Raw genomic sequence first — 72089 nt, 5'->3', positions numbered from 1 at the left:
ATATAGCTATAGTTTGAAACCGCACTTCAGATTGATGCTATTATTGCTACTATAGGAAATTTCAGAAGTAATTTTTCAGTGAGAAATGCAGTGTGAGTTCTAATTTCTAAATTCTGTCACTTTCAACTGATTATTGGTACTACATGGCGTATGAGCAACATGTTTGACTGTGGGTTTTGTGTGCCTATATCCGGATTTTTCTGCATACATATACTGATGCTTATACATATTTGTGTGGTTATTAATTACATAACACGTGGCGCATGAGCAACATTCTATTCCTTTTTTTACATTGGAGTACGTGACGTATGAGTGACATTTTATGAATATTTAATGAAAAAAACTTTTTAAATCAAAAACATTGCAACATTTTAACATTTTTCCTTACCTAAAAGCGTTTGACAAAACTAAATTCTAACGTGAAATTGAAAAATATGAACAGAAATTCACCTCAAAGCTCTCTGATTGAAAAGGAAAAATATTTTGAATGCGACGGAAAGTTACACCACGAACCTGTTTGAGCAAATAATTTCGGAAGCCAACCAGTTGGAGCTGGGTTTTACGTTCAGCGGACGTGAGAACATATTGCAGTAACAAATTTCAGCAAAACACAAAGGCTGCAGGAGAATATACATATGTACCGCAGCTGCTGCGGTGTGAGAGAGTAATGGAGGAATGTGCACCGTTAACTTTGATTTGAGGTATCTTGTGACAGTGGTCATGTCGCGAAATTAACGAAAAGGAAAATGCAACGAATGCCAGAAGCAAAGAAAAACTAAATGTTTGAAAGACAGTATGTAAAAGGGGAATGTGAAATGGATTTTCTGTTGCCGGCGAAAGACACATTCGAAAAAACTAAATATGAAAGCATAAAAAGTCATAAGATAGCAAAGCATTGGTGGCTGTTAAATTACATGCAAGCAGCATATAACATATATAATTATATAATATCATAACTAAGCTTCACAGTAAATGAATAGCCTTCATAAGTAAATCATTATTATTATTAAATCTGTCTCTGGTGGCTCAAAGATAAAATTGTGATATTATGTCGTAGCTATGTCCTTGGTCTGAAATTAAATATTTAATTGAAAGGAAAATTTAACTGACAGTTAGTGTGCTCATGAATACGAGGTAATAAACCGAGCAAGAAGTTTCGAAAAGATAAAATTTTAAAGCTACTGCCTTCTAAGGTCTTGGCAAATGTTCCAATCTTTGTTTTTTCTGATTATTTTGCGTATATCTCTATGCATTCCAAACAATTTTTCGATTTGCTGTAAAATATTTTTTTTCCAAACTTTCATTTCGTTAATTTTTAAGAAACCGTCGGCATTACTTAAGGGAATGGTTAGGATTTGTAGGTAAAAAAAAAATTTTTTTTGGAAATATATTTCTGAAATATGAATTGAGTAATTTTATTCGAACCTTTTGTACATTATTGAGCATACTTTTGACAGAGAGCACACTTTTTTATCTTGAAAAACTAACCTCTCCGTTAAAAAAGTAGGATGGCTTCATCGCAACTTCTGGCGGTGGCACATTTTCTGAAGGGACGCAGTGCATCTTCCTAATTTACTTCGAGGTACAAGATCTTTCGCCACGGAATTGAGGGAATGCAATTCCGGTCCACTATTTGCATAACGGCGTCATCCCACAAGCTTTAAAGTTCCGAAATCACTTCCTTTACCCATCGCAGTAAGGCGAAAGTTGGCAAAAGCGGACGCGTGTCACCATGCAATCTTGCAAAGAGCGCATTCAGCAGCTTCAGCTCTACCGCTTTCCATTTCTTTGGAATATTTGGTTCAATTCAGTAATGAAGGACTCTGGTTTGTGAATTTCGCATTCGTGGATGTGACATCACATAGTACATTTGGTCTTCTTACATTTTTACCATAGCCTCATCCAACATTTCCTCTTCTTCCTTCATTCGGTTGCATTTGGAGCTAAGCCATTCAGCAGCGCCGCATAGGTTACTTTTGCTTTCAACGCCTCTTTAACCGGTTTTGCCATCGTTTTTACTGTCGACATAGCACTTTTGGCATCCCCCGGATAACGTAGCAAAGCCTGCTCTTCCCTGGTGTTGACGCTTTCAACGATTTCAGGGTCGGAGTCCTCATGAATGTGGCACCTCTGTACGTTATCAGCTGCTATTTGCTTAATTGTTCGGCCAAAGTTTTAGTAAAATTTAATTTTCGCGAAATTAATTAATATTTGTTGACGACAATTGATAGTAAGAATTCTAATATAAGAATCAGGCATCTCTCGCCATTACCAAAGAGCTAAGCGCCAACAGCTGTATTACCTAGAGTTTGTTGTCCAAATGGGACTACCAAAAAGGATGAGCTTTGAAAATTCAATAATTTCTCTTGAAGTATTTCAAGCTGCTGGTCAATGGTTTGGAATTGATATCTAAAAGTTTTTGAAATAAAGTATATGAATATGGAAAAACTTCGCCGTTAATTTTCTTGCCGCAAAAGTTGATTCGAGATACGTTTACTTACAACTTAATTAAAGAAAAATAAATAAATTTGTAAAAAATAAAAAAAAAACGCTAGCAAAAAATATAGACACATTTTTTACAATTTCTTGCCAATATTTTTTCTACTCCATCTTCACATCTATTTCTGCAGGCAATTCTTTCCCAGTCATTTCTATTCTTCTTATTCCGCACAAACGATTTTCGGTAGCACAGGCAATTTGCTAGCGCATGCAATTTCCCGCTATTTGTCCAAGCATTTCTCGCAGCTAACGCGCCGAACGCAATTCTAATATCCTGTCACCGAGCAAATGCGAGTATTTTTCTTGTACAAATTGCTGATTTCATAAAAATCTACTGCATTTCTGCTTTGCTGAGCCATCTTGGACATAATGATTATGACACACATATTTATTGCGACACGGAGCGAAGAAAAGTTTTCGTTTCACACGCTGCAGCAAGGACTTTTTCTCACGACATGTGCAGGTGTGTGTGTGTAATAAATATATGTGTGTCTGTGTGCCGCTGCACATTCCGATCTTAAAATTTATTTCGACTGATTAAAGCGATCCGATTCGATTCGCTACGCCTTGGCAGCAGCCAGCAGCGGCATGCCGAACATTAATATTATTTCAGCGCATGTCACATGCCTGCCATGAAATGCGAAAATTCTATTAGCCACTATCTATTTGAACTCCCAGCGAATTCAATAAATATTATAGTTTCATGCGTTTCATTGGAAATTTTTCGAAATTTTTTACATTTGTGTGCGCGTAAATTGCGTGTCCTTTGGTATCCTTGCATGTTCCTTGATTGCAAGTCACTTTTCTTTGTCGACATGACGGGCAAAGTACAATTTTCGAGCGAAAACCAAGTGAACGCGTATGTTGCAGCAAATGTCGTGTTTTCTTTTTTTTATTTTTTCGAACCCGTATACAACAACAAGCACCAAATTTGTAAAGTGAAAGAAGAAATTACTCTGCTTTTTCAATAAAATCGCTCGTATTTTACTCGTGTTGCCCGCTTGCCTCGACTGCAGCTTTCAAAATATAATTTTAATTAAAATTGATAGCTGCTGCCATATTGCCGCCCTCCTTGCCTGCCCTCCACCGCCTGCTGGTCCGTTTCGTGCTTTTTTGGACGACAACAAATTGGCTGGAATGATGGTCGAGGCACGCCTTATTGGCAGCTGGCTTAATTTATAAACAACTCGGCAAACATTACAGCAGAGTACAGCTCCGTAATACGATGTACGACAAAAACATGACAGCAAAAACTACAACAAAATAAAAGCAACAACAACAAAAATGTTCCTCAAACTTACAGGACGCCTTTTGACTATCTATTTAGTGGCTTTTTGCTCACGCATTTGATGGGTTAGCTTGCTGATTTGCTTGCTTGTGTGCAGGGCGTATGAGTACTATCGGTTGTCTGCTGAAGACACCACAGTGTTAGTAAAACTGCAAAATAAAAAGCTAGTAAAAACTACAACAACATATGATTTGGAGTAAAGTAATACAGAATAGCAGAGTGCTCGGAAAGAGTTGTTTCTCCAAACTTTAAAATAAATTGCCTTAAAGCAGCAAAGCTGTGCAACATTTTTGTTACCACAAATTTAAGTAAATTGTATTTTTAATGTAAATTTGTGCAAACTAACTTTGAAATGCTTACAAAAATAAGTTAAGATTTTGCTCCGTAACAAACTTTGGTTCTTTTCGGACCAATGATGGAGTGGATTTTTGGTTAATCTTCTTCAATGATTATTTTATAACTATTTAACGGCTTTAAGAGATTTTTCAAACTTCCTTTTCGCTTATTTCTTGAATGACAAGTATATTTGTCTATCTATAATTTCATTTAACGAGCTTCTTCAGAGAGACTTTTGCCTTGACAATCTCGTTTTAACAAGGAAGATACGCTTCAGTTTGGCCACTGGATAAAAGGATCGCTCATATATCACCATCTCAAGAATTTCTTAGTTCTCTACCTCTTCTCTGATTGAGACAGATGTATTGAGATTCTTGAAATATACGACACAGTAAACAGATCTGATGGGGATCCATTTAAATGGAGAACATATTAAAAAAAAAAACAGATTATTCCACAGTGCCACAACAGCAACAATTGCAATATATAAATCGAAACAGAAAATGAAATTATCTCGACCTATAAACCTATAATAACAAATATAAAATAAAGAAATTTTAAATAGTTTAATAGGAGTATAACTATACTCCTTTGTGATCGTGCTGGTTTTTTATCCAAAACGTAAATACTACAGTTACTAATATTTTTATCATGAGAAGCAGTAATAATTATAAAGATAACTATCTGATGGCAAATCATCATTAAAGGCCCTGTTTTGTGTGTTCAAATAGACAAGTTCCCTTTTATCTAAACTTTAAACGATCTAGCTTTTTTTCATTTTTTTCTTAAACGATCTCCTATTCGATGGTATCATTGATCTTCTGCTTCAAACGAAGCCGCAGTCTCAGTCTACTTATTGTCGCCAAATTAATTTCCAATGAACATCTCCTGGCAATGTGAGGACATGATATATCCGCTGAATGGCCAGTTAAAAAACTACTAAAGCCCTTAAGCCAAACTAATACGAGAAAAATTTTCTTTGTGGATTACTTGCAAACTAGTAAAACAATTAATTCTGAATACTATTCCAACCTTTTGGACCAGTTGAAGGAAAAAATTCCTGAAAAAAAGACCCGGTTTGTAGAATAAAAAAATCCTTTTTTATCAGGGCAACGCTCCGTGTCACAAGAACATTTTGATAATCGCTGAAATCCATGAACTAAAGTTCGAATTGTTCGAGCATCCACCTTATTGACCAGATTTGGCACCCAGCGACTTCCATTTGTTTCCAGAAACTCAAAAACTTTATACGTGGCAAGCGATTTTCATGAAATGAAGATGTCATAACGGCTGTTGAAGCGTACTTTGAAGACCTTCCGGATTCTCACTTCAGGGATGGGATCCACAGATTGAAGGATCGTTGGAGCAAGTGCGTTAATGTTCTGGGAGATTTACTGAATTACAAAGTGTATTTTGAATCACAGAAAAAAAAATCAAAACTTATTGAACAACCCGGTATAATAGAAAAAAAATAAATATTCGTCACTCGAATTGATTACAATCTAACTAACTAATATAATAGGTCAAAGACTCACTAAGCTTCGTTATTGCATTTTACTTCGTGATCGCGGTATTTTAATTAAAACCAACCTTCATAATTCAAATTACATATGTATATAAGATAAAAAAGTCCAAAGGCTAGACTTAATATGCATATTAAATACACGACACCAGAGAATAGGTAAGTACTCAGCGATATAAAGTCATAAAGATATGGAGTCTAGATCAATTTCATTAAAAAACAACACTAAACTACATAACGTTTAAGAAATCTCTTTCATTTGGCCAATGGTACCTCGGGCCTTGAAAATTCGTAATACAATTGATCATTTTTAAGCGATAGTTGCGGCAGCTGAAAGACAAAGATTTTATTTTGATATCCTCATCGGTGAACAAGTGAGAATTGGCTAAGTTTGGGTATAACCTAATACTTCACACTCTTGAAATTGCAAGGATCAAAGCCGGATTTATAACTATATTTTTTTCCGTCAGCGAGAATTACTATATTGAAATAATCCATAAATGAGATGTATTTAACATTAACTTAAACAAAGAAGCCAAGTTTAATGTAGTGAGTTGATGTACAAAACGTCAACCATAGGATCGGATACAACCCATTATGAGGAAAGGATTTTCTCCGAATTTCATAAATATAACTCTCGCGTTGGCCGATATTTCAGGTAAAAAGTAAAACATATGCTTTAGGCAACGTTTCTAGTATCTAGTGGTTTGAATAGTTTGGGTCCGATTTGGACAATTTTTATACCTGATACGGCTTACCTTAAAGTCACTATACGTATAACTTTGATTTGTGTTCCGAAAATTTAAAAACATATTTGGAATTTAAAGATGTGTTATACAAGCAGTGGGCGTGGTTGTCGTCCTATGTACCAATTTTGGTTTAAATTGGTCGAATAGGTCCAGAGCGGGCAGTGCCACGCCCATCGTCCAAATTTGATATCGGCTTTTTAAAGCCCTCTTGCGCCTTAGATGTTAAGTTCAATGTCTCTGACGCATATAGTCATTGATTTGTAGCACTTTTCATTGTTTTTAATGAAACCATTCTACAGGGAACGTGGTTATCATCCGATATCACCAATTTTCACGCCGTCAGAAAGGGTGTCAAAATAATTCGTCTTGTGGAAATATCGGTAATATAGCTTGAATGGTGTGGGAAATATTCAAATATGCAGCGCTGAACTAGGCTTTAATAGACACAATTAACATGATGCTTTTGCAGTATTTTCCGTAATAAATTTAAAAAATGCAAATGTTGTTAGTTTAACAAAAGCCCTTAATATAATTCAGACGTGCGTTAAAAACAGCTAATATTGCGCAATAAAAACCAGAGGAAATATCAAAGCTATTTAATGGTTTTTGGTTTGGTTTTTGTTGGTATGAGCTCGCCGCCACTGTTTAGCAGCACAAAAGTAATTAACATAATTAGAAGTAAGTAGAACATTAAAGCGCGCAGTGCAAATGCCAATCAATGGGTTAAGTGCATTTGCATATTTCAGCGAAAGGGGAAAAAAGTTCTACGTCAGTCGGCAAAGCAGCTTGCGCGCACGCGATTGTCAATTATGCAGCGTTTATGCGACTCTTCAGAATAAATGCCTGCGTGCGCGCCCTAAAGCATGCAATATAGAAAGGAAAAGCCGCGCTGATTTTTTATGTAAATTAATTTTTTCTCCCTCAACTATAGCGGCCATATGTTAGGACACGTACAACAAAGGTGAAGCGGAAGTTTGAATAGGCGCTTTGAATTTTATGTGCCTTGGGTGATAGTAAAACAAGAGTTGCATGCGACTCAGTTCCTTTAATACTAGTTGCAAGCAAGGAAAGAAAAAACTGAATGTACCAAGTCATCGAGTTGCTTTAAGAAATATTTCATAGGAATGAAAGCCCGCGAGTTAAAAAAAAACTCTCCCACGGAATGAAATATCGTTTTTAGAATCTGATCTGCAAACTTGGAGGTGTTTTCTATGCTAAATTGTTCACATCCAATTGTAATGGACTGACTCAATCCAGGAAAATAGGAACCAAAAGCTCCCCAAAACCCCTCAGCCATATGGTAGGCTGGTATAAACAATGATTGTTAAAGGAGCACCTTATGTCAGGGGAAAGTAGTGATTGTTAGAGCAACATCTGAAGTCTTGAAAATCGAAAAGTTTAGGACACAACTACCATGAGATAATGCAGTTGGGGATGGAAAAAGGCCATTTTCTACTTGAAACGAGGGAATTGTGGTTAAGATAGGTGTTATTATAAGTTTTACCCTGAAACCTCGGCCTCAGAGCTCATGCTGCCGTGGACCAACCGAGATAACATTTCGTTCAACTTTATCAATCTTCCAGTCTAAAAGCAATTGCGTGTGAGTAAAAAGACATTGGCATTTCATTAAGTTCTATTCGGCACTTACTTGTAATTTACTTGACATCATATAAGCTTAATGTTGGCTCAGGTAAAGCGCTTCCATTTAGGAATATCCCCCTCCTCCTTTCAACTATAAGTGATTCTTCATATGTAATTCATGCCGTCGAATTATCAAACTTAGTATTAGTATTGTAACCGCATTGGGGGTTTCATAAAAAATTCTTCCTGAAAGCAGTCTCCTATTTCTGAAAATCGGCTCGACATTTCCAGGTAAGAATTCAATCTTCGTTGTTGTTACTGACGCTCCGTCTTGTCTATGTTAAAAGGAACATTTATTTTCAGGAGTAGTCTAGAAAGCTTTCAGCCGCATGTTTGTGGCAATATTACCTTTCAATTAAGCATTGCAATAATTAAATCCTGTATTGCAAGCACTCATAGCATTAAGCTAATATCAAACCCCGAAGTGCTTGCTGGCTAACCTTCAAGAAATTATTCCGACCTTTACAGTTCACTTGAAAAATATTAGCATTCTTGACATTTAAAGTAAATTGCTAAGCCTCCAGGGCGTTGCCTTAATTGTGAAAAATCAAATACGCTAATTAGGATTCAGCCCGAATTCGTAGAAAAACGCTAAGGATGTTTACCTAGCTAAGCGTCTGATTAAATAAGCGAAGACTGCCTGAATTAAGGACGAAGCAGCAAGGGACAAATATTGACGCATTAATTGTAAGTAGCAAACGAATATTGAAGCAAAAACGCGTATTCGTATTTAATGAGGAATGAGGAAAAGTGAATTTAATCAGCAAAATCTAATTGACGCCCACGCATTCAAACGGTTAACACACTTATTTTCGACTGACATTGAAATGATAATACTTTTTTGTAATCCTAAGGCTTTGGTAACTCAATGGGTGTATTTTCCAGTATATGTAAAGCACACGTTATCAATAAATAAAGGACAACATAGCAGGTTATAAAGAAAACTTAGTAAATTTGAAGTAGTCAACACATTTTCGGAGCTTAGTTCTTGTTTTAAAAATCGGAAATGAAACAATGATTATTTTAACTACATTAACATATACATATAAAGTAAAGACTACTCAAAGAGAAAAATATAAAATATCTTTTCAAGCCCTGGAAATTACAGATTTTTTGTACATATAACCAGCGGCTTCCAAAACGATAAGATTAGATCAAACCTTTGCTCCGGTGGAAAGAAAACTGGTAATGAATCGGTACTGTTTATAAATGTCTAGACTTAACCAAGCGAAACTCTTTCTGGGGGGTTACACCTGAGAAGGTTCAAACAGTTTACAAATTAAGACGTTTCTAGCGATGTTTCTACATCTGCCGTGCAACCTGAGCTGCCGAGGAAATCTCTCAGTTCTGCTAAAGACCTCCGTCACCTGAGTATCAGTGAGCACCTGTGTATCCACGCCTTGAATGCCGCAAGAAGAGAATGTATAGTATCCATAAATTAATTACCATACTAACAGCTTCTGCCAAACAATAGAATGCATTCAAATTTCGAATCTTTTGTTATCTCAACTTATTCATAAGTTCCTTATTTTCATGTTTTATCTGTAAACTTAACAAGACATTGTAACGGTGTCCACAAACGGTATCATACAAATTCTTAAGAGCTGTAAATATTTGTGTGGAAACTTACAATAATCTACTGTGTCCTGCCATAAGTTCTGTTACAAGAACCGGCAGTTCAAAAAATGCAACTCTTTGCACATGGCGTTAACTTTATTTAATAATGCATACAATAAATAAGCGATAACTTAAAAAAAATTTTTCATTTTGGAATTTTTTCATCTGTAAACAAGATACTGCCATGACCATTGATCGCATGCCACTGAAAAGCCGCATGCATCTGTTGAGCCTAATTTGCTTCCAAGCGCGTTGCTCGAAGTTGTCCAGTTGATCGACAGTAGGCTTTCATGTAGCGATCATCTTGATGAGTACTAATATTGATATGGTCGATGAATATATTTCTCTAGACAAAATTTCCTGTCTTTGCGAACTGTTTAAAGACCACTTATTTAGTGCGGTGAACAACCATTTTCGAAATAATAAGTTTTTGAGAAGCTCATTAACTCTCACTTGCCCTTTTACACTTACATATACTTTAAACAATCACCGCAATACTGATTATTATGTATATGAATACACTAAAATTATAATAACACAAGCAATGAAGTGCTAAGTGCTGGTGTAACTGAACAGTACCAAATTTGGTTGAAATCGTCGAGCAGGTCCCGAGATATGATATTGATTTATTGCGCTTTTAGTAGTTTGTAACAGGATATGGGGCGTGAACGGGATAATGGCTTCAACGGTTTGTGGAAAATGTACAATGACAGAGGGGAGCCAAGCAGCATGAACCTCCACTCTCAAGGTTATTCCGGAGAATGCCTCTCCGTAACGCCTTCAATGCTTGGAAATCACGCTGGAAGCACTGCATCGAAATAGATGGAGCCTATCTTGAAAGTTTTTTAAGAATTGTAAAGCGTGGTTCATGATTTTAAGATTTATATATATTATATATTTTAATCGCGTAAAGGAAGATTATATTAAAAGCATACTTAAATGAGAAATATGCGATATAAACCCAAACGAAGAGGCTAAGTTTAGTATATTGAGTTGATGTGAAAAATATCAACCAAAGGATAGGAATTTAGACCAAGATGAAATTCTATTATGTAAGGTTTAAATAAACTTGACGGATTTTCAACGCGAGAATATGACACTATAACTGACATATGAAAATACTCGCATTCCTGGTAAATCTAATGAATTGAAAAAAATCGAGAGAATAGTTGACTGTTTCATCTTTGAACTTAGTCGATATTTTTAGTAGTTAAAAGAGAGCTCATTATGAAGCCACGCATTATAAATGTAAAACATATCGCTATCGAAAACATAGACATTGCATATCATAATAATTATGGGATTATAATTGAGAAGCCAATTTTTGAATTTCGCACAGCCGGCCACAAGATTAACGATAAGCTCCATTAGCGATCAGCTGTTATAGTTGTTGTGTTCTTCATTTTATATTTGCTCATTTGCTCTAATGATTAAAATTTATCAGCTGATTTATAACCTAGATAAAAAATCCGCAGAGTTAAACACAGGCAAACGTACAGTGTGGACAACAATTTCAAATTTAAATATTGGTCCAACCGTTGAGCAGGAGTTCAAAGTGAAATACACATGTATACTAGAATTATATATATAAAGATAAATATAATCATGTAGATGGAGTAAAGTCAGCCATATGTTTCAGATTCCTGGCTAAACCAAGACGAATTTATCACACCGCATTTAAAAAAAAGCGCTCTCTCAATTTCATCAAAATGATTCCCTTTCTATATATGTGGCATAAAGGCAACTGAAAGATCAAAGTCTTTATATTAGATATGTGGGAGTTAGTATGTCAATTTTGACACAAGAGTATATTATTATCAAACAGATATTTGCCACGAATTTCAATAACATATCTCTCAAAATGGACGATGTGTTCAACAAAAAGTTATAGACCGATTTTGACAATTTTTAGACTCGCTATAGCATAACTCAAAGGCACTAATTGTGCTAAGTTTTATCGGAATATATTCATTGGAAAGGAAAGAATGTTCATAATGTAACATAGGAATGTCCGGGTAGTATTATATATTGAATGTGGTAGTGGAGGTCTGAAAATATGTGATTTCACCAAAATGTGGGCGGTACCAAGATCATCATTTAATTTTGACCGCGGCGCTTATAAAGCTGTCTTGTGTCATTCAGCGTGCAAAATGGCGCAGTTAGTTATTGACTTATCGGATTTTTAGTAATTTTCCACAAAACCGTTATATAGGAGAGAGCGGGGTTATCATTCAATTTCACACTTTGGTAAGAAAAGTCGAAAGGATTTATTTCTATTAGGAGGTGGGGTCACACCCATCTCTTGGAAATCTTCAGCCCTCATGTATCCTTATCTATGTGATCCTTTGATCTATTTCAATTTTCACTAAAGTTATCACTTGCACATAAAGATGAACATACAGACTGAAATTTCAACTCGCCTCTTCATTCCGATTCAACTACTTGTTTCTTTTTTCTAGACTAAGCCTTAGGAGGGCGAAAAAATGTCGGACTCATAGCAATTGTTTGAAAGTTCTTTAAAAAAGAAAGCAAACATTTCCGAAAGTGCAAAATCTATATTAAAGTCGGTTTTAAGAATTTAATTTGCACTACGCAGTTATGATTCTGTTTTTGTTTCTAGAAAGAGACTAATGTACTTTTAGGCGAAATCTGACAATTGTCATTTCGTAGACATCTTTTAAAAACCGTTATCTGCGTAGGAAAATATTCATTAATATTAAAGAGTTGATTTTGCTGTCGTGTATGTACGAGGTTTGTTCAAAAAAGTATGTATCGCTTCTTTGTTATTTCTTAAAACGCATTGCTTCTCGAAAATTTTACATAACTTGCAACAACGCCTTTCCAATCGAAGAAAAATATTTAAAAACCCTTCACATTCAACAAAACTTGGTGTGCTTTTCTCGGTCTAGTTGCATATGGCAGCTTCCATTGGGATGATGGATTTTCGGTTTCCTAGTCACATCCAAAAACCCATGATTCGTCGCCATTTTTGATCCTAAAGAGCGGTTCTGGGTTATCGCGGACTGTGTGCAACATCTCCTGAGCAACGTTTACGTTTTTGTCGAATTGTGTGCAATTTTTCACGCTGTCAATTTTCTGCTGGGACCCTTATACCAACCTAATTATTGGTTATTGTCGAATTGCACGAGCCAGTTGACTCGTTTATTTCCGCAACAATTTCTCTATAGGTAATTCGACGATTCTCAAATACTATTTTCTTCACTTCATTAATCTTTTCGACTTTTCTTGACGAGCTCGGGCTTTCCTATATGCCACAGTCAGTATTCGAAATGCGTCCGCTCACTTAAAATATCGGATTTATCACAAAATTTAATGCAGATCCGTTTTTGGAATAAGCAAAAAATCGAGGACGATCCAAAATGAGTCTAAGCAAAAATTCTGTAAAAATTAACTAAACGTTCAAAATGGCCGAGCCATCCAGCTGAAGTAAAGGGATCTTGTTCCTACTCAACAGCTGCTGGCGTATACCGATGATATTTATATCATCGGCCTCAACACCCGCGCCGTTAGTTCTGCTTTCTCCAGGCTTGACAAGGAAGCACAGAGAATGGGTCTGGCAGTGAACGAGGGCAAGAAGAAATAATTATCTCCTGTCATCAAACCAACAGTCGTCGCACTGGCGACTTGGCTCTCACGTCACTGTTGACAGTCATAACTTTGAGGTTGTAGATAGTTTCGTCTACTTAGGAACCAGTATTAACACTACCAACAATGTCAGCCTGCAAATCCAACGCAGGATAACTCTTGCCAACAGGTGCCACTTCGGACTGAGTAGGCAATTGAAAAGTAAAGTCCTCTCTCGACGAACAAAAGCCAAACTCTATAAGTCGCTCAAAATTCCCGTCCTGCTATATGGTGCAGAGTCTTGGACGATGACAGCAACCGATGAGCCGACGTTACGAGTTTTCGGGAGAAAGGGTCGTGCATCAGTCACTTGTTTACAAAATGCAGCAGCAGAAAGTGGACAAGCAAAGGGACTTACGCTGTCAAACTGACTTTGAATTATAATTTCTCTCACATTTATCGCAATTTAGCACAAATTGTTTCCAATACCACTAAAGGGGATAACCATGTGTTCCCCACACTCGCAAAAACATGCACCGCAGCTGACCACGACATTCATTGTCCGCATCTATATGTGTGTGCCCATAAAATGGTGAGGAGCTGGTTTCAAAATGGGTTTTAAGACAAAACACAAATACGGAGGCGTAGATATGGAAATTAAATGCAGTAACAGATGAGCAATTCAAATGTGTTTACATTGCTGCAGGGTTTTTCGGACGTAATTAAAATTTGTATGTAGCACGCAACCACACTCACGTCACTTTAAATAAAGTAAACGTTTTATTGGTCTACATTTTAAAGAGAAGTACTTCCTCATGAACTCAGAAACTTTTATAAGCGAGGTGATTGCACTCTTGCTAAATACTCCATCAAAGCTCCTGCTGTTATTAGTGGTGAGTGCTTTGGAGTTTTGCGACAGCTGAAGGGTCAAAATGTTTTCGATGGCAGTGAAAAACTCTTTCTTGATATACACACATATTTTGGCTATGCGTGCATCTCGAACAACTGTACGGTTCTGGCAACGGAACTCTAGACCTCGTGTGGGAGTTTAGCAAGCATTGTCGATTACGTTCAGTTCAGAAGAACGAATCGAACAGTTTCTACATGGAAAACATAAAATTTAAAAATATAAAACGAGTTATTTTACTTTATTTGATTTTAAAAACTACAAACTTTTACAGAACAAAAATGCAGTCTTCTAGTCTCCATAGTCTCTAGCTAACCTTCTGGATATGTTGCACTTTAAAATCAGTTTCCTTCCACGTCTCCCTTCAACTTCTTTCGTCAAAACCGGCGTATAATGACGCATGCTGCCGCACCAAGCGATCTTTGAAATCCACCTGTCGTGTGTGGGCATCGATATCTTGGGACGAAAATCACATATTTTGCACTCGCACCTACAGTAAGATTCAATTTTCGTCATCGTTAGGTGTAAGCGATTCATTTTACGCCGTCTTGAATTCTTTCGACAGACATAGCGGTGATATTGAAGCTGAGAGGTTTTGAAGAGCTGTGCCAGTATGTCACTGTTTCATAGTTTCAAGTTTAAGCTTAAGTGGAACACCAAGTCACTATCAAACCATTAATTCGGCCATTTTATGACTTTCAATGTCTTGTAATATTTAACACTTATGTTGTTATGATGAGGATAGCATAGATGTGAATGTTGATATTTCTAAAAATTACAACATTCCCACCTGCAGGTAGCCTTTACTTACAGGTACTTAGATAGCTTTGGCTCTTTCTTACTAATCATTTCTTTGTGTTCAGATGCTTTACATAACCGACTACTACAAGGGTTGCTGCTTCGAGAGACACATCATGGAGTGAGCGACAGGTAGGCTGGCAACTCTCAGGGTCGTGGATTTCACACAGCTTCAATCGTAGATTAATCATAGAAGTTCATATTCTGCAATTTAAAGGAATAAAGTGGGTGTATAGAAGTTTTAGTTAAAAAGAAAAGAAAAATATTCTTTTTTAACCAGGTCAATATTATGCTCTTTAAAACCCATTCTCTTTAATCGGAATATCTGACGCAAAGGCAAATAAATGACTATGTCACAGAAACATCATTGTGTGTTATCACCCGGTAAGTACACTTCGGCCATCAGTAAATCCTGCTTACATAATTCATTGATTCTGAGTAGTCACTTCCAAAATACAACCTTGAGAACTTGAGCGCTCGAGGCTAGCTAGGTTAGGTCCGTCCTCTTTTAACGAGTTTTTCTCGAACATTCATGGCCTCGACGTCTCAGGTTGCAAGATTTCTGAGAACTAATCAACCGATCTTCAAGTGAAATCTTTACACAGGTCTTTGAGATACAATTTTATAGACTTGGAAGAAGTTTTCAATTCTAAAATACCTGGAAGAAAGATTTTTTCGATCACAACTATTTGATAATAATCAAAACTCCTTTTCACGAAATTTTATTTTTTTTGTAAAAATGTCTTTCGAAAATCCAATTTTCCGTTTTTTTTTTTCGTCCAAGCTTTTAAAGTTTTTTTAACTAAACACACATATTTATTCACCGGAAATGTCGCCGTCGCAATGACCGAGTTTAAAATATGTTTTTCGTAAAATTTCCCGGTTTTGTTAATAGTGTATATTTGTAACAAATGCAAAAATTCGATAAAATATTTAATTTTTTACATGAGACAAAATTGTTGAAAATGGTCGTTTTTTATCCGAGGAAACCCATGTAACAGCTTAACGAATTTTTTCCTGACTAGAATGCCAATAAAGAACAAGCAAGCGTTTTGTGTTAAATATATTTAATACTAAAATTGTCGAAATCTTTCATTTGTTTATTAACCCCCACAAACCCATTTTTTCGATGAATTAGCCGCAAACGTTCTAACGTACAATAACGCGTGTGCGGTAACTTCGTTTATCTTCTTTATGGTCCCGCTCTCCTGAGAATATTGCTTGCCTGCGCGCTCACTCTTTTTTGGGGCATAACTCTAAGCATATATTCTATTGTCTTTCAAGGCAAACCTTAATAGGCGAATAATAGGTAATTAAATCTGAGCACAAAAGGAATGATTAATGATGACAAAACTTTACTAAGTACCCGGAATTAACCTACCTTAGTGAGAATGCTTATAAAGCTGTATTTTTTCAGAAAATATGAACATTCGTATCAGTACTGTCCTCATCATAACAACATAAGCATTGGAACATTACAAGATGATTAAAAATCATAAAATGACCGAATTAATGGATTTTGATAGTGACTTGGCGTTCCACTTGAACATGGATCTAGATATAGAGCCTAAATTTTGATGTGGGAGATGGGAGTTCTTCGACGACGGAACGGAAAGAGAACGTGAGGAAACAATGAAACGTGACATACAGCACAGCTTTCTTCGAAAAGCTCTCCTTCAATATCACATTTTTCTTTATCGAAAGGAACTAAGACGGCGTAGAACGAATCGCTTTACATCTAACGAAGACGAAAATTGATCTCACTGGAGGCCTGTTGATAAATTGTGAAGGTAAAATATGCGATTTTTCGCCCCAAGATATCGATGCCTTCACACGACAGGTGGATTTCAAAGATCGCTTGGTGCGGCAACATGCATCATTATACGCCGGCATGGACGAAGAAGTTGAAAGAGACGTGGAGGGAAAACTCATTTTAAAGTGTAACGTAACGTGATTGTTATTTAGCGACTATGGGAAGTTAGAAGCCTAAATTTCTTGTTCTGTAATAGTTTGTTGTTATTTAGGTAAATTAGTCTTAAGGTATATGGTATAATACTTTTAATAAATATTTATAATGTAACAAAAATTAAATAATTTCAAATTGTATAAGTAAGATTAAGATATCTTCAGATGACTCAGAGATTTATTATGATGAGTTTTTATGCGACTCCTTGTCACACCTTATGTTGGCAAACTGAACAGGTAAAAAATAAAAAATGTTTTAAAATATTTATTATTTTTTATATAACAAAACGTTACTTAATCGATACCTTGATAAATTCTACTGAGCCAGTATCACTTTTTTGTTTAGATGACGCAGGGACTTCCATGCTGTAATAAAATACTCATAAGTCAATAACTTTGCAAAATAGGTTTTACCCATTAAGAGGTAGACACTTAAAAACTTTGAAAATAATTTTTAAGAAAATAGTTGAAATGATCTAACTCATGAGAGACATATTATTTGATTAGAGCCAACTTCCATATAAAAGTAAAGCATAATTTTGCCGTGTGCCAAAAAGGAGAAAGTAAGAAAGTGAAAAATAATAACAAAATAAAGTTTATTTAACTAAATTGTTGAGCAATCTCTCCCTATCATTACAAACACATATCATTCTCTTATCAGCCCATCTTTTAGATTAAACTTTGTTTCTTCAACAGGACGAGCACACTGTCAAAATTTCAGACGATATTTTATAACTGAAAGTGGAATTTTTGAGCGGGTGCGAAAATCATTTTAATTGGAATAAAACTGTTATTGAGTATTAAAGGGTGAGTTTTTTTGGAGTGCCGGGATGGCGGGACTTTTAATCCGCTAAACCCTGACTCTACTCCCATCTCATGACCTCCCACGGGACCAGTGGACAAAGTATTAGGTTTCATGGAAGAGAAGAAGACATTTAAGTCTCCCACTCATTGTACGGACTGATTGACACCCAATCTGTTGTAAATGCCTCAGTGTTGTCATATTTAGAGCTGCTGCTGCGCTGACAGCTTCCAATTTAACAAAGGACTCCCACATAAGTGCAGTCAAATTTTCCACCATGAGACTAGCTCATAGAGTGGTTTTCAGATTTTCCCTTATAATTGAAAACCTAGTGTAATGAAAGAGTACGTGTTCAACACGTCGGACAATCTGTACTAAAGTCATGACGATATTTGAATAGGTAGCTTCTAAAACACCCATGACCTCTGAGTATTTGGGTCAAGTCGAAATCAGGTCCTCATGTTGTCTATCTATCTACAAATGTTTGCCCGAAATCAGTCTGTGTGTCCACCGTCCTTTGGATGAAGTTTGCAACCGTTGCTGCCACATTACGATGCTTTTGATTCTCTCTTCTCTTTTTGCTGCTATAGACGTCTCTTGTAAGTTATATAGTCGCGCGAATTCAACTCCCTGTACGTCAATCGGTGCCATACTAGCTAATACCTCAGCAGCGCCGTTTATGCAAGACTTCTGTTTATTCCTCCGCCAGCTCTAGACTCATGATAGCAAACCACTGGCGTAAACCATTTATGCAGTCATTGCATTTGATCCGGAGATCATCCAGATGTTTAGCTACTGCTATCACTATGAGGTCATCCGCATATGCGATTGTTTTTCCATTTTTTGATAGCGGTATTCTTAACAACCCGTCGTACATCAGATCAATTGTAGTGGGTCTAAAACTGACCTTGTGGTACTCCACTGTAGATAGTGTAGCTCTGAGTGCCCTCGTTTGTGTCGAATAATAATCTCCTATTTTGGAAGTAACTCATTATAATATTTATTTGGAATTTTAGATTTCTTCTGTGACCAATAGGAGTGGTTTTGTAGCTTCGTTTCGCTTAACATAGAAAATGGGAGCATGTCTCGGGAATAATGCTTCGACAACATTTCTCATAAATGATGCATTTTTGGGTTGAGGCGACTTATTTTTGAACTTGACATACAAATTTTGTATGCGTTCCCCAAAAGAAAGGAGCTTCTTCACAGAGCTTTTCGAAACAGGATTTTTTACTACGGGTAATGGCTGCCTTCTGAAGCTTGTTTTGACATTTAAATGCTTCTCTGATATATTCCTTGTATACTCACCCATGTAAAGCCGTCCTGAATTTCTTTAGAGCGTGATTCACATCACCATCAGACTTGTCCTTTGCAGGCCCATATTGCTGCCTTGCCATTTATTAATTTTCAAAATTATACTCCAAGTGCTAAATTCCACCGTAAACAGCTGGCAATATTGCTCGCTAAGTAAGGCGACATCTATTTTCTCTTCTAGAACGATTTGTTTTAGCAGATCTTGTGCTGCAGCGCAGTGATTAAGGTTTAGCTGTATTAACCTCATCTTCATGGTCTTCATCAAAAGCATACAGCTGGGGCATTTTTGCACACCTTTGCCACGTGCCATGCAGCTGCGCAACGTGTACAGAGGGAAGACCTGTCAATCACACTAACACATACACATAGGGTGGGTGCATTTATCTCATTGTCATTCTGCAATTTAGATCTATCAAATGCGTATGTGGGGGCTACATACCGGATTCTTTGTTCGTTCGATCGAATCAACTATAGACCGGCTGTAGAAAAACTTAGGTAAGTATTAATAATGCATTGATATTATATAAAGATGCTTCTAATAACCGTTAGAGCTATATATCTTACTTTAGCCTTTGTGGTCGTGGCAGTGATCCGACTACGCCCATCTACGAGCAAGTAATTTTTTATATACTATATATGTACATATATAGTATATCAAGTTTGATCAAGATCTCTTAATTTGTACTTATGTTACAGCTTGCACGGACTGACGGACAGACAGACAGTCAACTTTAATTTTTTTAAATTAACGGAAAATAAGCGTATGATTAACCGGCGATTTAATTAACAATATCGCTTGATATACTGTGTATTTCAAAGCAAAGCACCATTGCAGTCACGCCCTGAGAGTCTACTTGTCGCTCATTTCTGTTTGTTGCCATAACAACATAAAAGATAATATTTATTGTCTTCTAAGGCAATTAGCACTAAAGGAATGATTACCGATGACAAAGTTTTACTACACACCTGTGCCATTCACATCTTTACCAGAGATCTGCAATTATTCCCTTTAAGTTATTGGAGAGTAACACAAAAAAGAGTATTAGTGGATATTAGAGTGATTCAAAATCAAATTTTTTTTTTCTTTGGTACTCTGAAAAATAGGTTCCTAGACACCTTTAAGAAAGCCTCTCAAAAAATGTATTCATAATAATTTTTTTTCATGGAGTTATAAAATTCATAAGAAATAAAAAATTTTCCCAAAAATAATCAAACTTTAACAGTTAATATCTTTTAAACGTTTGGGTTTACGAAAAAATCATAATGGACCTTTTTTGTAGAGCATTCAATTTCCTACAAAATCTAAGGAACAAGATATTTTTTTAAGTAGTTGGAAGCGAGATATAAGTTTTTCTATCTAATAATAAGAAAAAATAGAAAACTGTACGTAGGAGGACCTTCCCGTTTCTTAGAGGTGTCTAGGAACTTATTTTTCCGAGTAACAAACGAAAAAAAAAAATTTTTTTTTTGAATAACTCTAGTGGATATACGAGTGCTGCTATATATATTTCTGGCCTAGGCAACACTAAGTGTTGCCAGGTGCAATCTGACATTTCCATTGGAAAGTTTGACATTTTTAGCATAATATCACTCAATACGTTTTGTCATTTAATCGTGAATTGTTTTATTTACAGGGAATTAAAAAATTCATCTCGGCCAAAAAATGTTATTAACTCGTGAACATTTTCGTGCGATCATTTTTCACAACTTTTGTCGTGGTGCATCGATGAACTAAAATCTTTGTATGGCTATGAAGCACCATCCTATAGCACTGTGAAAAACTGGTACAACGAATTCAAACGTGGCCGACGCTCGCTCAAAGACGAATTCCGTAAAGGTCGTCCAAAAACAGCCATTGTGCCAGAAAACATCGATGCCGTACGTGAACTGATAATGCAAGACCGTCATGTAACATATCTTCAGATAGAGGCATGCCTATGCTTTTCTCCCACCAGCATACATTCGATATTGCATGAACACCTGGCCGTAAAAAAGGTTTGTTCTCGTTGGATCCCGCACAATTTGACAATCGCTCAAAAAAAGGCTCGTGTGGACTGGTGTAAACAAAGACTGAAAAAATACGATCGCAGTGCTTCAAAAGACGTTTATAAGATCTTTATAGGTGACGAATCATGGATCTATGCGTATGAGCCCGAAACAAAACAGCAATCGACAAAAAAAAAACAAAAAAAAAGCCATTTTCGTTGATAAATATGCCTATTTACATTATTAGGCCAGAAATATATATAGCAACCTACGTAGACTTTTGGACCGTGTAAAAAGCTGTATTGAAGCAGAAGGAAAGCAGAAGGAGACTATTTTGAATAAATTAAAACCACTTGTTCTGTGTGTTTTTTTAAGTCCTGTTTACTTTGGAACACTCCTTGTACTCTTGCAACATATTGCTACAGAGTATTATAGTTAAATTCACCTAACGGTTGTTTTTATCACCTAAAAATAGTCGAGTTAGATAAAGGGTTAAATATACAATCGCAGAAAAAAACCCACGAAGTCGGATATGTTCCAATATTCAATTTAAAAACTATCGCTATTCGCTCAAAATATATTATTTGTTTTGTTTATAACTACATTCGTTTACCGACATTTCTGACACAGTTACTATCTGCATGCTTTTATTTCAGTTCTGTGGTATTTTCTTTTGAGTCAGTTATAAAAATAAGCAAAGTTAAACATAGCATTCGCAATAGAGAAAAAAGTAGAAATAATTATCCAGACGTCAAACATGGGGAAATGTTACTTTTTCCGACGAATCCAAATTTAGTTTGTTTGGACCCCAGTGCTTTTCCCACCGTAAAGTATTTGCTTTATTTCGTGTAGTTTGTTGTTGGACAGCTTATTATTCTTAAAGGATGTTAAAATGGCGAAAAATACATTGGAAAGGAAGCGTTTTATCAATTCAAAAAGTGTATTTTCAGGATGGTTCAGCTCATTGCCATAGAGCCAAAAGAGGAACTAAAGCATTAAAATATTAAAATAGATTTTTCAGTAATTCATTGTAAGCGTTTACAGGTTACAAACCAAGAAGATTTTTATGGAATTGAGTCTCTTTAGTGGTGAGGAAACAGTTTAGATCCCAATCCAATTAAGAACTGCTGGCATTATATGGGCAAAAGGATAAGAGAAAGGTGTCCAAGAAGTCTAAAAGAAATGGAAAAATTATATAATAAATTAATTAACAAAAATTATATTCAACACATGTTGAATCCATAACTAAACTAACAGCCGAGGTTATTAAAAGGAGGGGGTCTTCCGTAAAACAATAAGGATTTTTTTAACAAATAATTCTATTTTGCGTTGTTATGTATTCTATTCTTAAATTATTATTATTCATTAACAAATTTCGTTGGGGGATTTCTTATGTATACTTGTATTTTTCAGTAAACCAAGTTTAGTAAACTATAACTTGATTATATGATAATGCTTTAAACATGAAATATGTAGATAAAAGTGGTTGACTCTAATAAAAAACTGTCTAACTTAAGATAACATGAACTATAGCTTTGCGCCATATATAGCCACTCTATAAAGTGCGTGTGATTTTTCACCGGGTGTATATGTATAAATGGTCAGGGTGATGAGATGAGTGAAAATCCGAGTGACTAGCTGTAAGTAAGTAAGTAAGTATTGCACCTTGGTACAAGTATTTCCTGGTTAAAAAGTGAGCACGATTTCATAGATGGGCGTAATCGGATTACCGCCACGGCCACAAAACACCATTAAATGAAAACCTACAAAGTGCCATAAATAAACACTAAATTAAGGTAAAGAACTGTGGAACTGGGGATCGCAGTGGCATGGGCTACATATGGGCTAAAATTTTTGAAAAGTAGGCATGGCCCCGCCCCTAATAGGTTTAATGTATATATCTTCCAAAAATTTCAAGTTAAAATAACCAAACTCACTTTAGATAAATCGTTTAAGAACCCAACCGATAGTGTGAAATGTGTGTGGATGAGAAAAATTGAATGGGATAAAAATTAGACAATGGGCGTGAAACCACCCTTCTTTAGGTGAAATGAAATACATATATTGTTATCCGCTCTACCGATTGCAACCAAATTCAATGCATAACTTTCTTCTGATATTTCTGAGTTACATTGGGAAAATCTCATGTATCGGCTAATATGCTAGGTTAGGTTAGGTTAAATTGGTGGGCAAATAAGCCACGCATAGATCACTTTCGGTCCTTTGCGATACCAGATGGAGTTCAGCTCCTAGGTCCAAGAGAAGTAATCATCCTTATGGTGCCTGCGCTTAACGCGAATTTTAAAAAACTCTGTGGCTTCACTATCAATACTCTTTCCAGTGTATCACACCGTGGGGACCCCAGATGCTTACAGCGTAGTCTTGCCAATGAGGAAGAAGAAGGTCGATAGAACCTTATACGCGATGTTAAGGAGGCTTATCCCACGGTAGTTGGCGCAGATTGTGGGGTCTACCTTTTTGTGGATTGTGCAGACCACACTTAAATTCCAATCGTTGGACATGCTTTCGTCCGACCATATTTTACAAAGAAGCTGATGCATGCTAGTTATCAGTTCTTCGCCGCCATGTTTAAATAGCTCGGCCGGTAATCCATCGGCATATTCGAGCATTACTTCTGTCGGCCAGCTTATCAAGCTCTTCGTACTCACGCATTTCGTCCTCTTTCTTCTTCTGTCTGCAAATGCGTTTCGCTTCTTTCTTCAACTCCCGGTATCTATCCCATCCCGCACGTGTAGTGGTCGATCGTAACGTTGCGAGGTAGGCAGTCCGTTTTCTCTCCGCTACGACACGGCACTCCTCGTCGTACCAGCTGTTCTTTTACATTTTCCGAAAACCAATGGCTTCGGATGCAGCTGTACGTAAGGAATTTGAAATGCCGTCCCACAGTTCCCTTATACAGAGTTGTTGACGAGTGCTCTCAAAGACCAGGAGTGTAAGCCGAGTAGAAAATTGTTCGGCTGTCTGTTGTGATTGCAGCTTCTCGACGTCGAACCTTCCTTGTGTTTGTTGACGTGCGCTTCTTGCTGCACAGAGGTGGGTGGGAATCTTGGCTGCAACAATTAGTATCTTTTGTCTATCACAACATGATCGATTTGGTTGTTGGCTTTTCGATCCGGAGACAGCCAGGTAGCTTGATGTATTAAAAGGGGGGTTTCTCTTCCGATGCTGTTGGTGATTTTTCATTAGTAGATTTTTTTAAGTGGCGGGTCCCAAACCCAGCGCACAACCCTTTGTTTGGGATGTTTCGTCTTCTCACTTTAGCTCGCCTTCGAAAGGATGTTCTTAGGCTACCAAGAGGATACTTGGTCAAAGACCGGAAGTCGTGAGCTGCTTGAGCCATGTGTAAAAGAATCGTTTCTGGCCACTCCCAAGTGAATGGCGAGCAGAGAACTTTCCTCACTTGCGTGAACTTTTACACATGACTCCATCCTCCATTTGTGCTTTGAATCTATAAAATCGGGTCCAAATCTGTCCTACACCCCATATAACTAAGAAACCTTATGCACCTGAAGCTATTAACCCGGCTTTTATCTTTGCAAGTTGCAAGAGTATGAAACGTTCGGATATAGCCGAACTTAGCCCTTCTTCATTTGTTCAAGATTGGAATCAGAAAAATAACTCGGATAGTAGATTTGCTTCCCACAGATGACGACATCAGACATTATGTCTGAGTACTAGCCCTAGAAATTTGGAAAGTTTTACAGTTTCGCCAGCATAAAATTAGCGCTTGAATGCAAAAAAGAGATGTGTAAATTTTCATTTTTTAAACAGACTTCTCGCTTTGGGTAATTACGCCTAGTGGTTGTAAATATAAACAAGCGGGCCACATATCAATGTACTACTAAATGTTGTTTTACCGTTACTCTTTGCATATTTGCAATTGTAACAGCTTGGTCTGCTGATAAAATGACGGTAAATATCTACAAGGTCATAACTCAAAATTAATCAGCAAGTGAAATTATTACAGACTCTCATAAAATTTATGCAACTCAGGTTTAATTACACGTTATCACACTCAGGTTGCACGCAGCTGCGTTTATGCAGAGTTTAATGCTGTTATTATTTAGTCAAATTTATTTCATCTGCACATCAGAGTATAAAGGTAATTTAAAGTTCAGACTTTTTGGCGATTAGAGTGTAATAAATGTTGTCATAAGAGCTCATAGGCTTATATGTCCCATAGCTTTGAGCAAATGTTGCAATTAAGAGTAGCAAGGCGTGTTTAATGTGTCGCTACGGGAACCCAGACCAGACACCTCGTCACCACATGTCCCAAACAAGTCAGAGAATGCGAGTATGGTACACGTGAGCTAATTTTAACGTGCAGAAGTAGTAACATATGTATACATACACACATAGGTACCTTCATGCAGCATGCGAGTGGTGTTTCAAAAAGAAATGTGTTTGCATTTCACTTCACCTCAGCACGCCTTGTTCTATGTAATACTTTAAACGCGGTTTCACTTTAAATTTAGCTCACCACTTTAATGCTACTAATATCTAATTCTCTTCAGGCAGAATTGTGTTCAGAACATGCATTGTTCCATCATTGACAATTCTTGACAAGCATTGAAAATTGAATTGGTGACAGAAGCTGCATGAAAGTTAAAATAGGCAATAATATAATAATGTACCAATATAGTATTTTTTGAATAGTTTAGAATTACTACTGATTTCTCTAAGCCGCAAGCGAACATTTCTTTTCAGCTGTCAGTTTGGTTTCCTTCTCATGTACCTTTGGCCGTCCGGCAATTTACATACAGTGGAAGCCCTTTATAAAATAATTTTCAAAGTGGAAGCCCTTTACGGTTCTTATATTTTCAAACCCTGTGTGTTAAAACCACAAAATATATTAACGTAGGAGTTAAAATAATGAAACGTTTGGTTAAAATCTGATCATGAATAAGTCAAACGTTGTTAAATAAATTCAATGTCAATGGTTTTGGAAACTGCAATTATTATAATTTGATTCCTTTATATTTTCTACTTACACCATTGTATCGTTAATTCCACTGTAAATATTCATACTACAGTTATTTATGCCATAGAGTAGCAGTGATTGATTGCAGCAATTGTAGGTTTTCCGCGAAGCCGCCGAAAGCAGCTCGACTAGTTTCACTAGCGATGATGACATCCAACTCGCCTCTACCGCCCCCACCACCACTGCTCTCGAATTCATTAGAAGTGTCGACCTTGCAGGGCTCTATGCTTTCAAAATCACTCACTGCTGTCGTTGGTGGCATGTGTGAATCGAGCATTTTAGTGCCGTAGAAATTTCCGCATATGTACGTATACGTGAATCCCTGTTTATTTGTTTAACATTTGGCTTTCTGCTTTTTAAGTGGGCGCGTGTATTATGATGAATTTTTCTTTTAGATTTTGTTTTGTCGACCTTTCGTTGGACATGATTTACACAATCACACTTTGCTTTGCTTTATATTTGTTGTTGTTGCCTTGTACCTTTCTGGTTTCTGGTGAATTTATATCTTGTTATTAGCTATTTTTGTGTGCATCACCTTTTACCTCAACACACTCGCGCTCATGCTTTTAAAATTTGTACGCGGCATAGGGATATATGTAAAATCCTTTATGCTCTTTGGGCGCTTGTTGTGTTAAAGTTTTGCGCTGAAAGCATAAAATGAAAAGATTGCAAAGTTTAGCATGTGACATGAATAATGTATTTATACTCGTACATACATAAATCTATTTTATATACATATTTTGTGGCTACAAAGTTTTACAGGTATCAAATTTGTAATTTATATATTTTCTTAGCATTAATTTGTTCATTTCTTAACTGATTAATTAACTTTAGTTTCTTTGATTCTACACGTGTACTCTTACAATATTCAAATAGAATTTTCCACTTGGCTTTGTTAAAGCATGTGAAACACAGAGGTCCATCCCTTGGGCTAAACTGCACACACTAATAAAATGATTTTCAATGATCCGGTATTCCGAGGTATCCTCGGTTCTTCGGAATCTAAAGTTTAATTTATAGTAAAAGTAGTAATATCTAATAGATTTTGTAACGGCTTCGTGACAATTATTAATTATGCATTTATTGTAAATTAATATTGTGAATTTATGGTGATGTCTGTTAAATTAAGGAAATACGCATTTTTTGCTCTTAGGATCCTCGGGTCATTTTGACCCGACGAGTTCGGTTGTTTTTTTCAATGGCTCACAAATTGAGTGATTCCATGATTTCTCAATTTATAAACTACGATATAAGTTCTGAAGATGAAATAATAAGTGAAACAGAGAATAATTCCGATGGAAATCCTACGGACAATATTCAACCTAATTGGAACATTGGAAGTAGTAGTGACGAATCTAGTAGCGATGAAGTACCTCTTTCAAGATATATGACCAATAATAGTGTTAGTGAATATGAAATGCGATCAAAAAATGGTGAATTTGTGTGGTCGAAGATCCCATTAGAAGGAAGAGGTCGTTTGGGCAGTGCAAACCTAATAAAACTTACACCAGGAATTACCAGATATGCTCCTAATCGCATCAATACATTTAGAAGCGCTTTTGATTTATTTATAAACAAACGCATAAAATCTATAATTTTGAAACAAACAAACATGGAAGGATCTTCACGGTTTGGAAATGAATGGGATGCGATGGATGAAATAGAGTTTGATGCATATCTAGGTCTTCTTATATTTGCTGGCGTTTTCAAGTCTAACGATGAAAGCCGCGACAGCTTATGGTCTGAAGTTTATGGACGACCTATATTTCGAGCAACAATGTCCCTAAAACGGTTCAAAAAAATTGCCGCCATTTTGCGTTTTGATAAACGTTCGGATCGAGAAGCAAGGAGACAGAGTGATAAATCAGCAGTTATAAGAGATATATGGGATGAATGGGCGACACTATTGCCTGTGTACTATAATCCGAATACAAATATCACAATTGACGAACAGTTACTTTCATTCAGAGGTCGGTGTCCTTTTCGCCAATATATGCCAAGTAAACCGAGTAAATACGGCATAAAATGTTGGATTTTGTGTGACAGTGAAACAGGATATGTTCGTTCAATTCAATGCTATACCGGAAAACTTCAAGGAAATGCTCCGGAAAAAAATCAAGGAATGCGTGTTGTTTTAGATCCGACAGAGGGCTTACAGGGCTACAATCTGACATGTGATAATTTTTTTACATCATATGAATTAGCCGAAGCACTTTTAGACCGTAAGCTTACCGTTAACTTTACGGAAAAATAAACGACAGATACCATTAGATCTTTTGGATACGAAGAAACCAGTGTTTTCATCCACATTTGCATTCAATTCAAAAATGGTTCTTGTCTCATATATTCCGAAAAAGAACAAAACAGTAATTTTACTCAGTACAAACCACAATAAGATTGAAATACATGATTCAGAGCAGAAAAAACCTAAAATTATCATGGACTATAACACAACTAAGGGAGCTGTTGATTTTCTAGACAAAATGGTTTCGGCCTATAGTTGCAAACGTATGACAAGAAGATGGCCTGTAGCCATATTTCATAATATGATTGATATCTCATGTTTCAATGCTTACCTATTATATTGTGATACCAATCCTGATTGGAAACAGAAGAGGACAGTACAAGGACGTCTGTTTTAAGAAAAACTGGGCATGGAATTGGTCAATGATCACATTGAGCGTAGGAAAACTCTTCCTCGGACAAATGCATCGCTGGAATTAGTACAACGAGTGAAGACAGGTGTTACTGAGACAACAGCTACTTCCAGTGCACAGAGTTGTAATAAAAGAAAAAAGTGTAATGTATGTCCGTCATCAAAAGATGTCAAAACTTCGAAAATCTGTAAAAAATGTAAGAAACCCATATGTCCAAGACATTCGGAAATTATGAGCCTCTCATGTTGCCAAGAGTAACAAATGTCATAAATTGTGTATTTTTTATTTGAATAAATACATATATGTATAACATAAATAATTCTATCCGTATTTAATTTATAAAAATAACACCGAGTTTGTTTTTAAATTGGGTCAATATGACCCGAGGACCTTAAGTTTGCGTAGTATTTGAGGAACCGAGGAAGGTTAAAGTAGCTATGGCCACTTATTGGCATTCCGACACAAGAAAATTACCTGATCTGATCGTCATTTTCAACGCTCGACAAATATCCATGGCCTTTATTTAAATTTGGAACACTTTCTTATTCTGTTTAACTAAGCTTCTCAGCACCAAAATAAAGTCATTTACAGATCAAAATATTTCCTACTACATTGAGAAATGAACGCCAAACAAAAATAAAAATTATTCTCTTTGGAAAACTGAAAAAGTATAAGGAAACCAATATTGTCGAATACATCCTTCAGAAAGCCAAACCGATTCTGGCCAAAAAGCGACGTAGAAAAGCGAAAGTTTTCTCAGAGAAACTAGCTAAAACGTTTAGTCCTTTTATGTTTCATGGTACTTTACCGCAGCTTGGAACATCGTAATATATAAAAAATAAAGAAGTGAAAAATAAGATCAAAGCTAGATTTAAACCAAAAAACGCTCCCAGCTTCGACTAGGTAGTCACCTGATGGACTAAAAAATTTAAAGCGAAAAGCATTAGCATGAAGAAAAGAACCCTTTACCAATTCATCAATTTTTATTTATATTTCAACATTGCACAATCGATCAAGTTCATCGAATAACGAGTATAATAGAAGATGCAATGGAAGAAAAATACATTTGCATAGCTATTTTTCTTGACATTATCCCAGGCGCTCGATAGAATATGGCATCATGGCTTACTTCAAAAATTAAGAATTCTCTTTCTACAGTATCTAACTGACCTAGTGGCCTCTTATATGAGCATCCTCTACTTCAGAATCAAGCTGGGACACTTGAGGCATGTTTCGAGGTTACACAAAAAATTAAAGTTAAATTACCATAAATAACAGGCGCAGATTAAAACGTAAAGCGTTTCTTAACCTACTAAGAAAAAATACAAATACAATAAAATAATTATAATATTCAGTTAAAAACAAAAAAAAAAAGAAATCAATAAAAAAAAGGTTCTTAATAGATTTTGACTTATTACTTGAAAAAATATTGCTTGTTAGTTAACATTTTTCACTAGTTGGAATTTGAATGGTGTACATTTTCCTTTTTGTTCATGAGTTTCGCATTTTTAACAAAAACTATTAATAAAGTTTGAAATGCAATATTGTTCAAAGCTACGGTACAACCTCCGAATAAATTGTCCTGACAGTGATCCGACTCTGTCAAATAGTTACAATCTGACCGATCAAAATCAAGGTCTTGGTGTGACCGAAGCTAACATTTTTTGTGTTTTTAAATAAATACTACCTGCATCGTACGCGTGCTGTTAGGCTACCAACTATAATAAATTTTAAAGACAAACATTACATTTTTTTCATTTCGAAAAAATTGTGACATTGAAGTATTTCTTGTTTTGCTTCTGAGGCGTAAACAATTAAATCAGAATGATTTTCGACGAGTAAACAGACCACATACTGTAGAGCTGCCCGTAAATGAAGCATGGAAACCCTAAATTTAATCCACACACATGCAACGACTGTCCTTGTCATAGGCATTGCGAAAACGGGTGATGTTGGGAGCTACAAACGTTTGAATTCCAATGGCATAGTCGAAATCGTTGCCTTGACGATTTTGTTCATCACTGAAAGTCTGGTTCGTTTACAAAGTCGTTGTGGATTTTTGTTTCGGAGAAAAATGAGCCATATGATCAAATGCAAAATTTACGATTGTGTAAAGGACATAGAGACAAACATTGATTTTTATACTCTTACAACATCATGCTGCAGAGTATAATAGTTTTCTTCACCTAAAGATTGTATGTATCACTTTAAACCAATCGAGACAGATGTGGAGTTTTAATATAGTATTCAAAAATGATCTGGATGAAGAGATGAGTTTGAATTCGAGTTATTATCTGTCTCTCCGTACATTCATCTGTCGGTTCATTTAAGCTATAGATTTAGTAAAAATTGAGATATCATGATCAAAATTCGCATAGGTGTTTTCAGTTTATTATCATGAATAAAAATTGCCGTAAATGAAAACATATAAAGTGCTATAACTAAAAACTAGAATAAAATACAAAATTGTTATTCGCAGTAGTGAGAGAAACCTGTGAGCCATTTTGTTTTTTGAAACCCGTATATGTGATATACATATCTTCCAAACCGCTGAAGTTATATCAACTAATTTTGCTGACAAGTCTGTTTAGCACTTCTTCATACACTGGAAAAATGGATAAAATCAGATGATAATCACGCCCATTCCCCATATAAAGGTTATGTTGAAGACTACTAAAAGTGCGATAACTCGCTAAATAAATGCACCAGAATTATTAAATCTCGCATCCAAAAGGGTATGAAAAGGTTTTATTGACAAGTACAAAAATTAAACAATAACGTCGCAGCCTCCACATTTACTTTCCTTACGTTTTTATATTTAAAATTTTATGTTTTAGATGAATGTTGCGAATTGTTAAGACTCTTTCAAACTCTAGGCGATCTTCTCAACATATTAGTAGTTAAGGACAATTCTATGAACATAGAAAATAACATTTTTCGAAATATCATTTATGCGCAGAATTTTATTATTACATATGACATCATTTAATCAATCAATTCATTTTTTTTTTAATAAATATTGTCAATTATTCTACTTTTAACCAAGTCTCCTTATATACTTATATGCATATTTCTTTAAGCTTTTCAGTGCTACGGTGCACTCCATATACATACAATACATACACACTTGCTACAGTAATTACATTGTAAACATTGTACGAAACGAAATTGGTGGCTAGTTGCAGGTGTCGGCATAAAGTACAATTGTAAATAAAAGTAATTATAGAGACGCTTGGAACGCTATATTTGTATATTTGTAAGCACATACATATATACATTATTGTGCGTGCAAAGTAAAGGCAATAAAAATATGAATGTGTAAACAAAAAAGGTTTAGCTGTTTTGCCTCAAACTTGTGTGCAAATCTACTAATACACAACCTAAATAAACACACTATAAATAGTATAGCGTCATCTGTCATAAATTTTGTGATTCTACATAAGCGAGACAAAGAATTCGGGGAATTGAGTAATTTCTAATTTAATCCGATTATACTTGTATGTATTTCATCTCTCACTCGGTCCAAATTAATTATAATAATTAGGGAATTAAAAACGTAAAATAATGAAAATATTGAAACCTTTTGTTAAAATAAGAGTTTCTTAATTTTGTAGAAAATCTTAATCATTGGTACCTCAAATGTTCCGTCATACTTTCATTGCGGCTATAACAAGTCGCACTAGCGTGGGTAGGCCATGACGTATACGTAATATCATATTGTGCTTAGGAAGAAGTTAAATACTAATTAATTTGCAATAATTAGTATGTATTGATGAACTTTTAGTATGTACGCTTCCATAAGAAGAATATTTCAATACAAGCGTAAATAAAGTCTACATACAAACTTAAATAATGCTTAGATTTAGCTCAGACTTTGTTAATGTAATGTCAATAGCATGAAACTTATTATCACAGTCTCTAGCCGTTGTGCCAGAAAACATCGATGCCGTATGTGAACTGATAATGCAAGACCGTCATGTAACATACCTTCACATAGAGGCATGCCTATGAATTTCTCCCACCAGCATACATTCGATATTGCATGAACACCTGGCCGTAAAAAAGGTTTTTTCTCGTTGGTCCCGCACAATTTGACAATCGCTCAAAAAAAGGCTCGTGTGGATTGGTGTAAAGAAATGCTGAAAAAATACGATCTCGGTGCTTTAAAAGACGTTTATAAGATCGTCACAGGTGACGAATCATAGATCTATGCGTATGAGCCCGAAACAAAACAGCAATCGACCGTGTGGGTCTTCCAAGACGAGCCAAATCCAACGAAGGTTGTTCGTGGAAGAAGCACTTCGAAGCAAATGGTCGCCTGTTTCTTCGGCAAAACTGGTCATGTGGCGCCTGTTCCGCTTGAGCAACGTAGGACGGTCAATTATGAGTAGTACACCAACATTGGTTTGCCTGAAGTCTTCGGAGAAATTCGAAAAACGAACAAGAGGAGACGAATCATTGTGCACCATGACAATGCGAGCTCTCACACTTCGGCTCAAACCATCGCCTTTTTGACCGGCCAAAACGTCGAATTGATGGGTCATCCGCCGTACAGCCCTGACTTGGCACCCAATAACTTCTTTTTATTCCCACACATCAAGAAAATAATGCGTGGTCAACGATTTTCGTCGCCAGAAGATGCTGTTGAAGCATTCAAAAACCATGTTTTGGAGGTGTCTCAATCGGAGTGGAAAAAGTGGTTCGAAAATTTCTTTGAGCGCATGCAAAAGTGTATAAATATTGATGGAGAATATTTTGAAAAACAATAAAAACCATTTTCGTTGATAAATATTTCTATTTTCATTATTAGGCCAGAGAATATAATGCTCAGCAGCCCTCGTATTTGAACATATTTTCTTACGATTTGTTTATGAGAATTTATCAGCGGTTGTCATGAAAGAATTTATCTAAAATTAATTTTCATATTTGTAGCTTCAAGCAGTATAATAATTTATTATTAGATTTATTTTGCTAAGAACTACAGACAATATGAGCAATATACACCCTGCGCTTTACAGTTAAGCTTTATTAAATTACTTTTCAGTAGACTCTCAAAGTCAAAAGGCGCAAATAGCATTTAACACCTGCTAAAGTGGTTGACAAACTAAATATACATAATGGAAGCAATTAATCAGCAGTCGTCTAGGCAATCAAGCCGCATTACAGTCAGCTATTTATTTTTGCATTTATAAAACAATGTTTGCGTTGTAGTTACGCCTCATTGCACAAATCAATTACCAAATTACTTAACGATACTAAAATTTAATCATTTATTTACCAACAATTCACAAATTATTACTAATATTGCATGTGTGTTTGAATAACTTTGACTTAACTATTCATCTGATATATCTTGCCAAGCTCAGTTCAGAACATTGTAGCAAAACATTGAAATAGTCACGCCTAATTTCGAAAATAACCGTTCAGTTTTGTTGCATATTTGGCTAACAAGTATCGTCCAATAACAGAATTCCACGAATTCGCTGTAAAGCACAGAACTACATCATGACCAAAGGCATAAAAGAGCATTAAAATAAAATGAAAAAGTTTATGTACTTCATTTGCTTGAAAAATGTTTTGACGATGACTGGTTTCAACTTGACGGGCTGTCATGTCATGCTATGAACGATATTATACTATTTTTGCAATAAAAAGACACGAAAAATATGTGAAAGATGCGACATTCACATGCATAGTTTTACAGCTGTTGTTCTATTTATACCCAACTAGCTGACCCAGCAAACTTTGTGCTGTCTCAATGGAAAAATAAAATGCCTAAACTTTTATTTAAAATAAACTTTGGCCATTTGGATTTGTAAATAATACGACAGCTTGATACGAGTCACGCATGATCGGTCAAAAAATACAAAAAAAGTACATCATCTTGGATCACCCGTTAATTGCACAGTCACGACTTACACCTAATAAAAATGAAATCCTGAAAATCGCATGATTTACGAAGGTACTATGTGGACCAGTCGACACTATTATGTTTAGAAAGGTTTAGATGGGGTCATTACAAATAATACCTTCTCAACCCTTAATTTACATTTGTAACATAAAAGACGAATATTGAGCTTTGCCGGAAGCTAAGCTAAAACTCTTCTCTCTAGTCCCATCACAACCGCTACTGTGAAACTTCTGTGAGATTTATGGGTTTACCGTTTTAGTGTACGCCATGTACCCGCCGGTATGTGGAGCTTGTCTATCCAACTTCCACTTTTATGAATACTAGATATATCAGTGACAGCTTGTCCAGCTAGATAAATGCTTATCATGTATGATTGCTCTGGTGACCGGCTACAGCTTATTAGTGTCGCATCATAGTTTAATTATGCCGACTACATGCCACCAATGCAACTCCATTCTCCCCAACTTTTGCAAAATTCTTTCATCGATTGATATTGGCAAAGACTTGTTTTGTTCAAAACTTTCTGATTGCATTTGGAAGTCTATCGCGACTGCATTGTTTACGCATTATGCTTTGTGTTGGCGGCCTGTTCAATTCCACCGAGAGTGTGCGATTCGAGCGTTCACGAGTATGCACACTTCAAACATATTCTCATTAAGTGAAGATATATGTACATATTGGTAAATGTGTGTTTATGGAATAATATTTGCTTTCTCATGTTCAATTGTTTTATGACTACTACCAGAGCACGCTTGCAGAATTTGATATTTTAACTTTGTGCAAAAAACGGTGGATTCAAAATTTTATATGGCTATTTCATGTAAATAGGACTGTTACCCTTAAATGGCAGATCTTAGATGCATTTAGATCAACTTTTATTTCGTCAAGGTCGGCTCATGCTGTTATATGTCAGTGCTACAGCAAAACACCTGCATTGAGATTGAGATTTGTAATTTACCTTTATTTTCAGTTAAACTTTGCGCAAAAAGAGTTTAATTAAAAAGTGGAGAATGAACGAAACGAACGTAAAGACTCAGGTGTCTCTGATTTAACTAATGACCTTCTTTTACTTTCCTTCAAATGAAAAGCTACCGAAGAGCGTTTAAAGTGTATGGTATGGCTAAAAGTACAGTATAGTTCAAATAAGTACGATGCGCCTTCGTGTCTATTTACCCTTTTGATAACACTCCTTTGCAGTCAATTGACGACTGTAATGTTAGACGCTGTTTCTTACTAGTTTTGGTTTGCTGAAACCGAAAACGTGAGTAAAAGTTTACAAACTGGGATTTTTCTCATAGGATTTTTTGTGTTGAAGTCAAGAGTATTAGTATCTTAATATTAGTTCCCCTTGACGGTACACATTTACGATTCGTTTTCAATTGTGCTTGAAACATCTTTACTTTTGTGTTTTCGTTTTGCTCTCCGACGTTGGTTAAACAAGCAGTGAATATCTGATAAATAGTTTTGATTAAGTAACTTCATAGACCTTTTTCATTGGTTGTGTATGCAATAAAAACTTTCTTAAAAAAGTAACACTTAATTTCCGTCTGATTTAATTTATTGATTGATTACACAACAATTGTAAAAAGTAAGGACTAAGTTCGGGTGTAACCGAACATTTTATACTCTTGCAATTCAAGCAAGACAAGCTGGTAGGAGCCGATACTTTCAGATGTTGCAAATTTTATTGCATAATAGAAAAAGTTGCGCAAGAGTTCGAGAGACATTATCCAAAGGAATCAAATGGTTTACAATCGCATTTGGCGTCTTATGAACTGCTGTATATTATATGGTAGGTTGGCTTCATAACTAAATATTGCGTGTCCGAAATTTTAATTATGTAAAGTAAAAATGAATAGAAACTATTATGCCGCATATCTTGAGTCTAGGGAAGATCTGGACTGATTGCTAAGCTACTCTATGAAGATAACTCTTATACTGTATATGTGGTGCAAAGTAGGCTAAAGTAACGAAATTTATTAAATATAGTAGATGGAATTTGAGTTAATTCGTGCACCAATTTCACATATTTTAAGAACTAAGCTGTGGCATATCCAATATAATACGTTCACTTTATATTGCTAAGGCCTCTTATTTATTGACATATACATATATACGTCTTAAATTCAAACGGAAGTTTGAAATTCGTATATAAGCAACAATATAGGAGGTAAAGGTTTTTATGGGCCTGTTTTTAATAAAATTATTAGGTCCCAAGACAAACTGTTATTAGGGAGTGAAGCTTACTCAATTTAGTTAAGTTATATTACATATTGACCGGTATACATGGTGTAAGCCAGCGGGAAGTTTGAAACATTTTATATTACGTATATGGGGGCTAGAGGAAGTATTTAACCGAAGTTAGCCATTTTCTCACCACGACATATTATTTCTAGGGTTTTTAGACGTGAACTTGTTTACCTTAAGCAAATTTTGTGCGCCAATTTTTATTTTGCACTATTAGAAGTTTTCAACATAACCGTTATAAGGGGATTGAACCTGGTTATACTTTGATTTCATTTATTTCCACAGCGTCCGAGATGCTAGAAAAACTTCTTTCCAACAAAATTATTTGAAACAGCCGCCAGTATACCGTAACTTTTTAAGAAGTTTTGAACCCCTATTCCTATATTGATGGCGATAGGATCCATATGCAATACTATTCTTCTATTTTGGATCTTAATTTTACTCAAATTACAACTAGCATGGAGGAGCGGAAAACTTGTCCTATCATTTACATTACAAAATAGTAAGACCTTTTAACTTCGATTTCTCTCGAAAATCTATTCGTCGAAGTATTTTTTTCTAGTTTGGTATGACTGTAGTGACATGTGTGCACAATGTCACATAAAAATAATGAATAGTGTTTAGTTTACGCTTACCTTTCAGAAGTACACAAAGTGCATTTGGCGATTTTTACAATGGCTGAAATTATTCGGCAAAGAAGTTCCATTAAATTTTGTATGCGGAATCAAGATTCTGGTTCAGAAACGTTCAGAGTGTTGGAAAAGTTCGGTGATACTTAGAAAAGTGTAAGCACGATTGGTTCCAAAATCACTTAATTTTTTCGAAAAATAGCTCCCCGTTAACGTTTGTGAAAAAATGTTTTCCAACGACAAAGATGTCATGAAACGGATTATTACTGGCGATGAATCATGGATCTATGCTTACGACCACCAATCAGCCGAATATCATGGCAAAGGTAGGCCGAACCAAAAAATCACGTCAAAGCAGGTCTAAAAGCAAGGCAAGGTTGACACCTTTCATCAATTATTATGACCGACAACTCTTGGTTTTTGCCACTATAATGCACCGTAGAATACTGCATTGATTCTTCGCCTGCTTTAGCTCCGTGTGACTTTTAGCTATTCACCAAACTCAAACGACCGCTTCGGGGCAACCCTGATTGAAGGCATTAACGTGAATCGCTACGTGCATTGAAGGCCATTCCGGAAAGTGACGGAACTGTTTCGAGGATTGCAAACAATGTTGGCATAAATGGGTTGTACTTTGAGAGAGACATAGATTTTGAAAAAAAAATTAAAAATTTTAAAATTATGAACAAAGTCTTTTAGGTTTTACAAACAACCGCTAGGTCAGCACAACTATTATACTCTCTGTTGCACTATGTTGCACGAATATTAATAAATTTCGGTATTATAGAAATCTCGTAGTAAAAATTCTGCAAAATCTTTCCCATTACTTCTTCTTCCTAAGAATATCAGTTTTATCGGATTCTTGATATACTCGTACGATTGAATGAAGTATCTGTATTATAGATTACAACGCGACTCAGTTGAGTTGAAATCGAAATATCTCATCTTTAATTTACACATTTTTAACTTGTATAGTACATCATTGGAAAACTTTTTTTATTGACGTAGACACCGCATACGCGATTATAGCCGAGATAAAAGCGAAATAACAGCCATTGGAAAACTAATGAAGGATATTGATATTTTATTTGATGCCGTTGAGAATCGTGACATTACAATGTTGTAAACGGTCAAACCATAAAAAATTGTGAGGCGCTGACAACTCAATTAAACATTTCTTGACTTCTTATTATCACTATTTCGTAATTTGTAAAATTTTAACTGATATGTAGTTTGTCCTAATTAAGCAAGGAGTTTATAATTGGACAAAAAAAAGAGTTCATAATGCAGAAATTATCGTGTAGTCTCGAAATGAACTTATTGTTGATCTCAAACAACATCAAGACTTTTCTGTTAAGATATATTCGATAAGTATTTGCGCATATTTAGCCGATACGATTAAATTGGAGCTGATGCCTTCGATTCACTCGCGTAAGCTCTTAATATTAATGGTTTATATTTTAATTAAATATAGTGGCATGTAAATTAAATGTATTGAACGACTTTGCAATACTGATGACTCACTGTTCCATAAGGACATGATATAGCAGTGCTTTACATGCGGGTGCATGTTCATAAAATATGTGTAGAACAAACATAAAGAGAAGCAAATATCATTAAGTGTGACAACAACCGCTGTTAATTACTATCTCCTCGTTTATCCTTTCAAGTGGTGACAGCTCTAAGTAAATTAGTGGATAAGAGAATAAGAAGTATCGTTAGTTTTGAAGCTCAATAATTCTGTTAGCACTGGACGCAATACAGATAACAGTGGAAAAACGAAGCATTTGCAGCCTGAAAAAAAGTAAAACATGTATTAATATTTTAAAGTATTATAAATGCTATATGCGCATTTATAAATATAACTAGTAAGGAAGAGCGAAAATAGCATAGGGTGTAACCGAATATTTTTTACTCTTGCAACTTGGAAGTATCAAGCCTTGGAAAATCATCAGGTATTGGCAAAGCAGAAATTGGTGATATTAGGGATTTATTGTGATAGATGGACAACATTTATTCAGTGTTCTTGTCGTGTTTATGTTCGAGGACCTAACACATCGCACCGCTATCTTGTTGTAGCGAAAATAAGTGCCCGCCTCTGTACAGCAAAGCACGCCAGTCAACAAACACAATCGCTTTTGTTGATCTGGGAGTAAGCATGGACCCCAAACTCAATTTTATTCTTCATGCATGTTCCACTGTTTTTAAAGCTAAAGGTGTTCTTAGTTTTGTTCTAATTCTTGGTCTAAAGAATTTAGACTAAGCTTACCACAAAAATTCTTTTTACTTCTTTGCTGAGGCCTATACTAGAGTATTCTTCTGTGCTATGGAATTCTAGTTAGCGAGTCCATCCGGAGAAGTTAGAGTCCGTTCAAAAGCAATTTTTAATTTTTGTCTTAAATAATTTACATTGGGATTGTAGGTTAAAACTTCCCACATAAACTGCTATCTACTCTTACTAGTCGTAGGGAAAAGCTTGGTATAATATTTCTTGTAAAAGTTAAGAATGGGTCAGTCTGTATTTCATCTCTGTTGTCTGATTTATTCCGTCGTATAGCCCACGTTTTCAATTCTCATTCCATCATATTTGAAGTAACAGACTCACTTTTTACTATTAAAAAAAATATTTTATCTCCACCTCTTCGTCGATTTTAAAGCCGTCTTCGACAGCACGAAAGGAACTACTTCAAAGCCGCTATGTCGGAACTTTGCGTCACTGCAAAGCCAATACGGTTGTGAAAGCTGACGTTGATTAACACCAAAAGCTCCGACAGGGTCGGAAAGGGCCTCTCCGATCCGTTTGATACTAAGCGAGGTTTAAGACAGTTAGACTCTCTATCGTGTGACTTCTTCAATCCATGCCTGAAAAAAATAAAACCAGCAGCAGAGCTAAATAGAGAAGGTACGTATACAATTTTATATAAGAGTTTACAGCTGCTGGCTTACGCCGATAAGATTCTTCTTTCTCCAGACTAGATAAGGAAGCGAAGCGTATGGGGCTGCTTGCGAGCGAGGATAAGACGAAATATCTCCTGTCATCAAAAAAACAGTCATCATTCCGAAAGAATCCTGTATTAGCTATGAGATGGAAAAACATATTGAGTTATGTTTCGACACCATTTTATGAAGGCAACGCACACTTTGATCGACATTTGCGGCATAAAGTTTGCTAAAATAACGAAAATCGTTGTATGGTAGCTGAGATAATTCGTTGACCATTTTTATACTCTCGCAACAATGTTGCTAACGAGAGTATTATAGTTTTGTTCACATAACGGTTGTTTGTAAGTCCTAAAACTAAAAGAGTCAGATATAGGGTTATATATACCAAAGTGGCGACGAGTAGAGTCGAAATCCGGATGTCTGTCTGTCCGTCCGTCCGTCTGTCCGTCCGTCCGTGCAAGCTGTAACTTGAGTAAAAATTGAGATATCATGATGAAACTTGGTACACGTATTCCTTGGCTCCATAAGAAGGTTAAGTTCGAAGATGGGCAAAATCGGCCAACTGCCACGCCCACAAAATGGCGGAAACCGAAAACTATAAAGTGTCATAACTAAGCCATAAATAAAGATATTAAAGTGAAATTTGGCACAAAGGATCGCATTAGGGAGGGACATATTTGGAAGTAATTTTTTTGGAAAAGTGGGCGTGGCCCGCCCCCTACTAAGTTTTTTGTACATATCTCGGAAACTACTATAGCTATGTCAACCAAACTCTGGTTCAGAGTCGTTTTCTTTCAGGCATTTCCATATACAGTTCAAAAATGGAAGAAATCGGATAATAACCACGCCCACCTCCCATACAAAGGTTATGTTGAAAATCACTAAAGTGCGTTAACCGACTAACATAAAAACGTCAGAAACACTAAAATTTACGGAAGAAGTGGCAGAAGGAAGCTGCATCCAGGCTTTTAAAAATTGAAAATGGGCGTGGCGCCGCCCACTTATGGACCAAGAACCATATCTCAGGAACTACTAGACCGATTTCAATGAAATTCGGTATATAATGTTATCTTAACACCCTGATGACATGTACGAAATATGGGTGAAATCGGTTCACAACCACGCCTTCTTCTAATATAAAGCTGCTTTGAATTCCATCTGATGCCTTCTCTGTATAATACGAGTATAAACATTAGGAACCAATGATGATAGCGGAATAAAACTTTACAAAAATACGGTATTTGAAAAATATGTAAATGACGTATTATGAAATCTCGATTATCACTTTACCATGCGAGAGTATAAAATGTTCGGTGACACCCGAACTTAGCCCTTCCTTACTTGTTTTCATTAAATTTTAACATATTCATTGGTATTGGATTTGTATATAGCATAGTAAGAAAATCAGTAAAAAGCTAGGTAAAGATAACTATAATACTCTATTTGCAAAATGTTGTGGGAGTATAAAAATATATTTCTGTAAAAACTGCTCAAAATCACCTCTGAATCTCGAATCTTATATTATATGTCAGTGCCACAATTATGACAGCCAACCTATTATTAATACAGCAATTATATCAATTTTCAAGTTTACTTGGACATCACTTAACGACAATAGGGCTGTGTAACATCCGTTATTACTTTACGTCACAACAGAAAGAAGAATTGTGTAATTTTACTTAGTTATTCAGCTTATTATTTGGTCATGCTTGGTTTTGGTTTAGTACTTTATGTACTTTTCATTCACATTATTTTGAGTTAAATAGTTAGTAATCAGTTTGGGGTTGTGGCTTGAGATATTTCCAAATTTTTCTTCTTCTTAATTTTAGAGTAAAATATTCACACAAAACTATTGTTTTTGGTTATGAAACTTACTCTATGCTTTTCTGAGTATTATATATATTTTACATACAAGGGAATATATATATGCATTTATACATTTAGTACGATCATACCACAATATAGGCATTACTAAATTGATTGCTAAAGTAGGGACAAAATTGTGACAATAATTTGGAAGCAGCAAAAGTGTATGCTGAGTTGACGTCTTTGGCGGATACCAGACAAATTGAATCAAGCTCAATTGAGTATTGTAGACCATTGTTCGATAATTTGCTTTATTTACTATTGTCTTTTGAAATATTTAAGCAACACGCCCACTAGGAATTTTAGCTCAACTTACACCACCTACTTAGTATCCAGTTCCATATCACTTCGTTATGCTTTTAAATTAATCGCAGCTGTAGCACCAACAAATTTAACAGCTTGTCAACATTGCACTTGAAAATTCAGTGACAGCCCAAAAGAATGTGTAGGGCGGTCATTTGATTAGCGAAGAAAAAGCCTATAAAACGGATGTATGGTACATAAATATGTGAGCAACGAGAAAAATAAATACATCTGAAAGTGTAGTTTGTAATTGAGGGCGGGCAATGTGTGCGTTTTGTGAATAAGGATTTTTTCTGGTAATCTTGTATTAGAAAGAGTTTTGCTACTACAGTAGCTGTCGTGCACTCATATTTACAGAAGTACTTGTAATTCTACTCGTATATCACTAAGCAAAATAACGAGGACTATAAATATAACAGAAGGCTTGAGAAAAAAACGGGCCGATGTCGAAGCCACAACTAAGGAAGATTAACTTATTAACATCCGTTATTTCAAAAGTTACAACACAAAACTAAGTGGTTCCAGCGTCAGAGTTTCTTTTGTTGTTCGAAATTTCGAACATAGCGAACCGTCTGATCTTAATTTCTGGAATGGACTGAATATTTACTTCAATATGAACAATCTTTAACGAACTACTCTTAGGTCATTCTGATTCTCTCAACATTATGTATTATGTACATTCAGCTTGTGTTTCGCTTCCGTATCGATATTAAAGAGAATTAGAGAGATCAACCAATCGAAACAACCAGGGAAGTAAAAGCCATAACGGAATTACACAAATTTTAATTAAAATGTGGGTCCTCACAGTAATCACTTGAAAAAAATAAACGTGTAATACCTTACAATTTATGCTTCCATACATTTATTCTAGTGTATTAAAAGGGTTTGAAATAATCTTTCGGATTTGACAAATACAATTTGCGTTCCCAAGTAAACAAGAAAGACAAGAAAAAAAAACAGAACTAATGGTTTTTTCGGTAAAATCAATTTATTTTATTCAAAATAGTCTCCTTCTGCTTCAATACAGCTTTTTGCACGGTCCGAAAGCTTGTCGAACGAGTGTTTTAGCTCGCTGGCCGGTATGGCCGCCAGTATGCCGGTGCAAGCCTTTTGAATGGCCTCTACGTCTGCATAACGCTTTCATTTCATGGGCAAATGCATTTTTCCGAAAATTAAGAAGCCGCACGGTGCCATATCAGGTGAATACGGGGAGTGGTTAATGGTTAAAAAGTGATTTTTGGTCAAATAATCGTCCTTCGAATGTTGGATTCTGAGCAATTTTTGATCATCATTCAATTTGTGCAGAACAAACCGTGCACACACCTTTCGCAAACCCAAATGTTCGGTCAAAATGCGACAAATCGATGTTTTGGAGATGCTCATGTTGCTCATGCAAAAAATGTTAAATTTGGACTCATCTGAAAAGATTATATTTCGCCAATTTTGATGTTCTATTGCTCATCGTAAATGGTTTCGACGCATTTTTGACGTTAAAAGTGGTTTTTTGGCGGCCCGACGGGCGTTCAAACCAATCTCTTGAAGCCTTCGATTAACAGTTCCTGCGCTAACTTCTATACCGACATCTTCAAATGACTCCACTTTAATGTCCTCAGCAGTTTTGAAGCGATTCCTCAAACTGATACGTTCTATCACCCGATCTTCCCTAGAACTTGTCTTCTTCTTTGCTCCAGAGCCAGTTTTTCTCTTAAGAGATTTGCTGAAGTTAACTCTATCACTAATTTCCCGAATGCTCAGATTTTCTTTTCGGAAAATAAAAATTTTACTTTTTTGCACTTCGGACATTTTTTTTTAATTTTGGCATATTTAAGCTTTAACGAAGCACAAGCACGAAATAAACTTTGAAACTATTGAAAAAAAAAACTAAAAGTTGTTCTAAAATGTGTACAGAGCACAAATTTATGTGAAAGAATAATCCTCTCGGCAGAAAGTTACACTTGTCGGTTACAATCGTGTTTTAAATACAAACCCACAGGTTGTCCGAATTTCACTGTCCGCTACTGTATGCTATAGTAATCCGATCTGAAAAATTTTTCGGATATTATGTTATTGCCTTAAACAGTAATCCATGTCAAATTTCGTGAAGATACCACGTCAAATGCGAAAGTTTTCCATACAAGCCCTTGATTCCGAACGTTCGGTTTGTATGGCAACTATATGCTATAGAGTGCCGATCTGAACAATTTATTTCGATATTACATTATTTCTATAAGCAATAACTCATACCAAATTCCGTGAAGATTTATCGTTAAATGAGGAAGTTTCCAATGCAAGAACTAGATTCCGATCGTTCAGTTTGTATGGCAGCTATAGGTTATAGTGGTCCGATATCGGCAGTTCCGGCAAATTAGCAGCTTCTTGAAGAGGAAATGACGTTTGCAAAATTTCAAAACGATATCTTAAGGGACTAGTTCGTATATATACAGACAGACAGACTGACAGACGGGCATGGCTAAATCGACTCAGCTCAATATACTAATCTTTTATATATACTCGTATACTTTATAGGGTCTCCGACGCTTCCTTCCTTGACAAACTTAATATACCCTGTGCAGGGTCTAATGTATGTTGGATCTTTGTTCGAAGCCCATTTTCGCACCGATAACACAAACATACTGACACTTAAAACGCAATAACTTCATTTCCAATTAATGAAATGTTATGAAATTCTTACAATCGATAAAGATACGAGTAGCAGATTCTAACGCACCAGTCACATATAGATGACGCCACCAGGAGGCGAACAATTCACCGAACGTGTACGCAAATAAATTAAATAGAATTCACGAAGCATACGAGTAAAAAGGGTTCTACCGTAAAACAAAAGCACATAAATTATAGAAAAGGAAACATACTCTCAATTCATACATACATAATAATCGCACGTGTTACGGCGGTAATTAACACTGATGAGTTTATGTAAGTTATTATGACGGTGATTAAAGTGGGAAAAATGAAAATAAAGATATTCCGCGGACTCAGTTTTGCTGATAAAATGAACGCCAAACATTAGCTTTCTTAAAATAAAGTGGCAAGAAAGCTATCTGCGATTATAAATTAGTGACAATAAACTCGTAGCAATTACATGCCATATACTTTCTAGAAAGTGGACAGTCAGAAGCAATTATTATTTACGACAGGAAATTAATCGAAGTAAAGTTCCTGCAATAAATAACATTATTTTCTTTAAAAATTAGCGATACTAAAGTTATTATAATTATCATGGTGATTATTCACAAGTGAGCATTTGGTCAATGGATGTGTACATTACGAGTATATGTAGTGTTGGTTTGCATCAACCATATTATTCACGGTATAAAAAGCGTTAAGGGTTCAGAAAAGAGTTGTGCAATACACTCATATAATAAAAGCAACGCACACATGTATGTACATATGTGTACTCGTTTAATTGAGTTACAGACCGACATTTGTTCAATCAATTTGTTGATGTGCAACTGATGATAGGAAATGACTTACCATTTGACAATTATTTCAAAGCGAATTGACACTGTCTCACCTTTCATATAGTGTGTCGTTATAGACGGTTCAAATTCGTACGCATGTTCCGTACCCATGTACACGTGAAGAAGGGAAACATTCTGTTGGCATTGTGAAGAGGTTCTTGCTAATTATATTTAATAATACTACCAATATGTTATTTGTTACTTAACTTCATTTTTCCAGGATAAACTTTTCTGTCCCAAAAAAGCACAACGCATTTATTGATTAGCCACTTCTCACATATCTTATCTGTACATCTGTAGACTTATGAATAAATCACAGCGCATTAACGAAACCGAACTAACAAAAAACAAAAATTACCAAAACCTTATATACTTATAGTACATAACATCATTAAAATTAATTAGTTTTGAGAAGACAGAAAACTAAGTATATAGAGAGTGAGTCTTATTAACGGTAGATATGGCACGATTGATTGTCAACAAGAATTTCATATACGTCCAATGATGTAACAATTGGGGTACTCACAACGTGTCATAAAGCATCGTAAAATAATAAAATTATAAATTTTTATACTAGTTTAAAAAATTTGTTGTTGGATTGCTTACTAAAATAAGTTTACTACTCGGAATGCTATGTTTTCGTATCGTTATAACTTATAGCTTTATGAGACTATGTGAAACCCCTAACTATGACGTGTATGATATTATTATTTGGTACAATATGTTTTTATTGCATAAATTTATATATACGAATATATTGATCCATGTGTAAGCAGAAGATATATTGCCTTTTAGTTAGGGGATTTGATTATAATAATAATAATACCCAACAATTACTCTCCTGACACCTAATCGACGCGAGGTGCGCAATCCGCAAACAAACGGAATTAGCCGTATCATAAAAGGCAAGAGAAACAAAATTTTCAGTAGTGATATGACGTAGATTTATTAGTTTCCTTATTGCAATAGAAAAACTCAGTACACAAATAAACAGTAGCAGAGTGGCAAACATACGGATATTAGCAGACATTCAAATATACTTGGAGTACTCGGCATCCGTTCAACAGAAAAGCTGCCGCAGAGCTAATTGACTGAGCACACTTGCATACACCACGTAGAAGAGAAATACAAGTATGAAAAATGCTAAATGAAATGTTATAACCATTGGACGGTACTTTTTGAAAGGCAAATATTAAACTAGCTTCATGAAATGTGAGTATTTGCTTAAAACATTTTACATAATTTCGAAAAATGACTTTGAAACTTAATGACTTTAAATCTATTTCGTAGCGCTGGCGTTATCAGCATGTATCACAGCCCACACAAAGACATACAGGCGTACATTGTTTCAAATTAGGAAAAGCTTTCGCTTATATCAATCGATTTCGAAATATTTTCAATTTATGCAAAACAAACATTTAGTTTATTCAATATAATTCGTACAGCCGCAAAAATTTCACACATTTTTTGCTTAAACAGTTTTCCGAAACAGTTGAGATTTCAGTTCTCTGTTTATTATAATTGTTTTTTAATTTTCTCTAGCAAATAAACACTTTTCTTCTCTTAAATCTTTGTTTATTTATTTGTATAACATGCTGCAAGAATGTTGGCGTAGGGCTTTAAGCGTCTGGTGATGTTGTCGGTAATTATTTTTGATTGCACAGTATTTAATTTTTAGATCATTTGTGTTCATTACGATTCTCTAAATATATTCTCTGAAAGTTTTAAGTTGATTAGGCAATATTTTCGGATATCCGAGCGCTTTGTTTTCACTGAAAATGAACCTAATTTCTCCGAAACGGGTAGATTGGTCACTTTAAAATTTGGAGACACATTCACTACATATCTTGGGTAGTGAATGTAGGAAAAAGATTTTTGATACAATTTTTGAAAAAAAATTTTAATAAAAAATTTGTGAAAAGATATTATAAAAAAAATTTTAAGTAACTTATGAACTTTTGTTACCTATTGTATATCCTGAAGATAAATCCTTCAGAAGTTTTATTTCAGATGATTTGGACTGTCAAAAACGTTTTCAGGCGATCGTTTATCGCAGCAAGGACCGGTTTCTTTTTCATTGGGACTGCTTTCAACGTAGCGGATTCCAAACCCAGCGCACAACCTTGCTAGACCCACATCATTCCAGTCCTGCTATATGGTCCTGAGGCATATAATGAAATCGTGTGATGATTCGGAAGATTTGTGGTCATTTGCGCACTGGAAACAGCGAGTACCGCAGTCGATGGAAGGATGAGCTATATGACGACATTGACATAGTTCAGCGAATTAAGAGACAGCGGCTAGGCCATGTTGTAGGAATGGAAGAGATCACTCTAGCTTTGAAGGGTTTTTATTCAGTACCCGACCGTAGAAGCAGAGGAAGAGGAAGAGGATTTGGCTGCGCTCGAATTGGCGCCAAATAGCGGAAAGAAAACACGACTGGCTCGCTGTTGTTAATCCGACTGTAACCTCGTTAGCGGTGTTCACGCTAGTAAAGAAGAATGATAAAGTCAAAAGCACGTTTGAAAATCCTGATATTAGTTATATGGGGAATATAACAAGTTTTATCCACTTTAGGCGCAGATGTGCTTCATTAGGAGAAAAATACGTCCACTAAATTTAATTAAGATGATATAAATTTTGGCCGATATATGGGATATAAAGTCGTAGATAAAATCAAGCCGGAAGTTTGTAAATTTTCCTATTAGGTATAGGGGGGATAAGTATTGATCCGATTCAACCCATTTTTAACATTCAGACTCATTTTTATCGGGAGATGATTCTGTCCTCATTCAAATTATATACATTGACCGATATTGTGGGTAAAAAGTCTGCCATAGGCTGAGGTGCCCACATTTCCGTTATCGGGGGGTTTGAATAGTTATAGTTCGACACTTATTCACAACTCTGTAAATTATTGTCTAACTTGGGAGAAACGATTACAGTAAACACGAATATGTTTCACAGTTCCATGTAAATCCTAATGATTTTGCCCTTAAAGTTCGTCAACAGTAAGAAGCCATAGATAATTATTTCATGCTAATGGCTCTATTTTGTACCTTTTGAAACACAAAACGCCAGTGGCTCTGCTCAATTTTAATTAATATGTATTCTCATATTACTTTTATTACTTTACAACAGCAGCCTTTGAATACTTTATTTAATAGGATATTCTATCACTGAGCTCTAGATGCTGCTCTTAAATTCGAATACTTTTGCAATTTCTTGGAACAAAATTTATTAATTTCGTTCGTTGTTTGGTTAAAAATATTTTTTTTACCTGTTGCTACGGCTGATATTAAAAAATATTTTAGTACTGAAAATCAAAGTGTAATAACCGGAAACATTAAATTTTTTTATTTGCTATTCTCAGAAACATTCAAGATAAACTTGTTTTAATTTTTTGTTTGTAATTTGTTGTTGGAAAAACTTTTTCCTCTAGCTTCAGTTTTATTATACTTGTATACAGGAATGGCAGGAAAATAGAAAAAAATGTATATATCCTTCTAATTTTTTTTTTGTGTTTTAAATAATTAATGATTTTTATTATAATTAATAACTTTCTTACTTATTTTTCAAAATTTCTCAGCTTTTAACGCACATATAACTTATAGGTATTAATATATTTCGAATATTAAACAAAATTACAAAATATTTTTGCTCTTTTATAACACTCACTTTTTGGTTTTACTATTTGCTGTTATTCTGTATTCTGGTATGTGCGAAAATCAGCCAACACTTCAGCAGGCTAAACTTTCACAAACAGCAATTGAAGTCGCGATAAAAAACATTCCGCAGACATTATTATGCAAATTATGTATGAAAGGGGTTAAGCATGAGATTTGTTCACTTTATTACACTGGCTGATTGCAGATTCTTACTTGACGTCAATAAAAAGCTCAACTTTTCGTACTCCTTGTTGTTGTGCATAAATTATGAATTCAGTAACTGTAAATAAAAGCAGCTTTCACACGCAACTTTCTTAACACCTCGAAGATATTAATTCTTTTTCTAATCAAAAACGATTTTTTTCCTGAAAATAACTCAACAGCACCTTGTAGTATTTGCATAGTAAGAAACATACCGACACTGCTGAATATTTACCTTAAGCCTCTGAGAGCTCCACTTCACAGCACTTAACCTTGGCAATCGTACGCTGCCGTGAAGACGGAAATTTTTACACTTTTCTCAGTGTTGAATGTTGAGTATTTTATTAGTTTTGCCTTCTGATTCAAGTAAATGAAAAGCAATTTTATATGTATTTATTATTGTTGTTTCTTAAATTATGTAAATGTTTTTAGGTTTTATGAAATTACGAAACGAATTCGCGGTCAGTGGTGAACCGCTTAATACATTGGTTGTAAGTTATTTTCATTTTTGCATAACAATTTTTCAGTATTTTTTTTATTACTTCAACTTATTTGCACTCAAAACACTGAATCTTTATTTATTTTATCTTTTTGATTTTTTTTTAAACTGTATTCCTCAATTTTAAAAATTTTTATATTAATATTTTTATTTTTTTATGCTTGATTTGCTTAAATTTTTAAGAATTATATTGATTGTCTAAATATATTTTTTATATGTGTTTTAATACTTCCAAGTTGCAAATATTTGCTGAAATATAAACACTTTTGCTCCAAAAGTAGCAAAGCCATCAGCTTATATACAACAATTCACTTCTTCAACATTAACAGCTTCATTTTCCGACGTCGATAAACAAATTTATTCTTCACCAAAAATACACAAACTTACTTTCTACAAATAAATTTTTGTTTAAATTTAAGACTGCTATAAATTTGCGCTTTTTTAAATAATTGTTGTTTAACGATAATTTTTATTATTCTTTCCAATTTTATCATTCATAGGTGTGAAAAAAACCTTTTTTTTCAACACAAACACAAACTCTTCACATCCTTCAAGCTGAGAAATGCTTTAGTCTACCGTATTTAAGAATTCCTTTAACTAACGGATTGCTCTTCCTCCAACTACCTTATTCACAATCGCTGCGGCAAAGGTATCCCGAAGTACTGAATCGTCGCCATCGAATCGCGTCTGGCTTTGGCACACCGTGGCGAATGTGAAAATATTGCTTCTGCCGGCGTTGAAGTCAACGTACTAAATCTGCTACTAAATGCAAATCGTAGTAGAAAAAGTACTTTAAAAAAGTAGCAAAATTTATGAAAATGCGCTGGTATTGGTGTAGGAAAATGAAAGTGGTTTGTTGAGTGGTCAGAACTTTCTATTACTCTTTTCCATAGACAGCATAAACACATGCACTTAGCTTTATCATCTTGCGTTTTCTCGCGTTGCACACAGTTGAATACAAATTGAGTATTTTTAAACTAAATATGGCTTACTGGTGTCGCTGATGTTTAAGTGTATGTGTATGATGATATGCAGCATACTGTTATAAAAGGAACACACCAATTAAATTTTGAAAAAAGTTGAAATTTTTTTTGATTACTTTTTTTTAATTTTTTTTTAACAAAAATTTAGATAAAAGTAGTTTTTAATATGACATGTTCTTTTTGGGTAAAAGTTCTTTGGAAGATTAATTCTCGCTTTCGGAAATGAATTCGACGCAGTTTTCAGAACATATCCACAATTTTATTCCTTTTTATGGGAAATATTTGTGAAACTATTATAAGATTATCCAGCAAATTTTTTCTTATGCGAATTGGCTATTCAAATAATCCTAGTCCCATTCCTCAGTCATTCTTAAGTGACCTTTTCTTTAGTTTTATATTCCTCACATTCATACTGGATGTAAATGAGGGACGTGGTTATCTTCTATCTTACATACTCATATGTTTTTAAAAGAAGCCAGCAAAGACCATTACACCCTCAGAATCCTCTTGACACGATTTGTAGGTTCTATATAATTTGTAATATATGTATTACTAGTAAGTAAGTGTTTCTCTGAGTTAATTTTTTGCTAAAAATGTAATTACGTTTCGACTCTTTGACTCCCTTTTACACCCTCATAAGGAATATTGAAGTATTGATAAAGCTTAAAAAATAGTAATCAATTTCGCTCTAAATAAATCCTATAAAAACCCTACCGACAGTGAGAAATTGAATGAAATCGCATGATAATCCCGCCCACTTTCTATATAACGTGTGTATATGTAGATCAGGAAGACAAGCAAGCAACAAATCCCGGTGACTGAGTAAAAATTAAGATATCTGATGAAACTTGATACACATGCTTCTTGGCAAAAAGGTAAGGCGGATTTCGTAGATGGGATGTTCTCAGACTGTTCAAGCCAAAATAACCAAGTTCGCACTCCAAATGTACAAAAGTAATTCAAAATCGTGGAGGAACAACTTAATACTAAATATAAAGAAACCCGTGTACTTTTATCTGCAGTAAGTGAATTCTCATATAACTACTTATACATATTTTGGTCTTATTTTTCTGAGCTCAAAGCATTAAAAGCTCAAAACGAAACTTATTGTTTCGGGCTTAAAGCAACAAAAACCGCTATAAACAATTAAATTAAAAATATAACAACTAAGTTTTACATTTTAAAAGAAACTCTAACCATGCACCAATGTTTTTCAAAGAAAGTTTAAATAAAATACTTTTGGCAAAAGTTTTATTCATGGATTTCTAGGTTCGCTTTGGTTGTTATTATTATTTCTTCACGTTGTTACTCGTCTGTTTATGAGTATCACATTAGAAATTCTTTTCATTGTGTTTCTCTTTCAGCAAATACACACATATTCACTAAATCAAATAAATTTATTTCTCTTTCTCAGCCAAACCAATTATCAGTTGAGAGCAGCTGTGGAATGTACATCTATCCACTCAATATTGTACTCAGAATAAAACACTCAATTTCAGCACATTCGTAAAACTCATCGTTTTATCAACTCTCTTAACACAAAAATGTCGTTCTCTCTTTCCTTTGTCTATGTTGTGTTCGTAGTTTTGTAAACAATATTCTGCAACAGGCTCTTTTATGTAATTTCCGCATTTATAGTACATCTCCATTTTGTACTACACTACGGATATATATCACAGTGCATGTAGGTGTGCTTTCAGAATTGCTCACTTATTGCAGGCTGCTTTAACCGGAATAGTAGAAATTAGTATTAATGTAAGTTACGTAAATGTGTAAGTTACATACGTATGTACATATGGTGTATGCACACACAGAGTACTTCATTCAGCTACAAGTCATATTTAATTTTGTTTGTGTTTACAAACAGCAGTAATGATATCGATGACATTATTTCAAGCCAGCTGTTTGCTATTATTAAAGATTATATCGTTGGTAGACACGACAATCAAGCTTAAGTTTTCGCCATCTAGTCATACATAATACAAGGTTCCAAAGTAAACATGACTTATTGAATTTCGTGCCCCCTGGTGGGCTTATCTATATGTCGACTGGTGCGATGGAATCTGCTATCTTTATGGATTGTCCAGTGAGAATTTCATGACATTTCATTGATTGGAAGTGAAGTTATTGCGTTTTAAGTGTCAGTATGTTTGTGTTATCGGTGCGAAAATGAGCTTCGAAAAAAAGCCAAAAATAAGTTTTGTTTTAAAATTGGTAAAACTTTTACCGATGATTTCCTCTCTCGCAGCAGAGTGCTTCAACGTTTTTAAAGTGGTCGTGAGGACAAAAATAACGATTAACGTGAGAGCCAGTCAAAATCCGTGATCACCGGAAATTCCATCGAAACTGTGCGTGAATTCATCAAAAATCAGCCAAAATCATCATTGAAATTCATGGAAATGGCATTAAACATCTCCGAAATATCGATTTATCGCATTTTGACCGAACATTTGGGCTTACGAAAGGTGTGTGCACGGTTTGTTCCGCACAAATTGACTGACGACCAAAAATTGCTCAGAATCCAAATTTGAAGGACGATTATTTGACCAAAAATCACATTTTAACCATTAACCGCTCTGTGTATTCACCTGATATGGCACTGTGTGACTTCTTCCTTTTCGGAAACATGCCCATTGAAGGAAATCGTTAAGCAGACGTAGAGGATGTCTTTTCGACATGCTTTTGGCCCGTGCAAAAAGCTGTATTGAAGCAGAAGGAGACTATTTTGAATAAAATAAATTGATTTTGGCTAAAAAAGCATTAGTTCTGTTTTTTTTTTCAATTCCTGTGGAAAGCACCTTATATAGGGAACATCTCCGATCTTAAAGGGTTCTTCTAAATGGAGAAACTTGTGAAGGCAATTATGATCACTATTCCTTTCAGTCGAACTGAACTGTACATAGTCGAATATGTTTATTGTTGAGAAACTGTATAGTCTTCGAATTACCTAAGTTATTCATTAATACAGTCGTTTGAAATCATAGGCAGAAACTTTATTGATTAAGATTTTGTATACCTGGAAGTGCTGTGTAAAGTGTTGTACATATATGTTTGCATCCCTTAAAACTAATCGACATAGATATAGGGTTACATATATAAATGATGAGGATGAAGAGACAAGTTGAAATACGGATGTCTATTTGTTCGTCCCTCCATCCGCCCGTATAAGCTGTAACTTGAGTAAAAATTGAGATATCTAAATGAAACTTGGTACACAGGTATCTTAGTACAAAAAAGTTCGAGTTCGTCGAAGGGTGTAAGCGGACCACTGCCACGCCCATAAATCGCCATTAACCGAAAACATACATATAAAGTGCCGGAACTGTGCACTAAACTTAGATATAGAACTGTAATCTGGCGCAAGAAATCGCAATAGCAAGGGACCTCTGTGGACTGAAAATAGCAAGGAACCTCGGTGGACTAAAAATTTTGAAAAAATTGGCGAAGGCTTTCTCGCTAATAGATTTAACTTACATACCAACTAAAACTCTAAGGCTACTACAACCAAATTCGTATAGAGCGCCATTGAAGTAACCAAAAACCGAATATGTGGATCCCAGTATTTACATTTGTCTTTTTATGGAAGTATGGGTCAATGTGTCAGATTTATAATTGAAATTCAGAAAGAATTCTTTTCTGATAGTATTATGTTTTTTTAGTGGGAAGCATCGAAAGCCAGACAGTTCAGACTATTGTCATTGTGGTATCTGTAATGGTAGTTTCCAAACCACCGATGTATCCCATGGAAGTATGTAGTATATGCCAGGTGTTGTTTATATTTTAATTTGGAATCCAATATTACTTCCAGATACTTCAGCAGTGGGTGTAAAGTAATCTCGCACTCCCCTATGATGAGCTCTATGCGTTCTTCCTCTATTCATTTGCTAATGAGTAAAACTTTTGTTTTGTGCTCTGCGAGTTTAAGACTCACAGAAGAGAACCATTGGCGTAGACCATGTGATTTATTTCTTCAGTCAACTGACTGTTTAGTCACTGCCACCACCATGTGATCGTCTGCATAGGTTACTAATTTTACATGAGCTCCCGTTATAGTTGGCCTATTACTGAGCCTTGGGGTACTTCACTCGAGATAGAGTAGCTCTTGTTGCCTTCGTCCATATAAAATCTCAGCCTTCTGTTTTTAAAATACTCCATTTAATGTTTATGAGGTGTTTAGGGGCGGGTATTTCATCCAGGTCTTTAATGGTAATCAGCGCGTAGTACTTTTTTGTGCCGCCTTTCCATCTTTTGTCACTTCCTGCACATTTTGCAGTATCGACGACTTCTCGTAGTACGTCAATAGTGGATCTCTTTTTTATAAAGCCGTATAGTTTCTCTGATAATTCGTAGGTTTCGTGGATTGCTAACTTTAAGCTTTTTAGTATTATATTTGCGTATTCTGTTTTTAAATATACATCTTTAGGTTGCTGTAGTATGTCCGTGTGCTAAAAATGGGTTGTGTTTAGTTATATTCCTTTTGTTCACCCTGATGCCGGTGATATACTATCTTGCACTTGCACCTGGAATGTGTAATAAACCCACAATTCGCAAATTTTTTTGAACATAAAGAAATTAGTATTTCACTTTCAAACGAATCACTTTTATTTTTTCTTTTACTTTTTTATAAATGCTTATTTTGTATTCATACAAAATGCTCTTATTATTTCATTTTACAAAATTATATATTATCACTGTGAGTTTTACATAAGCAATTCTAAATTTAGTTATTTCATTAATATTGCGAAGCCTTGCTTCGACAGACGTACCGATGGCAAAAAGCTTTGAGGTCACGGGGAAAATCGAAGAAACGCCCATTCCGATCTGACTTATCCTTTTCTATCGGTTGTGGAAGTGTTGGTGTGTAGTGTGGTTGGTATGATGTGTAGCTGTGGTTGTGTGGATGATATGTTGCGGTGGGTTGTGGGTTGTGCGAGGAGGATATGTGCGAAGTAGCAAAATATCGCACAATCAGATGTCACATAAACAGGTTGAATGGGGTCAATACATCCTTTAGCCAACATATAGTATACCTAATATAAAGATTTTCGAACTTCCGGGTGCCTTTATACCACATAAATCGGCAAATGTGTGCTTCCTTTGAATAAATTCCCAGTTCTTTTAATCACCGTAAACTTTCGATGACGATAGTCTTAGCATTATTAAGTGGTCAGTAGGGTAATCTTTTTTTGAAAAAGCTTCTTTTGCATTTTCTGTTCCCTTATACACTTAGAATTAATGTAGAAACATACTTTACCATTGGAAGGTATCGAAAAAGCCCAAAAATAATAATAGCGCTCTGAGTGCACACCTCAAACTTTAAACGCGTTTTTTTCAAAACACACTGTTTTAACCTGGCGGACATGATTCCGGTCGAACTACTCAATCGATTTGCTTAATTTTTTTAAATGTTCACAAAACGCCTGGCTACCGTCCCTATATTTTTTATAATTTATTGACAATGTTAAGACAAAATTTATGTAAAACAAGTAAGGAAGTGAGAAAATATGCCCCTCTCTAATGCGATCCTTTGTGCCAAATTTCACTTTAATATCTTTATTTATGGCTTAGTTATGACACTTTATATGTTTTCGGTTTTCGCCATTTTGTGGGCGTGGCAGTGGGCCGATTTTGCCCATCTTCGAACTTAACCTTCTTATGGAGCCAAGAAATACGTGCACCAAGTTTCATCATGATATCTCAATTTTTATTAAAGTTACAGCTTGCACGGACGGATGGACGGACAGACGCACGGACAGACAGACATCCGGATTTCAACTCTACTCGTCACCCTTATCACTTTGATATATATAACCCTATATCTGACTCTTTTAGTTTTAGGACTTAGGTTTACCGATGAAATTCGGTATATAATATGTTCTTAACACCATGATGACATGTACGAAATATAGGTGAAATCGGTTCACAATCACGCCTTCTTCCAATATAACGCTATTTTGAATTCCATCTGATGCCTTCTCTGTATAATATATACATTAGCAACCAATGATGATAGCGGAATAAAACTTTACAAAAATACGGTATTTGAAAAATATGTAAATGACGTATAATGAAATCTCGATTATCACTTTATCATGCGAGAGTATAAAATATTCGGTGACACCCGAACTTAGCCCTTCCTTACTTGTTTTTGTTGTTGTTGTTTTTAATCTTTTGCTTATAACAAGTTTCTTTGGGTGCATGAAAATCTATGTGCAAATGAAAAAATTAAATTTTAGAAATTTACCACACCGTCCTTTGAATACTAATTCATTCTTGGTTAACCTAAGGTGATGCTTTACTTTGACCTTTCTTTTTGCTGTATGAGATATTTATTGTGATATTCTTTTGTGACTTCTAATAGTAAGAGTCTGAAGTATATCTTGAATAAAACGTTTTCTTGCGACATTGTGATTTTGTGTTTCTGATTTACATATTATAATTTATGTGTAAGTTGACCTTTCATAAAACTGCTTTAAAATATATATCTTTAAGGCCATCTCTCCAAATTAAAGCTTTGCATCACTTACAAATCTTTAATGAGGATAGATATACATATGTATAATATACATTGTATATATAGGAATATATTTATATTCTGCTGATGTTTATCATTACTTAACAATATTTTAGTCGGTATTATGTCAACGTTTATATCGTGTGCCTATATCATTACAACCTCCACATACATACATATGAATGAAAGAGATGTTTATAAGCTAAGCTACTTGTCATTTTACGGTATTTATGGTAAATGAGGCATGCACAATGTGCGGTTTTGGTAAGTACATAAACCGTTAAACGCTGAACGTTTGCTTTTATAATACATATTTGAAATGTATTTTGGCTGCTTTTTCGAAGCCTTGTTCTACTGTATAGTACGCACATTTCGGTATTCCAAATAATATTTACTTAGCGTAAAATATTTGAAGACTATCATAAATGTGTTCTTAGAATTCTACCCTGAAGCGATTCTACCGTTTGAAGAGTTTGCCGAATGTGTGCTGTTTTCCGAGTTTTCGAATCCTGTTTACTGAAAATTTCAAACAGTCTAATATAAAGACATAGCCACAACATCTTCTTCTTTATTGGCGTAGATACCGATTATAGCCGAGCTAACAACAGCGCGCCAGTCGTTTCTTCTTTTTGCTACGTGGCGTCAATTGGGTATTCCAAGCGAAGGCAGGTCCTTCTCCACTTGGTCCTTCCAACGGAGTGGAGGTCTTCCTCTTCCTCTGCTTCCCCCGGCGGGTACTGCGTTAAATACTTTCAGAGCTGGAGTGTTTTAATTCATTCGGACAACATGACCTAGCCAGGTAGCCGATGTCTTTTAACTCGCTGAACTATGACAATGTCGTCATATATCTCATAGAGCTCATCGTTCCATCGAATGCGATATTCGCCGTGGCAGACGCTCAAAGGACCATAAATTTTTCGCAGAACCTTTCTCTCGAAAACTCGCAACGTCGACTCATTAGTTGTTGTCGTCATCCAAGCCTCAGCAGCATATAGCAGGACGGGAATGAGTGACTTATAGATTTTGGTTTTTGTTTGTCGAGAGAGGACTTTGCTTCTCAATTGCCTACTCAGTACGAACTGGCACCTGTTGGCAATAGTTATTCTGCGTTGGATTTCCAGGCTGACATTGTTGGTGGTGTTTTACTGGTTCCTATATGTACGAAACTATCTACAGCTTCGAAGTTATGACTGTCAACAGAGACGTGGGAGCCAAGTCGCGAGTGCGACGACTGTTTGTTTGATGACAGAAGATATTTCGTCTTGCCCTCGTTCACTGCCAGACCCATTTGCTTTGCTTCCTTGTCCAGTCTGGAGAAAGCAAAACTAACGGCGCGGGTGTTGAGGCCGATGATATCAATATCATCGGCATACGACAACAGTTGTACACTCTTACAAAAGATTATGCCTGCTCGATTAAGTTCTGCAGCTCGAATTATTTTCTCCAGCAGCAGATTGAAGAAGTCGCACGATAGTTAGTCGTTTTGTCTGAGACCTCGTTTGGTATCGCGATCCGGGCGGAGCTTTTGGTGTTGCTCAACGTCAGTTTACACAGCCGTATTAGTTTTGCGGGGATACCAAATTCAGACATCGCGGCATAAAGGCAGCTCCTCTTCGTGCTGTCGAAAGCAGCTTTAAAATCTACGAAGAGGTGGTGTGTGTCGATTCTCTTTTCACAAGCCTTTCCCAAGATTTGTCGTTTGGTGAATATCTGATCGGTTGTTGATTTGCAAGGTCTAAAGCCACACTGATAAGATTCAATCAGTTTGTTGACGGTGGGCTTTAATCTTTCACACAATACGCTCGAGAGAACCTTATATGCGATGTTGAGGAGGCTTATCCCATGGTAGTTGGCGTTGATCGTGGGGTCTCCTTTTTTGTGGATTGGGCAGAGTACACTTAAATTCCTTATCCTTATCAGTTCTTCGCCGCCGTGTTTGAATAATTCGACCGGTAATCCATCGGCCCCCGGTTCTTTGTTGTTCTTCAGACGGTTAATTGCTATTCGACTTCTTCATGGCCGGGAAATGGAACGTCTGCTCCATCGTCATCGATTTGAGAATCGGGTTCGCCTTCTCCTGGCGCTGTGTTTTCATTGCCATTCAGCAGAGTATGCTCCGGTCGTGAAACCTTCTTTTAGCTGTTGCATCTTCTCGTAGAATTTTCGAGCATTACCCCTGTCGGCCAGCTTATCAAGCTCTTCATACTCACGCATTTCGGCTTCTTTCTTTTTCTCTCTGCAAATGCGTCTCGTTTCCCTCTTCAACTCTCGGTATCTATCCCATCCCGCACGTGTTGTGGTCGATCGTTATGTTGCGACACGGCACTCCTCGTCGTGCCAGCTGTTATTTTGCATTTTTCGAAATCCCATGGTTTCGGTTGCAGCTGTACGTAAGGAGTTTGATATGCCATCCCAATCCCAGTTTCCTTATACCGAGTTGTTGACGAGTGCTCTCAAAGAGCAGGAGTGCAAGCCGAGTAGAAAATCGTTCGGCTGTCTGTTGTGATTGCAACTTCTCGATGTTGGACCTTCCTTGTGTTTGTTGACATGCTTTTATTGCTGCACAGAGGTGGGTGGGAATCTTGGCTACGACAAGATAGTGGTCCGAGTCAATGTTAGGATCTCGGAGCGTACGCACGTCCAGAACACTGGATACGTGTCTTCCGTCTATCACAACATGATCGATCTGGTTGGCGGATTTTCGTTGCGGAGACAGCCAGGTAGGTTGATGTATTTTCTTGTGCTCTAATCTAGTATTACAGATAATTTGTGGATGTTTCCTCGTGGAGGCTGAATTTCCCGACCGTCGTGCCAAAGATGCCTTCCTTGTCCACCCTAGCGTTAAAGTCGTAAGCACGATTTTGACATGCTGGCGAAAGCAGCGCTCATAGATGTGCTATCGGGTGATTTTTAAGAGCTTGATAACTTTTTTAAAAAAAAAAACGCATAAAATTTGCAAAATCTCATCGGTTCTTTATTTGAAACGTTAGATTGGTTCATGACATTTACTTTTTTGAAGATAATTTCATTTAAATGTTGACCGCGGCTGCGTCTTAGGTGGTCCATTCGGAAAGTCCAATTTTGGGCAACTTTTTCGAGCATTTCGGCCGGAATAGCCCGAATTTCTTCGGAAATGTTGTCTTCCAAAGCTGGAATAGTTGCTGGCTTATTTCTGTAGACTTTAGACTTGACGTAGCCCCACAAAAAATAGTCTAAAGGCGTTAAATCGCATGATCTTGGTGGCCAACTGGCCATGCATCCCGAAAAATGCACTGTTTGGTGTGGTTTGTACGCTGGTGGAATCATTGGACCGTATTTTTTCAAAGATGCTGTTGGACGCAACGTTACGGTGAATGGCGATCGCTATCGTTCGATGCTAACAAACTTTGTTGCCAAAAATGGAAGAACTGAACTTGGTTGACATGTGGTTTCAACAAGATGGCGCTACATGCCACACAGCTCGCGATTCTATGGCCATTTGAGGGAAAACTTCGGAGAACAATTCATCTCAAGAAATGGACCCGTAAGTTGGCCACCAAGATCATGCGATTTAACGCCTTTAGACTATTTTTTGTGGGGCTACGTCAAGTCTAAAGTCTACAGAAATAAGCCAGCAACTATTCCAGCTTTGGAAGACAACATTTCCGAAGAAATTCGGGCTATTCCGGCCGAAATGCTCGAAAAAATTGCCCGAAATTGGACTTTCCGAATGGACCACCTAAGACGCAGCCGCGGTCAACATTTAAATGAAATTATCTTCAAAAGTAAATGTCATGAACCAATCTAACGTTTCAAATAAAGAACCGATGAGATTTTGCAAATTTTATGCGTTTTTTAAAAAGTTATCAAGCTCTTAAAAATCACCCGATATCCTTCTCTTCCGCCGGGGCGTGGGCGCAAATCAGCGATATGTTGAAGAACCTTGCTTTGATGCGGATTGTGGCCAGACGTGCATTCACCGGAGTGAATGATAGTACTCGGCGACGGAGTTTCTCTCCCACCACGAATCCCACACCAAACTTGCGCTCCTTTATATGGCCACTGTAGTAAATGCCACAAGGACCTACTCGTCTCTGTCCTTGTCCCGTCCATCGCATTTCTTGGACGGCGGTGATGTCAGCCTTTATTTTCATGAGGACATCAATCAGCTGGGCAGTGGCACCTTCCCAATTAAGGGACCGGACATTCCAGGTGCAAGCCCTCAAATCATAATCCTTGCTGCGTTTGCTGTGGTGGTCATCAGTCTGTTGGTATCTTTTCATTGAGGGCGTTTTCTACCAAACCCAGCGTACAACCCTGTTTAGGTGATATTTCGCCTTCTCACTTTAGCTACCCAGAGGATACGTGGTTTAAAACCGGAAGTCTTGAACTGCTTGAGCCATATGTAAAAGAATCGTTTCTGGCCACTCCCAAGTGAATGGCGATCGGAGAACTTTCCCCACTTGCGTGAACTGCTACACATGACTCCATCCTCCATATCCACAACATATGACAATAAAAATAATGGTTCGAGTGTTCTAAATATTAGAGAAATTAATGAACTCATTTTAGTTTTGTATATCATCTTCAATCACTTGTATTTTGTCTTAAGTATGGGGGTGCGCCACGAATTAAATGAGATTAATTTTAACCTGTGTCCTATTAATCCCACCGTTCTAATGAAATATTACATATTACTACCTTGACGGTTTAATTCTGTCATGATTAAAAATGTATGATTTCGAGTCTCAAGCGAAGTCTTCGTATTGCACATACATTGTGAGAAAAAATCACAAATTTCGGGTAAATGATATTTAAAAAAACAAGTAAGGAAGGGCTAAGTTCGGGTGTCGCCGATTTCATTATCCGTCATTTACATATTTTTTTATTTTGCTCTAAAATTAATTAGATTAGTAGTTCCTGAGGTATGGTTTTTGATCCATAAGTGGGCGACGCCACTCCCATTTTCAATTTAAAAAAAAGCCTGGGTGGAGCTTCCTTCTGCCATTTCTTCCGTAAAATTTAGTGTTTCTGACGTTTTTTGTTAGTCGGTTAACGCACTTTTAGTGATTTTAAACATAACCCTTGTTATTTTTATAACATAAAAAATAAATATGGAAAATATTGTGTTGTAAAAATATTAAATTTTATTTTATTTGAGAAAATAACATTACTTACCAAAGTGCTGTTCCGTGTTAACTTATTTCAAAATTAGCGAGAATTTGGACGTAATGTCTTTATTTCGCTAAATATTTAAATTCTGATACATATGTACTACGAAAAGTTTTATATAAAAAATTTCTACCTCACAAAATATAATTTGATATTTGCTACATACATATGTATAGCACACGCAGACGATTCGGTCATCTTCAGCGTTAATGACTTAATGTCACCGCTCCAGTTAGTTTCAGTGCATGAATTTAATTATTTTCTTTTGGGCAGGAACCATCAACACCAATATCCCTTATATATCTAATGAGTAAAGAAATTAAAACGAAATTAATGTAAAGACCTTTCAAATTTAAACTCACAATATACTGGTATCCATTACACAATTGGCAAAAAATTGAAATGCATAAAGTTACGTGTATGACGGTTTATTATACGAGGTGTGTTCGAAAAATAACGTAGCTTTTTAGATTGAAATTTAATGAGTTTTGGAGAGTCCAATTGTAAGAAATTTTTTTATTATTATATTGATGTATTTATGTACATATGTACTTTAAGGTGCTTCAAAAAAAAAAAGTTTGACTATCAAAAATTAGACGATTAAATATAGTGATTTGAAATTTGGAATTTTTCAATAAAATAAAAAAGTTTTGAAATTAATAATAATATGGTACATCATGAGGAATTTTTAAAGTTCGAAAAGTCGGCTTTCTGAATATGCATGTGATGGTTATTTTTGAGAAACTGAAATTAGTTGGTGAAATTTTAGTTTGAATGAAAAAACGAAAATTCCTATGTTACATGTATGGGGACCTAAAAAAAAAAATAGCGACCCCTTAGAGCTACAACGCCTGGCTTGAGGGATGATTTTTTTCAATCACTAACATTTGAGGGGGTAAAAGTTGAAAAAATAATTCAAATTTTTTTTAAGCACCCTAATGTACATGTCCCCGAAGTATGATACAATTTTCACTTGCATTCGTTGCTTACTTAGCATGTAACAGCCGCTAAGCTTAGAGGGATTTTTAATGATCTCGGCGATTTCGTTGGTTAAATAAAATGGATCAAAGAATTTCTTCGTGATTCTTTAGCCAACAAACAATGCTTCGATGATGTTCAAAATGGTTTCGTGTGACTTTTCCCTATTTCCAAACATAAATAGAACCTCAAAGAGCCCTTGTTTTACATGCATAGATGGAATTAAAAATGCATAGTTGAAAGAGCTAAATGTTAAGTGTTTCGACGCTTAGAAGAAGCGGTGGCGTACTTTGAAGACAAAGACATAAATGTTGATAAGTTAGTAAATCTTTCTTCAAAACACAAAAATTCCCGTTATTATTTGAACACTCTTGGTATGTTCACAACGATATGGCTCTGGAAACTGGAAACTGTGGAAACTTCGAGGCCATGTTATATTTAAACAAATAAGGAAGGGCTTAGACCGGGATTTCCGAACATTTCATACTATTACAACTTGCAGTAATCAGAGGATCGGAATCGAAGCAATTTTACTATGTACTATATAACTTATACACCTGCCGACATATTCGGGATAAGATTTGTTAGAAACATGAAAATTATATATGTTGTGTATGGGAGTTGTTGTGGTATCGACCCGATTTTATCTCTTAACTATTATCATGCCACATATTAAAAAAATGTATAATCTTTAAGGTACCTCACATACAATCAGCAATTACCTATATATAGTGTAACGTATTGACCCGTTTAAACCCATTTGTAACACACAGACATATAAAGGATTCTCTTAGAATTTCAATTATAAATGCATTGACACATTGATCAATATTATCGGTAAAAAGCACTGGATCCATATATTTGGTACCTTGGAGCTTGCACAGTTTTTGTCGATTTTGAACAAATTTTGTTGATAATTTTTACTCAAGTTACATCTTGCACGGATGGGCGGACTTTTTTTTTTTGATATTTTGCCCTTTTGAATTAATTGAGCCATTTAACGTGATTCGTTATGCACCTTGAAGGCTATTCTGGGAGTTGACTTAAGCAACTGTTTGGAGTATTGAAAAATTTAATTTAATTATTAAATTAATTGCTTCATTATTTGCTAAGTGTTAAGCTGGTCTTATTTTCAATTTACTCTTTAGCTACTTCATTGTTATTGGGTTCGGTGTGCCCTTTTCAAACAAAAAGTTTTAAATTGTATATGTATACACAGATCAACTGGAGCGTTGTCTGCCTCCCGCTTCTTCATATCGCATCACTAAGTCGTCCGAGGTGTTGACATAAAGTCATTAGCGCTGAAATTAATCCCGAGATTGTACCCGAGTGTATTCCCTATGCTATGGCGAATATTAAATTTCATTTCCTAAGGCCACTACTTATTTCACAGAACTTTTGTAATGTGTCAGGAAGGGCAAAATGTAACTAAAATATCGGGTGAAATGAAAACCACGTCTTTAGTTTTCAATTCCAAAATATCTGCACATTTTTAAATGAGTTATCGTTTGGCGGCACTTCGGTGAGTAATGGAAATTGTTCCATTGTAATAAAATTTAATATGTTATCTAAATATAACCTAATATTACAATAAAATTATGATTAGAAAATATTCTTCTCCATTCTTAATTGACACCGCTTACGCGATTATAGCCGAGTTAACAACAGCGGGCCAGTCGTTTCTTCTTTTCGCTACGTGGCACCAATTGGATATTCCAAACGTAGCCAGGTCCTTCTCCACTTGGTCCTTCCAACGGAGTGGAGGTCTTCCTCTTCCTCTGCTTCCCCCGGCGGGTACTGCGTCGAATACTTTCAGAGCTGGAGTGTTTTCGTCCATTGGGACAACATGACCTAGCCAGCGTAGCCGCTGTCTTTTAATTCGCTGAACTATATCAATGTCGTCGTATATCTCGTACAGCTCATCGTTCCATCGAATGCGATATTCGCCGTGGCCAACGCGTAAAGGACCATAAATCTTTCGCAGAACTTTTCTCTCGAAAACTCGCAACGTCGACTCATCAGTTGCTGACATCGTCCAAGCCTCTGCACCATATAGCAGGACGGGAATTATGAGGGACTTATAGAGTTTGGTTTTTGTTCGTCGAGAGAGGACTTTACTTTTCAATTGCCTACTCAGTCCGAAGTAGCACCTGTTGGCAAGAGTTATCCTGCGTTGGATGATTAGAAAATATTGGTCACATATAATTAAATGAAATTTTTGTTAAAATGTTAAGTTCTTAAACAATTAGACTCTACAAATGTGGAATTTTAATTCTAATAATAGGAATTTTAAAATTAAAATTTTACGTTTGGAGAGTCTAATTGTCAAATATTTTAAATTATCATTATTAGTACATTCATTCGCAAGTAACCACGAAGTACTATGAAATGTTAGGCTGTATTCATTGCTTACTTATCTATAGCTTCTTGGTTTGTAAGACCAAACGATTAAACTCCATAAACAATCTTTAAATTTTTACTGCGGATGGGAGAAAAGTAAAGGCCTTTATTAACCTGATGTACATATATTCATTTACTTTATTTGAGTATTTTCATCGCTTATATGTATGCTATATTTATACTCTTGCAATCAGCTGCTACAGAGTTTTATAGTTTTGTTCACCTGAAGGTTGTACGGATCACCTAAAACTAAAGGAGATAAATTTAGGATTACGCTTGTCACTGATTTTTTGACAAAAACATTATATATAAATTACCAGAATGACGAAAAAAGTTGAAATCTGGCTGACTGTTTGTCTGTCCGCACGTCCGTCCGCACGTGCAAACTGTAACTTGAGCAAAAATTAAGAGATCCCGATTAAACTTGGTATGCTGGTTCTTTAGTACCAACAAAAAAATTCGAGTTTGTAGGTGGGCGTAATCGGACCACTGGCATGCTCACAAATCGCCATGACCCGAAATAAAATAAAATGTTATAAGTAAGCACTAAATTAAAATATAAACCTGTATTTTTGTACAGAGGATATGTAATGTGTTATATATATTATATTATAAGATAAAATGGATGAAACCGTAGGATAACTACGCTCATTCCCCATGTAACGGTACTGTTCAAATCTACTAAAAACACCACAAATCAATACTACTTGTAAATACGCCAGAGATATTAAATTTTAGCACCGAGATGGTATGAGAGAGCTTTATTAGAGCCGGAGTGAAAATTGTTCGAAGGGCATGGCGCTCCCCACTTTTCGATGAAATCCCATATCTCGGGACTTTTGATCAAAAATGCCGGTCAAAAATAAGATGACATTCGAATATAAACTGCACGCGTTGAAGGATTTGGAGAGCTATTTTTTTTTTTAGGGAGGTAGTACTGTCAGTCACATTTATGTCAAATTTCATGTCAAAATATTCATTAGTGTTTGAGATACGTGTCGTTTTGTGAGCTGCTAAAAGTGAGTTTTTCGTTTTTTGCGATGTCGAAATTTGTTGAGCAAAGAATTTGCATTAAATTTTGTTTACGGAATCAATTTTCTGCTGCGGATACGTTGAAGATGGTGCAGAAAGCCTTTGGTGATGAGGCTATGTCTAAAAAAAATGTTTACAAGTGGTATAGTGAGTTCCAAGCCGGCCGTGAACGTGTCGAAGACGAAGAGCGTCCAGGGCGACCATCAACCTCAACCGACGAAGCTCACGTTCAACAAATCAAAGATTTGTTGTTGAAAAACCGTCGATTAACAATTATAGACCTAGCTGATGAAGTTGGCATATCGAAAGGCTTAGCCAATAACATTTTGAAGGATGTTTTGGGCCTCAAACGCGTCAAATCTCGACTGGTACCGAAAACATTAAATTTTTTGGAAAAAAGGCGTCGCGTTGAAGTGTGTGAAACGATGCTTTCCGACTACCCGGGTATCATGAAACGCATTATAACTGGCGATGAGACTTGGATCTATGCTTACGACCCCGAAACAACCGATCAATCGAGCGAATATCGTGCAAAAAGAGAGCCGATTGATTTGGAAGAACAAATAAAGAATTTTCAAAATAAATACAATGTCACCTTATTTTTTGGGCACAAAATTATATAACTGAAATTAAGGGATAATCCTTCTCTTATAATGGTATGTCTGTATATCAAACATGGGTTGAATCGGTCCAATACTTCCCTTACCCCCAATACTTAATATAAACATTTTCGAACTTCCGCATGACCTTGTACCACATTATCGGCCAATATGTGTGTTATCCCATTTATATTATATGTATTTTTGTGCCTAAAATAGATAAATTTGAGTCCTATGTAATCAATATCAGAATTTTGGAGCATCCGGCTGACTTTACACTTTATGATTGGTTTTTTAGGATGGGGCACGTTAATAGCATGTGGTGTTGGGAAAAATAAATAAAATCGGGTCGTTACTACCCTAACTCTATATACTACAAATAATGACTTTCGTTGTTCTAACATACCTAATACTGAATATACATCCCGGAATCATATAGAGTGTATGTATGTATACAGTCCTTTTTATACGTGACCTCTTTTTACGCTATTTCACTTTAACGCGGTTATTTTTGCAGCGCAAATTCCTCTTTTTATGCGAATTTCTCACTTTATTGCGATTGCTTTTTTTCGTTTTTTGCTTGGTCATAAACTTGCAGCAGAATTGGAAAATTATTTTGTAGCAAATGATACTGATGCCGAACGTGCACGAATTTTTCAAAAAGAATTGAGTCTCTGCATGTTAAGATATAAAGAACTACATCGGAATTTATTGGGTCCAAAATTTTTCTATTTTCTTCTCTTTTATTATACTCTCGCAACAAAGTTGCTAAGGAGAGTATTATAGTTTTGTTCACATAATGGTTGTTTGTAAGTCCTAAAACTAAAAGAGCCAGATATAGGGTTATATATACCAAAATGATCAGGGTGACGAGTAGAGTTGAAATCCAGATATCTGTCTGTCCGTCCGTCTGTCCGTCCGTCCGTCCGACCGTGCAAGCTGTAACTTGAGTGAAAATTGAGATATGATGATAAAACTTGGTACACGTATTTCTTGGCTCCATAAGAAGGTTAAGTTCGAAGATGGGCAAAATCGGCCCACTGCCACGCTCCACAAAATGGCGGAAACCGATATTAAAGTGAAATTTGGCACAAAGGATCGCATTAGAGAGGGGCATATTTGGACGTAATTTTTTTGGAAAAGTGAGCGTGGCCCCGCCCCCTACTAAGTTTTTTGTACATATCTCGGAAACTACTATAGCCATGTCAACCAAACTCTATAGATTCGTTTCCTTCAGGCATTTCCATATACAATTCAAAAATGGAAGAAATCGGATAATAACCACGCCACCTCCCATACAAAGGTTATGTTGAAAATCACTAAAAGCTCGTTAACCGAATAACAAAAATCCTACAATTTTGAGGTAATTTTTTGGATTCAGCTTGGCAGTTAGCTGTGGTAACTCCTGAATTAATCCCGAAAAAGGCAATTAATCTGGTTTTAACGCTGCCATCTGTCAATGCTAAGCGGCTAAGAATAATTTAAACTACGGATAATGACAGTGATTAAACAGCATTCAACGGTTTTTTCAATAAATCTACCTATTTTCTATTTTCTTCTCTTTTATATATGGTTTTTGTTTTGTATTTTTTATTTTGTTATGAATGAATAAATCATAAGTCTGAAATTTGAAACTTATTGTATTGTTTTTGAATATTTTTTTGCGCGTATATTTTGTTATACGCGATATTTTTTATATTCGGATCCAATTCGTCAGTTAATATTGGAAAACTAACCATTTTTACGCGATTAGTGGCAGAACCAAAAATCGTGTAAAAAAAGGACTGAGTGTATATAAAATTGCTTGCATTTCGATCCTCTGGTTGACCTTTTACATCTTAAAGTATTTCCCTGGCTTTGATTTTTGCAAATTGTAAGAACATAAATATTCGGTTGCACCCGAACTTAGCCTTTCTTTATTTGTTTAATCTGTCTTTAATAACTAAATATATATGTATATGTGTATGTTTTATGTATTCATATAGAAATCACTGAATGAAAGCATTTGTCCTAGTGATGCACTTTTACCCAGTAACAAGAGCTATTGATTAAAAAATAATTCGTTATTGTATTTCTAATCATTTCCTACATTCATTAATAAAACTCGAAAACAAGCTTTAATAAAGTCCCAAATTTTACAACACATTGGAAAACTTAATATACGGATCCAAGAGCACAACTCTATAGATACAAGGTTATGTGGAATTGAACTTTCCAGATATCGAGAACACGAACATTTTTTAATATTATCGAAAACTAATATCTAAGTAGCTGTTCTTCTTGAGGGTGAGTCAGCGCAGATAAATTCTATTATACCATTTCTTGTTAACCGTCCGGTCAATGACCAAACTTTCACCATTCGTTCAATAACCGGGTACCCAGGTGGAGCAGATGTAGAAGTCGTTAGTATACTAAATAAAATTTTTTTTTCTGTATAAGTATAGGAAATAACTATATATGAGGACATAGTCTATAGGATATTTAGGTACCTAAGCCGTCCCCCTCCCCTTTCCATTTCGGACGAAAAAAAAGAAACGTGTTCAGAGATAAGTGAAAAAAAATATACAAAATTAATATTGTCATTATATACCATACTAATAAAAAGGCAATCTCAACGTATATAGCATATAATGAAAGAAATCCAGAAAAAAAAACAATTGGAGTAGAAAAATCTCGAGCTGCAGGAATTTTATGCATTTTTGGCTATTTTGATAACTTCTGGCGCAAATAATTCAAATACCGACAATGCAGCTGTGTTCATATCCATTATATTGCGCAGCAATGAGTATCAATCACTTCTGGAATATTATTCGTTTTATTCGATTTGACGATGTCAATACTAGAGCTCAGCGCTTAGAAAGTGATAAAGCTACTCCAATACGAGACATTTGGACAATGTTAAATAGTAATTTAGCAAAACATTATAAACCAACAGAATACCAAACAATCGACGAGCAACTTTATCCATACCGAGGTCGAACTAGATTCACTCAATACATTCCATCAATGCCAGCTAAATATGGAATTAAAGTATGGTGGATATGTGATGCTGAAAATTCGTATCCACTTACTGGACCGCTTTACACTGGGATCTCGAAAGATGGTCGTGAGGAAAATGTTGTTGAAAGAGTTGTTAAAGACTTAGTGGCACCATACAAAGGATCCGGTAGAAACATTACAATGGATAATTTCTTCACAGCTCTTCCACTAGCAAAGTTTTTACTATCTTGGAACTTGACGATTGTTCTTACTCTGAAGAAAAATAAAGCATACATTCCACCAGCAATGGCTGTTTCAAAAACTCGAGAAGAATTATCCACTGTGTTTGGCTTTCATGAAAAAGTAACCCTATGCAGTTATGTACCAAAAAAAAAGGTAGTAATTGTGCTATCATCAATGCATCACGAAGCAAAAATTAGTGATAGTCAAAAGAAAAACCCGAAATCAACGAGTTTTATAACTGGTCCAAAGCTGGAGTAGAGACGATGGATAAAATGCTTAAAAGATATACTACAAAAAGATCAACTCAACGATGGCTTCTAGCATTTTTTACAATATTCTCAATATTGCCTGCCTTGCAGCATATATTCCGTATTATGAGATTAATAAAATGCTTGTTAAACAAGTAAGGAAGGGCTAAGTTCGGGTGTCACCGAACATTTTATACTCTCGAATGATAAAGTGATAATCGAGATTTCATTATCCGTCATTTACATATTTTTCAAATACCGTATTTGTGTAAAGTTGTATTCCGTTATCATCATTGGTTCCTAATGTATATACTCGTATTATACAGAGAAGGCATCAGATGGAATTCATAATAGCGTTATATTGGAAGAAGGCGTGGTTGTCAACCGATTTCACCCATATTTCGTACTTGTCATCAGGGTGTTAAGAAAATATTACATACCGAATTTCATTGAAATCGGTGTAGTAGTTCCTGAGATATGATTCTTGGTCCATAAGTGGGCGGCGCCACGCCCATTTTCAATTTTTAAAAAAAGCCTGGGTGCAG

At 35.7% G+C, this 72089-nt stretch overlaps 2 long non-coding RNA genes across 2 annotated transcripts; one reads left to right on the top strand and one right to left on the bottom strand.

Annotated features, from left to right (window-relative positions):
• Positions 1-21676: 21676 nt before the first annotated feature.
• Positions 21677-50489, bottom strand: LOC120766907. The gene is made up of 4 exons (XR_005704626.1): positions 49728-50489; positions 26022-26655; positions 22063-22182; positions 21677-21996 (listed from the first exon to the last, which is right to left on the bottom strand). It is a non-coding gene; the product is annotated as an uncharacterized LOC120766907 (long non-coding RNA).
• LOC120766908 lies at positions 31242-40734 on the top strand. Its single transcript, XR_005704627.1, has 3 exons — positions 31242-31403; positions 40113-40357; positions 40427-40734. It is a non-coding gene; the product is annotated as an uncharacterized LOC120766908 (long non-coding RNA).
• Positions 50490-72089: the final 21600 nt, after the last annotated feature.

Source organism: Bactrocera tryoni, chromosome 1, assembly GCF_016617805.1.
Source record: "Bactrocera tryoni isolate S06 chromosome 1, CSIRO_BtryS06_freeze2, whole genome shotgun sequence".
Classification (NCBI taxonomy): Eukaryota; Metazoa; Arthropoda; class Insecta; order Diptera; family Tephritidae; genus Bactrocera; species Bactrocera tryoni.
Note: the sequence above shows the minus strand (reverse complement) of the source record. Positions and strands in the feature narration are given on the sequence as shown.